Below are 72,089 nucleotides of genomic sequence, written 5' to 3' on the forward strand. Positions count from 1 at the left end.
TGGCACCCGTCCAATCCGCTTTCTCTTCTTTGTTCTGCCTCAGCCAACCAGCTCACACTCCTTTGCTTTCGGACCTTCTGCAAGACATTATATGGAAACACCCCACGCCACATTCCATGGGGCTCCGTGTGTAATCCGATCTTTACACACACACACACACACACACATACCATTTCCTGTGGAAATACACTCAATATCACCCCCCTAACTCTTGGCTAACCCAACTCACACACTGGTTATATTTTCAACATATTATGCACGGTAAGTAATCAATAATGAAATCATAAAGCATATTCAATTTAAAGACATGTTTAAACCACAATAAAAATCCTTCACACGCTTCTCTTCACTATGAATGAGGAGAAATGGAGTGCTCTGTGTTGTATGGTCTCTTTAGCGACGGAGGTCCGCCTTCCAATAAACCGTCAATCAATCGGTAATTTTTTCTTTACAAAGTGATGTCGTAATACAGCGTATCAGTCATTTTTGCGGATATGTAAACACAGATTGTTTTAATAACGGTGACGTGTGTACGTGAAACTTTTCAGAACAGCAAAATAAATCGTGTAAACGTAGCCTGAGACCAAGCAACACTTTATTTGGAGGGCGTACTTCCAAATATAGAACCTCTAGATAATTAAGTGCTTTTGTGTCCATACAATGAAAGTCCATGAGGGTTAATGTTGTTTGGTTCTTCAAAATATATTTTTGTGTCGAGCAGAAGAAAGTCATAATGGTTTAGAATGAAGGACCACAAACTGAACTTAAATAGACCTCAAAATCTTGAACAGCTAAAAGGGCTAAAGCCTCCTTCTCTACAGTGGAATACACTTGTTGGTGACAATTGAACTTCTTGGAAAAATAGCTGACCGGATGCTCGATTATGTTTGAATCCTCTTGTAAAAGGACAGCACCGGCACCATACGCACTAGCATCAACTGCCAGTAAGAACACTTTCTCAAAATCAGGTGCCACCAAAATGGGAGCATTCACCAACAAAGACTTAGCGTTATCAAAAGCACTCTGACATTGTTCAGTCCAATTAAAAGGTTTCTTTGGACTTCACAAATCAGTGATAGGGGCAACGACACTTGCAAAGTTTTTACAAAAACCTCTGTAGTACCCCACCATCCCAAGAAATCGTCGTAGCTCGCGACGTGTAGCTGGAGTAGGAAAACTACAGATAGTCTCAGCTTTCGCATTTATCGGTTTGACATATCCTTGACCAACCACCTTACCCAAATATGTCACTAGCATTAGCCCGCCGCCTGCGCTTCATAAGTACGTCAAAAGCCATTTTTTTGTTCCTCCTCGTACATGAAATTTGGTCTCGATAGTCAGTTGGTAGCCGTGTGTGTTTCATGGTAACATTTGAATGTGTGCATTTTGCGTTATTTTGAAGCGTGGGTGGACGACGGCCCGTTTGCCCAGCTAAAGTTAGCCCATACGTTTTTTTTTTTTAGTTAGCCCATAAGTTGGGCGTGCGCGCGCGCGCGTGTGTGTGTAAATTAGCCACGTGTGTGTGTATTGTTATAGCTCGCTGTGTTACGTTACCATACAACTGAAAATGGCAATGATTAAAAGGGGTGATGATTAAGTAGAATCAGATTTCCCCTGTGCATTATAAGACTTTCCATTCCCTAAAGTGAAAAAAGCAGTGAGGAAAACATTGCAGCCCAAAGAGTGGCCCATGCAGCCCAAAGCAGATTGCTTATTTGAATGTATCTGAAAAGTGAATGTGTTTCACTGTGCTGATCTGAATTTGAAGAGTTCAGATGCAAAAGCCTCTAAGTGCCATCTGAAATTTTTTGGCAAATTCAATCTCTTAAACATGTTGACTTGTAACATTTGTGGCTTTAACGCCCGGTCTTTGACTGATTACTTGAAAGACTGCCGAACACACAGAAATAATAATAATGTATTTTTTTATGTGGCCATAGGGATTGCAGAAGGAAGCTTAACACATACAGTAGCCTTGCTGTGCATATGTCACGAGCACATGTAGACAGTAGGAGCACACAAACATGAAACCGCAATGTGTCTGTACAGTTAAAGTGCTCGTTTAATTTTTGCAGCAGTGAGTATGCTGATCTTAAAAAGTTAAAGTGTCATTTGAGTGGTCACATAGATGAGGGTTTGACTGTCACATGTCCCTTTGATGGATGTTCTAAGACATTCAGTGTAAAGTCATCATTTTTAACGCATATTTCCAGATACCATAAAGGGTGGGATGTTACCAAGATAGCCCCAGTTCATATATGTGAACTAACAGAACGGTCTTTCCAAGGTGAAGGATCACATGTAGAACCTGTAGAACTTGAAGAACCTGAAAGTTTTAACATTGATGCAGAACAAAGTGATAATTTCTGCAGTGATCAAGTGAAAGACAACTTCACAGAGAGTCTTGCTCAGTTTTACTTGGGTTTACAGGCAAAATATTTGGTCCCAGCCTCCACAATAACAGATATAGCAAATGAAATGAGAACTATAAGTGATATTCAACAGGAATATACTGTGGATGCACTAGCCCGTGAACTGGGGCAGTATGGTGTTCCAAAGGAGACTGTAACATCTCTTGGGAATAGTGTATACCAGCAGAGCCCTATGCACAAGGCATTACATGAAAAGGGTCATTTAACTACGCAACACAAGAGGCTGAAATATTACAAGTCACACTATGACTATGTTGAACCTGTTGAAGTCTTCCTTGGACGCAATCGCAGTGGCCAGAAGAGGCACTATCATTACATCCCAATACTGGAAACCCTCAAAGTAATTTAGATCAGCACAGTCCTAGTTCAAATTCTGAAGATGATGTACGCTGTGATGTCACTGATAGGTGGGCCATCAAATCCAATGCCATGTTTTCCTCAGACCCAGACAGTTTAAAGGTAATGCTCTTTCAGGATGCTTTTGAGGTGGCTTATCCACTCGGATCTGCCAAGACAAAGCATAAAGTATTGGCTGTCTACTTCACACTTGGAAATTTTCATCCACACCAACGATCAACTGTTGATCAGATACAGTTGGCATTACTCTGTGTAGAGAAAGATTGCAAATACTTTGGAATGGATAAGATTTTCAATAAGCTAGTGTCAGACTTGTGTGAGCTGGAGGAAAGGGGCATATCTTTCAATGGAAAGATATATAAAGGCACTGTTGCGTGAATAATGGGAGATAATCTGGGCTCCCACATGATTGGTGGCTTTATAGAAAATTTCAGCACAGCTCAACATTTCTGCAGATACTGTTTGGCAACAAAAAGTGAATTTCAGTCGAACCCTCTCACAGTTTTCACTAATAGAAATCCAGCTGATCATAATGAGACTCTGCGGTTTCTGGAAAGTAACGATGAAGTACACACTCATCATGGTGTGAAATGTGACAGTGTTTTCAACAAACTGTCCAACTTTCATGTGTGTCAGCCAGGCTTACCAGCTTGTTTAGCTCATGATCTGTTTGAGGGGGTAGTAGATTATGATTTGGCATTGTTTTTGCAGTTCTTAATCAGAACACAAAAGTGGTTCAGTTATGAGGTTCTTAATGAAAGAATCAAATCATTTCCTGGTGAAAGCAGCGACAAGCTAAACACTATTCCCACTACAGGAGCAAGGCTTGGAGGGCATGCAGCCCAAAACAGGTGGCTTTTGAGATTCTTGCCTGTGTTGGTGCATGACGCAATTGAAGATGCTGATAATGAAGTATGGGGACTGGTACTACTTCTGAGGGAGCTTGTTGAATTTGTCTGTGCACCTCGGCTCTCAGAGTCGCAGATTGCTTTCATGAAGGGACTGATTGAACTGTATGTGGAATTGAGGCAAGAGTTATTTCCAAGAGTTCAACTTAGACCGAAACACCACTATCTTCTTCACTATGCACACCTGACTTTACAATTTGGCCCACTCATATATACTTGGACAATGCGCTTTGAATCAAAGCATTCTTATTTTAAAAGGTGTATTAGGGCAAGTAAGAACTTCATAAATGTAACCAAGTCTCTGGCTGAACGGCACCAGTTGCTTCAGGCTTATCAGTCTTGTGGTACCTTGTTTAGTCCCCAGGTTCATGTCTCAGACTCAACACGGTTCTATCCAGAGCTCTATGACCAGAACATAAAGACAGTGGTTGAAGAATTTGATTTGAACTCAAGTAACTCAGTTGTCACAGAGAGAGTGCAGGTTAAAGGCACTACATATGCAACTGGAATGCTGTTCTTACTGAGCCATGCCAAAGGCCAACTGCAGTTAGGACAAATAGCAAGCATTTTTGTAAAAAATGAAACTACTGTCCTACTTTTGCTTCGGGGGAAAACTGCCAGCTGGGTACCTGAGCTTGGACTCTATGACATTGATGAAAATGCTTCTGACCTGTTCAGTTGCCATGATTTGAACAAACTTGATGATTATCATCCACTTTATTCTTACCAGAGGGGTACTCGGTGGCTCATTCCTCTTAAACACACACCAACATGGAACTTGTGAAAAACTATGTCAAGAAAGCAATGCCATCGCTCAGTAGCGATCAGATGGATACACTAATGGCTAAACTGGAGGAATTAGGAGTTCTCTCTGCAGATGACCTGAGCCTTGCGGACCCGGAGGACATTAAAGACACTCTGCCATTCATTCAGTGCAAAAGATTCGTCAGAGCTGTCAAAGCATTGGAAGCAGGTGAGTTTTTGCCCCTCTGTTTTAATGCAAGTTTTCTGAGACTAAAAAGGTTTATTCAAAAAATGCAAATAAAAGGTTGCCATCAGCTGTACATGGCAATAACTACCCTATAATTGGTTTGTGTAATTAGGTCCATTTGTATTCCTGGTGGAGCCAAACTGGACATTGAGGACCAATTTATTAATTGATTCTAATAATCGTGATGTGTTTAATTTATGGAGATGTGTGTCATGTCATCCATAGATTCACAAGCTCCACTGCAGTTCACCAGGCCTGGCCCCTCATCAACACCTGAGCCACAGAGGTTACAGCTGCCCTCAACACCACCTGAGACAGCCAACTCCCCATCCCAAGACACATATTCTGTTCCATGGCATAAATTTCCCTCAAAAGTCATGGATGACTTGCGTGAAAAGAAGTACATAATGGGGAAAGACAGACGAGAGATGATTCGTCGCTGAAGATTACCTCCACAAACACCCAGGAAGACCTGGTAGACAAAAGCTGAGGGAACTCGCCAGTATGATTGTAGGACAATATCCTGCCTCCTTCAAGCTGACAGAGCCGTTTGGAAACAAACCTTTTGCAAAAGATGGTTCTGAAACTGTCTTTCGTCAGCTGGAACACAGAATTGAAAATATGAAGAGGCCACAAAGCTCACTGAGGAGGCGAGCAGGGGGTGAAAATTCAACAAAGAAAAGGCCCAGGAATTCAGATCTGTATGGATGTGTGGTGTGGGATCCAATCATTGAGGGGATTGTGTGTAGAGAAGACCTGCTGTCTAAACGAGATGACTTGAAACATGCCTTTCAAACCCGGGTTCTTCAGGTGGGTCTGCAATCATCCATTATTTTCTTGTGTTGTAAGGACACGTGAAATTGTAGGACACATTGTGAAATTGTAGATCGTCTGACATCACTATGCCCATAGTCTATTGAAATTGATACCCTGTTTTATTATTTTAATTGGTTAGTTTGACTTACTGTTCAACTGCCTCATATCTTTAGTAGTCATCTGTTCGAAAATTATTGACTGAAACATATCCCATTCAGCGTGAAATCCTCAACGATGCTGATACCCCTATTGGCGTTGTAAAGGACGAGTGGTCGTTCCTGTTTGAAGTTCCTCACCTGTTTGATCATGCATCTAAACTTCTTGGCTTCTCTGTACAAAACAAGCTGGCACAGGTGTGCTGTGCTGCTCCGTAAGGAGAGAATTTTGTCTTTATTAATCAATCAAAAAAAGATTTGCAACCAAAAAGAGAGTTGAGACCAAAAAAGATAAACTGGCAACCAATCAAATAGAATAAATTTGATAAACAATCAAATAGAATAGATTTGAGACCAAAAATCAGGAAGTGGCAACCAAAAAAAGCAGAACATTTGAGATCAAAACAGAACAGGTTGCAAATGAAAATTAAATAATTCGAATTTTGTTTTTTTCAAATTTCTCTCCACAGCTGCATTTTTTGGAGGCCAAACGAAAATGAGTGTTCGTCTTATGTACCTGTACAAAATTAACACCTTGAACCTTGAACAGGAACTTTCCAAAAAAGAAAAGGGGATCAATGACTTCATTGACTCGAAAGGGATGAAGACGGGCGAAGGTCCAATACAGCTCATCTGTGGCATTGCAAAATACTTCAAGGAAGACTCTTATAAACTCTTCGACAAAAAAGAGGTAGATGTTGTAAATTTTAAACTGTGTGCAATATAATTATTTGCATCCAGTGGTGAACCAAGTAACCAATCATAGTATGAAGTATAGATTCCCCTAATTGTGCTCCTGATATTCTCTATAAACTCTCTCTCTAAAAACTATTTACATTAATGTCTGTGCTTAATGGCTACCTCTGTCTGATGAAGACACTAGCAGATAGTCAATTTAACAGCAGGTTTGTGTGCACTGGAAACATTAATTAATTTGTCATGTCTGATACTCAAAACAGATCTCTGCAGATCCTGAATTCGAACTCCCAGTGACCCCATGCATCCTAGTAGTTAAATATTTTTTGTATCTCAGCGAGCTGTTTTATAAGCTGTTGTTTTGTCGTATTTATTAAAGAAATGTTTTGCTTGCCTTAAAATATAGGATTATTTGTTTTTGTACATGGTGCTCAGAATTGTTGTTTTTATATGTGTTTAAGGTGACCAGCAATTCAAGATTGCTCTTGATGGGTTACTTGTCAATGACCACATCACATCTCCCATTGTGGCCTTGAGCTACGTCTTCTCCATGTTTTATGTCTGCAACATCCAATACCCACCGGAGATGGCTTTTACTCTCGAATTCATGCAAAGGTAAGCACTCATTGTTTGGAAATACTTTGTAAATGTGACTTTGCCGTGCCTTTCTGCACCCGACCTGCTTTTTGTCAATCTACACCAAACCCCTTTGTCTGAGATGTACAAGCTCAAAATGTGTCGCCACATGCTGTGAGCTTTTAGATCAGCTGTTATTGGCTTATGATCCCCCTGAATATGGATTTGTTCGTAGATTTTGTAGCTCCCTGTTGAAGACTATTGTTGGAATAAATGTGTCATATTTTTTTAAATGGCAGGTATCATGCTTTTTGCTTTACATAGTGTCCCAAGTCAATCAAACAAAACAAACATAACATGATTCTAGTTGGGAAATGGAGCAAAAACATATTTTTCTTAGAATGGTTTCTTGACACAAAATTCGTTTGAGCTATCTCTTTAAAACCATTAGCACTTGAGACCAGGTTATGTCAGTGGTGGTCAAACCTTTTCATGTCAAAGACACACAAACTGAAATATATTTGGCTGCAGACTCCAACCTCAAAATATTAGATTAGATTCAACTTTATTGTCATTACACATATACAAGTACAGTGTAAGGAAATGTAGTTTAGGTCTAACCAGAAGTGCAGTTAGCAAGTGCAGGATATACAGTTAGAATAAATACAGAATACAATAGTGAGAATATAATACAGTGGGCATGGACTATAAAAATATTTTGCAGTAGGTGTGTTCTATGAAAATATGACAGTAGGTATATACTATGAACAATATATACAGATGACTATATACTATGAACATTAATGTACATGTGGATATGAACAGATAATAATTTAGACTAAAATAGTGCAAGTGACTTAGGTATGCATAAATTATTGACATTGGCTATTAAAGTTGCAGTGCAATAAGTGAGTTAATGCAGTTGTTGAAGTTGATGCAGTTATTAAAGTTACGGTGCAGTATATGAGTTAATACAGTTAATAGGTTGCAGTCCAGAAGTTTAGTTAATGCAGTTAATAAGGTTACAGAGCAGTAGATTAGTTAATGCAGTTACTGAAGTTACAGTGCAATTGATGAGTAGATGCAGTTAATAGAGTTACAGTGCAGTTGATTAGTTAATGCAGTTATTGAAGTTACAGTGCAGTAGATGACTAGATGCAGTTAATAGAATTACAGTGCAGTAGATAGGTTAATGCAGTTATGGAAGTGGTCCTTTAGTGCAAATGAGCATTCAGTTAAATATTCCTGGTGTGCAAGTGAGCAGTATAGAGTGCAAATGATGCTGTGTGTGTGTAAACAGTCCGGTAGAGCAGATACATGAAGCACTGGTGTGTACAGTTCAGTCATGCATGCAGCCCTGTAGTGCAATGTAAACAATGTTGTAGCAGCATTGGAGTTAATGGTATGAGAGGTACTGGAATCAGTGGGGGGCAGAGTTCAATAATGAAACAGCTCTGGGAAAAAAGCTGTTTCTTAGTCTGCTGGTTCTTGTCCGGAGGCACCGGAAGCGCCTACCAGAAGGCAGGAGAGCAAACAGTCTATGAGCGGGGTGAGAGGAGTCCTTGAGAATGCTGCGAGCTCGACGCAGACGGCGTTTCTTCTGGATGTCCTCAATGGCAGAAAGTGTAGTCCCTGTGATGCGCTGGGCTGTTTTCACCACCCGCTGCAGTGCCTTGTGCTCAGCAACAGAACAGTTCCCGTACCAGACTGTGACACAGTTGGTCAGGATGCTCTCTATCGTGCAGCGATAGAAGTTCACCAGGATAGTTGAAGACAGTTGGTTCTTCTTCAGTGTCCTCAGAAAGAAGAGACGCTGGTGAGCCTTCTTGACCAGGCATGAGGTGTTGGTGGTCCAGGACAGGTCCTCCGAAATGTGAGTCCCCAGGAACTTAAAACTGGAAACACGTTCAACAGCCATTCCATTAATGTGGATTGGGTCGTGTGTGTCTCCTTTCGCCTTCCTGAAGTCCACGATGATCTCCTTTGTCTTGGAGGTGTTAAGGAGCAGGTTGTTGTCTGAGCACCATATGGCCAGGTGCCGGACCTCCTCCCTGTATGCAGTCTCATCGTTGTTGCTGATGAGACCAATCACTGTTGTATCGTCTGCAAACTTGATGAAGGAGTTAGATCCGTTCACAGGCCTGCAGTCGAGTGTGAAAAGGGAGTAGAGAAAGGGGCTCAGTACGCAGCCCTGTGGTACACCAGTGTTGAGGGTGGTGGTTGTGGAGCAGATGGGGCCTAAACTAACAAGCTGAGGCCTGTTCGTCAGTAAATCCATAATCCAATTGCAGGTAGGGTTGTTGATGCCTAGGTTTCCAAGTTTGACGATTAGCTTGGAAGGGATGACGGTATTGAAAGCAGAGCTGAAGTCTACAAACAGCATACGTGCATAAGTGTCCTTATTGTTAATATCCTAGCTGTCATATTTTGTACTTTAACTCCCATATGGACCCCATTGAAAACAAGATGGTCTATCTCAAGGGGCTGTCCTTAATGAAGTAGAAATTGCAACGTTACAACTCAGTGTGGTCTTAACGAGGGTAACACGGCTCAGCTTTTATCAATGTCTGTGATTGCTGGCTGGTCTATTTATGAAGGCTAGTTAACAAATATCCTACAAACACAGAAAATGGAGAAAAAAAGGAATCGCAAGCCGAACTGGACTGAGGAGCAAAGTTTGTTGCTGGCCGAATTGGTGAACGAACATAAAGCTATGTTACGAGGAAAATTTGGCCCAACTGTCACTAGCCAAGGCAAGAGGCGCGCCTGGGACACAATATCCCAAACAATCAATGCCTCTTTTCCACTGGTGGTGCGGACAGGCGACGATTGTGAGAAAAGGTGGTATGTGATGTTAATTTACATGCCTAAGTACTGTGTTCATTGGCTGTTTCTTTCTAGGGGGTGGACCACCTGCAAAGCGGCTGTCCTAAGTGGCCGACACTGTCTTTTAAGTCCTGGGACACTCTGAGGTCAGTGTCACCAGGCTGCCAACAGGCATTGACACGTCAATGATGCAGGCCCTTGAAATGCAGCAAAGGTAGGACACAGGGTTATTCATATCAACAGTGTTTATTCATTGCAGAAGCCATTTCATGTGTTATCCATGCTCATTGTATTAAATTAATTTAATCAAAACAATAATTCAACTAGGCCTATGTATTTCTGTAGCATGGAGCCATCACAAGAACCGGGCCCATCAAGTTTGCCGATAAGATTGCCACCTGAACCATCTGCAGCTGCTACTCAGGATAGCCCGGCGGATCAAACACCATTCCCATCCGCAGCACCTGCTCCGTCAGCATCCCTGCAGGAGAGAAGATTGCAACTCACAATTGATGTGCAGCAGCTTAGGGGAACTCCTAAGCCACTAAAAGTCCTCTTCCCTGCTCTTAGCAGATCTCGCCTTAGGAGCCCTTTTAAGCGCTAGGAATCTTGAGGAATAGCTTTTATATTAACTGGGATTTTCGTGTCACTTTTAGGGGAAATTCTAAGAAAACGTCATGACTCTGAGAATTTTCTTAGAATTTGGCCGCTAGGAGCCACTTTTTGCACAAAAATTCTTTAGGGATACGGGCCCAGATCTTTGTAAGTCCCGTTGTTATTCTTATTGTGTACTGCTAGCTAGCTAGCTAGTATGCATAGAATACATGTCGGAATCTTCCCAAAATGCAATGCGCAATGGCGTCGTTTCCTTAACTCACGGAGCTGCAGCACAGATTTTTTTTGACCCCCTACCTTTTCTCATTTTTTGGTGGAAGTAGACTCACTGCTTAAATCATGTTTATATAGATAGATTCCTAAAATTATATGAACAATTATTTTGTAATGGTTGTGATACTCAGGATTAACCAGTTGTTAATATAAATTCCTCATGTAAAGGGAAATGGTATTTATTCTGTAATTACCCTGTATCCTTTGTCTTTTGTTACCCCTTTGATATTCTTCTGAGTGTTCTGTATATTTACATATGTTTCTTCAATAAAAAAAAATATATATATAAAAAGCACAGATTTATTTTTTTAATGCGTTTACTTTTTTGGTCATTTGGTAGTATATCACATAAATGTACAATTAAATATTCAAAAATAAAAAATATACTATTAGAAACTTCTGTCAGACGATCTTGCTCGCATGCCAAGCCCGCGAAGCTGGTGACTGACCATCGCGCGCACACAGCCCTGACTGACTTCTGTTGACACCACGTACTGCCGTTTTTCTGAGGTAAAAATATGTTTACTTATGCGTTTTATTTAAATTCATTCTAAAACATGAGCCCACTAAACAAATGACATATTATGTACAAAAGTAATAATAATAGTAGTAATATAACAATATAATAGCAATAATAGGCCTACTAATAATATAATATATTGCCTTCACAGAATAGTTGACGGACTGTCTTTTCCGGTAATGCATTAACTGCTCACACAAACTAGTGTTCCGTCGCTTTTTTGTGCTTATGGGCGTGTGACCGGCTCCTCTCTCTGATGCGGACAATAATAATAATAATACATTTTTAACTATTTTTCGATTAGTTTATTTTTTTAGAATTAACATTTTGAAAAACAATGTTTTCAAAGGTTTTTCAGGTTTTGTCAGGTTATCAGTTCTTAAGTCTCCATCAGCCCACCAGCAACCTTATGAATATCAAAATATATTTGTTATCAGTTATATTAATTCATTTAATTTTTGTCATTTTATTTATTTAGTTTCAGTATATGTATTCATATATTGTATTAGATTCATTGAAATATTTTTTAATTAAACTTTACACGTTGCCATTAATATTAAAGTTTGACATTTTAAACGTCAGATCAAGCGCAGGGTACTGTGTGCTGTGATGGCCTGTAGGCGACGCTATAACCGTTCTTGCGCCAAGCTCTTCTTTTGAATATTTTAATTACTTTTTTCTTATTTAGTCAACTGTTACTTCGGTATCATATGGGAAACATAATTGTATAACATTATAAAATAATACAATCCCTGGTGTTATGATCATACAGAAAAGTATACTATAATATTTTATCAGTGATACTGATGAACATTAAAACAATGTTCTGCGTGTTCAAAAATTGGAGAGAGGCCAGTTCAGAAAACGTTGAAATTTATTGATCAGAAGTCTCAAACAAACAGCTGTTTCGGTGGATTCTCAGACTCAAAACAGTCTTAACAAAGAATCGACCCCAAAAAACAGCTTTACAGCTATTTATGTATTTTTCGTCGGGTCTGTTCTCCATGGCGGGGTCCAATCAGATCGTCTTCCCTTTGTCTGCATTCCAGCCAATCAGCTCACTGCCTTGTTTTTCAAACCACCATCCATCTGTAACAAATTATATAGGAGGCCCCCCAATCCACCACATTCCATGGGGCTCCCCGTGTAATCTAATCTTTACACACACACATAGCAATTTCCTGTGGAAAAAGCCCCACAGTATCAGCCCTAAATTCTTGGTTACACACTGGTTATATTTTGTAAAGGCACGTTTAAACCACAATAAAAAACACAATAAAAATCCTTCAGTCCCCCTCTTGACCATTAAAAATGGTCACAAATCATCACAAACATCATTATCATCCTCATCTAGGAAGTGGTCGCCAGACAATAGAGGCATGGTATATTTGGGAGGGGTTAAGTCTGTCTTTTCTATTGACGCTAATATCAGCCGGTTACACAGTGATCTGATACAGGGAATACAACAGCATCCAAATGAGACCAAAATACCTACAAATACAGCTATTGATAACACAATCGACATTAATACTGATTTCCATTTGCCTAGTGCCTTGTCTAGCCAATCTCCAATAGGATTATTCACTCCTGAATGTTCCTTCATTTCGATAGACAAAGTTTTCAAACCTTCCAATGCCCTCGTCACTGATCCGTCTGGTGCTGTATTATTGGGAATGTAAGTACAGCAAAGATCACCAAACATAACACATACTCCTCCCTTTTCTGCCAACAACATGTCCAGAGCCATACGGTTCTGTATAGCCATAAGTGAAGTTGGTGCTAGCTGTTCCGCTAAACCATCTACTGCATCCCTTGTCATATTTGCTAACCTCATCACATTATAATGCACATAATTAATCAAAGTCAATGTTGCTGAATTCACGGTTTCCGTTCTGACTGCTCTGTCTCCTATCAGGGTTATTGGGGCTCCCAGTCTTACCAACGCACACACTCCCTTTGCCTTCTCAGGTATCCTAGTAAACAATCTTCGATCTCCACAATAATAATACAAACCTGCCCTAGCCCACGTACCTATTTTAGTCCCATTATCTACTATGATCTGATCACACCACTCCTTATTTATCTCCCCCAGGTTGCTGGTTGGTGATAGACGTTTAATATCAAAACAGGTATAATTTGCTTTCTTTGGTGTAAATGGACCTGCCCGTGAAAGGTTGGTTATTGGTGGGAATATTGCTGCCAATGTGGTACAATTTTTTGGACTGGCCATCCGTGTCAATGCCAGCATACACTCATAGCCCCACGTATCGTTTTGGTACAACGGGGCTGGTTCAATATATAAATGGGGTCTTGCATTAGCACATCCTACACAATCATCTAAGCTCTGTTCTCTGGCTGTGGTAATTATCCATTCCAGCCACAAATTATTTTCCCCATATCCTGTGGCTCTTTCTATACTATCTTCTGGTTTTAACATGGTGTAATCTATTTCTACTACCCCATTCTTTTGTCCTACCGACAATGGCTCAGCTACTGTCCCATTTCTTTCCTCCTCAGGTGAACTGTCCACAACAAATTTTATTACTGCTTTTTTATCTGTTCCTGGGCTGTGCACCCCCATTATAAGGAAAAACTCCCCTGTATAATTGGCTGATCCCGTTCTGGTGGATATTGAAAGGGTTAATGGATTTTGGCTTGCACTGTAATGTCTTTGCATTTTAAAATCAATCCAAAGACTGGGTTCTTTCGGGTCCAACCACCGGTATATGCTATTACCTTATTCCCACGATGGACACCATTCACCCCTATAGGTTTGCCTAGACTGGTACGCCTTACAAACACTGTCCATATTCCCGTCCGTACATACATATACCTCGTACCCCCTCCATGAGCTATTTTTTCCCCCACAATTTATGACAGCGCATAGGTCGAACGTAAATGATGTGGTCTTACCCCAAACATAGTTAATTACAAGTTGTTCACACGGTAACCTCGTATCGGCTATGGCTCTTTTGTAACTCGGTTTCGATATGTTGTTGTTGCTTTCCTGACCCTCAGTTATGCTAAAAATTATTCCTACTATAGCCCCTGAAATTATTAATAGGATCCCTGACAGCTTACAGTTTTCCCACAGCTTCATCTCGTTACCCTCTCTTGGACTTTAAATGGTTAAACACACTCTTGGAAAAATTTAAATGGTTAAACACACAGTATACTTAATGGGAATATGAAATTAAGAAAAATATATGGTTAAAATCCCACAAAATAGAAATGTAAGGAATAAATGGTTATACGTCAATGAATATGACAATATAAAATCACAATAGCAATATAAAAATATGAAAAATATGGAAAATACTGAATATGAAATATGAAAACTGTGAATATATAAAAATATGAAAAATAAAAATATGAAAATATGGAAAATGTGAATATTAAAATTGACGAATCACAATAACAACAATATATATTGATTATAAAGAATAAGAAAGAAAATTAAGATATAGAGATTACGATAAAAATTTATATGAAAATGTTGATAACCCTTGATTATAATGATGGTGGTTATCACTATCTGTACTCCTGTGAACACCTATCTCAATATACTCTTGACTTTTTGAAAATCTAAATTGTCCAAACCACAGCCTTTTTTGCACTAGATTGATGCCTGTGTCCCACTTTCTGCTCCACTTTCTGCTCCAGAGATACCCTCCCCCTCTTGGACCTGAGCCCCCAGGTCCACAGCAGTCGCTGACAGCGACCTGTTTGGTGGATCACAGTTAACACAAGAAGACAAGTGATACCAGGTGTCGCCCTTGCCAGATAGACGGACACAATGTGATGTCCTTGCCGTCACTTTCAGAGGCTCCGTCCAGCGTGGCTCATTCCACTTCCTTCGAAACTTCTTCAGGCGCACTCACTGTGAACCGGGCTCGACAGGTTCTCCAGCAATGTCAGAGGGAGTCTGCTGAGAGAAATGTTGAAGCAGTCATAGCAGTCAGTTTGTCAAAATATACACAATGTGAAAGTGGTACACAGGTGTCCGGATTCAGCGGCGTTGACGGTCCTGGAAAAGATCTACCTGTAAGCAATTCAAAAGGTGTAAAGCCAGTGATTCTGTTAACAGAGGAACGTATAGACAGTAGAGCCAACGGAAGAGCTGATAGCCATGATAATTTGGTCTGTGCACAGATTTTAGCCAATTTAAGTTTCAGTGTTAGGTTCATCCGTTCGACCTTACCTTGCGATTCAGGATGATAGACGGCTCCAAACGCATGCGTTAGGCCCAGCGATTTCTCTACGATTTTTAAATGGCTCATGGGCAATGCTGGTCTGCCATCTGGGGCCTGCCACAGACCATCTGGTGCACACAGGGCCCCATACTCTGTCCACGTTGACAGTTCTTCTGGTGTGCATTTGCCATGTTCGGCCACAAGTGTTTCTCTGCTGAAAGATGGTAACAGTTTCACATATGAACAGTCAGTCTGTACCATCATGGTCACCTGATAGCCTGCAGCTGTTTTGGCAGCCAAGTCAGCAGCCTCATTTCCCCGTGCTACAGCACTGTCTGTTTTACAGTGGCTAAAACAGCACCCATCCGTGAATAGTGTAATCACGTCCGAGGCTTCAGGGATAGGGGTTGCAGTTAAGTCCTGGCGAACACGAGATGCCAGGTCAGTGATTGGTGCACAGTCATGTGGTTCCCCTTTGGTGAACAAATCTGCCATGTTAATGCCATCGTGTTTGTATGTTATGTTTGGCGCCGTTAGACATTTGGACAGTTTTCTCTGCCTCAGCGGTGAAAATGTAAATGATTCAGAGTTGACAAACGACATGACAGAGTGCGTGGTCAGGACCGTTAACTGATGACCCATCACAATGTGTGATGTCTTTTCAATGATCTTTGCCAATCCTGCAGCGAACCTGGCACAAGCTGGCTGGCGTTGTTCAATGGCGTCCATTAGGACACTGACATACATGAGCACACGTCTAGCACTAGACTGCTTCTGGAAAAGTACTCCATGTGCGCTATTCCCTGTTTCAGAAACGTCTAGGAAAAATGCCTTGCTGTAATCAGGGCTATGCAGATATGCTGCATGTGACAGCTCCCCTTTCAATTTAATGAACGCGGTTTCTGCTTCAGGGGTCCATGTTAACTTCGCCTGCACATTTCTCATGCCTTGTTCCTTGACCATGTCTCGTAATGACTTTGTGACCGCTACATACATAGGGATATAACTTCTGCTGAAACCTGTCAATCCCAGAAAGGAAAGCATGTCCTTCACATTGTGTGGCTTTGGGTATGACAAAATGCCATCACGTTGGCGATCAGACAACATTGTGCCTTGGCCTGTGATTAAACGGCCCATGAAAGTAACAGATGGCCTGCTGACCTGCAGTTTTTCTTTACTAACCTTGAACCCAGACGCATGCAGCTGTCTCAGAATGGCGCCCGTTGCTTTTAAGCAATCTTCGTTGGTTACGGCTGCCAGCAAAAGATCATCAACATACATTATTAGAACGCAATCAACAAGTAACACACAATTTATCAGCTGATCTTTCAGGACCTGATTGAATATCCCTGGTGATAAAATAAAGCCCTGTGGAAGTCTGTTATAAGAATATTGACATTTTCGGTAAGTGAAAGTCAGGCATGATTTACAATCTGAGATTGGTATACAGAAAAAAGCGTTGGCCAAATCAATGCATGTGAACCATTGGTGAGCTGGGGTTAAATTTGAGATGGCAGTATATGGGTTTGGTACGGCCATTGTTGGTGTTGCCACCAGGCTGTTTACTCGACGCAGATCATGGACTAATCTATATTTGTTTGTGCCTGGTTTCTTGACAGGAAAGATCGGGGTGTTCCATGGCGATCGCCATGGAATAATGACACCTTTCTCCACTAAACCTTGAACAGTGGGTGCAATGCCTTCCTCTGCCTCCCTTTTGTTAGGATATTGTGGGACCCAAACTGGTTCTGTCGATTTTAACTGAAATGTGACTGGCTCAATGTTACAGAGGCCAACGTCCGTTGGACCTTGTGACCAGAGGTCGTCCGGCTCCGGGACCGTCTGTTAGTTCGCGACCATGGCTTCTTGTAATTTCGAGATGAGTTAATTGGCCCCTATCGGCCGTTTTTTGTGGTACCCAATATGAATCTGTCATACGCGAATGCAAAACCCCAACAATGCCAGAGGGCTCCCAATCGGTCACCAAGCGCAACCTCTTTGTCATAGCTCCTAACTCTCGAGCTTCATGGCCTGGATGCAGTGCCATAGAAATGTGAGGTTCAGCTGTGTCTGCCATTTCATACCATATCTGCTGTTCTGGTGTCAGTGTAACTGGAACTACTACACCCTCTTGTCCTACATATAGACCCTCCCCTGTGAGTGTCCACATTTGGCCCTCAATGTCATGGAACATTTCCTGGTATGTGATAGTGTCATTCCGATCATAAAATAGTGTACAATGCAGGGGGTCGATGGGAGGCAAATAGACAGCTAAGTCTTTGATCCAGGGCCACTGATTCTTATACAGTGCTCTGGCTCCTGATTGTGAATTATCTAGTTCCACCCAATATATGTCTGCCATCTCTTGCAAGGGTCCTCCCAGCAAAACCTGCTGGTGGCCCTCTCTACTGTGTGCCTGTGAACAGTCGACTTTAGTGCCGTCCGGGAACGTGACTGTGACACCCTCTGGTGAGCATAAAATATTTGCACCCAATTTAATCAACAAATCTCTGCCCAATAGGGGAACAGGTGCTTTTGTGGAGTATAGAAATGAGTGTGACAGGGACTGATTTGCCACTTTCGTGGTAAGAGGAACAGTAAGATGCCAGTGTTCTAACCCTCCAGAGAATCCCATAACTCCAACAGTCTTATCACTTAGATCTTTGTCAGTGATTGTGCCCCTCGTTACTGTGGAGTATGTTGCTCCGGTATCTACCAAAGCTGTTAGTGGCCTGTTGTTGACCACTAAAATCATGTAAGGCTCAGCCAAACCTCGCATGATTGTTCTCTGTTGGTTCTGTCAACAGTCCGCGCCTTCCCCCTGGCCCCAAGTCGGGTTCAAGGGCGCCTGAATCGAGTGGGGAGGTGGGTGTTGTTGCTCCGGGTATTTTGGAGTTTGTGGTCCTCTGCCACGACCACTGGACCCACCTCTATGAGGATCCCATCCCCCCGCAGGTGGTCTCATATACTGGCTGTTCCCTGCCATGGGACAGTCTCTCCACCAATGACCAGTCCCCCCACACTGATAACATACCCCCCTGTAGCGCACCTCTTCCCCATTCGGCTTTCCCCTAGCCCATCCGCTTTTGCCCCGTGGCCTATACCCTCCCCGCGGTTTCATTAATTGAAAATTAGGGACATGTCCTCCCTGAGCATAGCCAAAAGTTTCAGGTGTGACTATGGGAAAAGTTTGGGTCTTTACTCCGGGCTGCCCGTCAAAGCCGCTGCCCACAGGACGTTGTGACATTTGTTTTGGTTTTTTACTGTCTGACTTAGCCATTTCTAATTGTAGTTTTAACAATTGTTGCTTTGTCTTTTCTAATTCCTCCTGTTCTTTATCCTGTTTATCGACTGATCTATCAATATGGAACACCAGGTGTCTTTCCCACATTTCGTTGTTGGCTACTGGAGTGTCAGGATTACATTCCATTGCCTGCTTGACACCCTGTCATTACGGCAGTTCTGAATATATCACGCGTAATTGGATTATTTAGATTATTTTCTTCTACCATCTGCTCCCATTCAGCTGCGCATCTAAAATAGTAACTCGCTCCAGTCTCACCAGGCTTAATGCGGAACTTAATGTTTTGGTATACGGTTGGGGGTGTTGGAAATTTTTTCTCTGAGGGCCCTGGCGATCGCTGTACTGACAGTGGTATACCGTGCGTCATTGGGTTCGTCTTCAAAGTTTGCATCCTTCTCAAACTCTGCCATCTGAGAAACAGTAAACATTTGGCCAAAAAGGCATCTTATGTCTCCTAACGCCAAGGTGGTGCCGTGGCACAATGCCATCAACTTTGTAAGCCATCTGCCTCCACCAGATGTAATGGGGGGCAATTTTGCCAGCACAGCTGTCATGTCACTATGGCTCCAGGGCTGGTACTTTGGTACCCCTCGGTTGCCCTGTAACAGAGGCATGTTAGTTGCCCCTCCTGACATTAGTTGGGCATTTGGCACATTAACATTCCTTTCATCATACTCACTACCTGGGCGACACATACTGTCCCATTGTCTCTCTTGAGGGGGAGTGAATTGACAGGCTGGAGTGGATTGACAGGCTCTGGTACGACTCCTAGTACCCTGTGACACTGGGGTAGACATCATAGTTCCTTTAATAACTACGTCCCTACATACCTGCAGTGGCCCTCCATCCTCACTGTTATTACATGCTCCCTGTTCCTTCATGTCTCTGCCTTCCTCCTCATTGTGCACTACTTGTGCTCTTTGGTTTGTTATGCTATCCTTTCTTTGTAAGGTTTCCTGTCTATTTACCATTAGTTCTAATTGTGCTGTCAACACGTTTATTTGATCTGCTGTCAACACGTTTATTTGATCCTTTAAAACATCTAGATCTGGCATGTCTACCTCCACTATCGAATCTTTCACATTCACTTGCACTTGCTGTGAAGCTGGTACATAGGGTGGGGGCAACAGCTTATTCAAATCAGGATATAAGGGGGCGGTCTCAGTATGACACGAGATACTGGCCCCTGCACTTCCTGACTCTCTCACCATTTCTTTCTCTAACTCCTCCGACTGCACATGTCCTGTGCCCCCCCTAGGGGAACTCAAAGCAATTGCAGTCAAAGCAATGCGTGTCCACAGGCGTAATTCTTCTCTCAATCTCTCTTCCTCCTTTTAATGCTTATTTTTATCTAACCACTTCACATCTTTTCCTCCTTCTACATGTTTGTTTAAACTTGCATGCGCTTTTTCCTCCATTTCCCTGATTTTTGGAGTGATCTTAATCAACACTTTCTCAGATTCCTTCCATGCAAGGAATCTTGACTCCATTTGTTTCCCCAGATTTTCCTGTCCTTCTTACGATTTTTCGGCTCTGATTGGGCCATTAGCATATCAACAATTTTTTCCCAATGTATAATTACAGGGGAATTCTCATAAATCACACACTTTTTCTCAAATTCAGACATTTTACACTATAATATTACAGTATACAATACACACTTAATACACAATTTATCACCTTTTTCTATACTTTTAAAAGTAATATTCAGTACACAATATACTATTAATATACACAGTTTAATCGGCTTTTAGCGTACTATGGTGTCGGTCACCCACACGCTTTTAAAACGCATTTATCCCTGTTTATTCACTTTTATCTCGCAGCAAGGCTTTGATACTTGCCGTTATTTTAAAAGCGCCCTTTCTCATGCAGCAAGGCTTTGATACTTGCCGTTGTTTTAAAAGCGCCCTTTCTCATGCAGCAAGGCTTTGATACTTGCCGTTGTTTTAAAGGGATTTAACAACTTATTCACTTTTATCATACAGCAAAGGCTTTGATACTTGCCGTTGTTTTAAAAGCGCCCTTTCTCACGCAGCAAGGCTTTGATACTTGCCGTTGTTTTAAAGGGATTTAACAACTTATTCACTTTTATCATACAGCAAAGGCTTTGATACTTGCCGTTGTTTTAAAAGCGCCCTTTCTCACGCAGCAAGGCTTTGATACTTGCCGTTGTTTTAAAGGGATTTAACAACTTATTCACTTTTATCATACAGCAAAGGCTTTGATACTTGCCGTTGTTTTAAAAGCTCCCTTTCTCACGCAGCAAGGCTTTGATACTTGCCGTTGTTTTAAAGGGATTTAACAACTTATTCACTTTTATCATACAGCAAAGGCTTTGATACTTGCCGTTGTTTTAAAAGCGCCCTTTCTCACGCCGCAAGGCTTTGATACTTGCCGGTGTTTTAAAGAGATTTAACAACAATAGTTTTTGTAACTATCGTGACGCGGGTCTCTCAACCCGTCTTCCAATATATATAAAAAATATCCTTTTATTCTGATCAACAAATATCAATGATTTAAAAATTTTTAATCAATGGTACGGATATACTTCAAACTCAACACATAAATTTGGAATATCCAATCTGCAGAAGTTTGATTTAAACAGGTCTCTGCTCACCTTATTTTATTCTGTCGACAGCGTGTTGAAGTCAAAAGTTGTCTCGTCCCAATTTTCGGTCACTCTCCGAATTTTTCAATTCTCTTTAGATGCCTCTTTCTCCAATCGCATCCGGGGTCACCATCTGATGAACATTAAAACAATATTCTGCGCGTTCAAAAATTGGAGAGAGGCAAGTTCAGAAAACGTTGAAATTTATTGATCAGAAGTCTCAAACAAACAGCTGTTTCGGTGGATTCTCAGACTCAAAACCCTCTTACAAAGAAAATCGACCACCAGAAACAGCTTTACAGCTATTTATATGTATTTTTCGTCGGGTCTGTTCTCCATGGCGGGGTCCAATCAGATCGTCTTCCCTTTGTCTGCATTCCAGCCAATCAGCTCACTGCCTTGTTTTTCAAACCACCATCCATCTGTAACAAATTATATAGGAGGCCCCCCAATCCACCACATTCCATGGGGCTCCCCGTGTAATCTAATCTTTACACACACACATAGCAATTTCCTGTGGAAAAAGCCCCACAGTATCAGCCCTAAATTCTTGGTTACACACTGGTTATATTTTGTAAAGGCACGTTTAAACCACAATAAAAAACACAATAAAAATCCTTCAGTCTGCCTAATTTTAAAGTACATGAGCGATCAGGCTATTTTTAAACTGATGTCATGAGTTGAAAGGGAAAGCAAGTTGTTCATTAGATGATGATATTGTGGCTATGCAAGGTGTTTTAGCTAGTTTTTAGGTTATTTGATGTAATGCAATTCTGACAACTCTAGCTCTTTTTGTGCGTGTAGAAGTTCTGTTTGAATTATATCTAATGTAAAAAGTTTATTGAATCGGATTGCAATCCCTATCATGATTTCTACAACATATCCTTGAAGTCTTTGGTTGGTGCACTGGAGATCTCTCAATAAGCTTTCAGTTATACTCCCTAAGTCATGGTTCCCAGCTAGTTTCTGACTAGGCCATAAAGTTTCATGAGCCTGCACTCATCACAGCATATCATTATGGATTGCATTCTTAACTTCAACACCAACTAGCCAGCAGTGATGATTTGACTGGCTTAGAAAAGTTAATTCGCCATTCCGTCCAACTTGATGAGCTACAAATGTGCTCTATATAACACCATGATCTTCTCTTCGCTCTCTCAACGGAGGCAGTCGCATTTTTCTTGCTCCCGTTCTCCCCTTTTTTTCCTGCTGATCTTGTTTCTCGTCTCGTATCATCTATTGAGAGATTTTCTCTGCACTGCTCTACAACTGAAATTATGGATCTGATCAAATGGTCTCTCAACGCTATTGACACGATCTTCTCGACGAGAAGCTTGGGTTCGGGGGAACCTGCCTGCCCTGACGGAACGTTCGCAGCTGGCTACACGATGGACGCCTGGGAGAGATGGCGGATCGTGTGTCTGGCTCCTCTTTCCGTGGAGGACATTGAAGATGTCTACCTATTCGGAACCATGATAACAGGTATTATGCTGATTGGATTAGGCTGTGCCGTTTGTTATCGAGAAATTATGAAAACGCTAACAGCTCTCAAAAGTCTCACAAGGCTGCCCGTTATGATGGAAGTCGTGGGAAGAGCGGTCGGCTCTGGAAATGAGACTATTAACCGCAATATGGATTCTATCACGGAGAAGCTCACGACTTTGCAAAGAAAAACTGATATTCTTGGAGAACATTTTGGACAAAGAGAGTAGCCGTGGAAATGGAATGCGGTTGCTCGCCCTAAGACCAAACAATCAATCTTATCTCTTTCGACTCCCCCGTATCAGCCTTGGCCAAGGCTGCTGCTAGAATTCAACCCTGAGTGGAGCAGTACGGAGAGACGCTCTTGCGTACCTCCCCCATTCTACTGAAACACCTGCATAGACTATCACACAGACTCTTACACACACATACACAAACATAGGCGCAGCAAACCCACTCCCAGATCCAGTGCCTCCTCGCTTTGACCCGCCAGCCTGACAAGTGGGTCTGCATGCGGCGCCACCATGGCAGCAGAATCAGATGCTGCTTGTCGGAACTGGATTACCTATCCCTGTTGCAAGTCTTGTCTTTGGTGTATTGTGTACATGTTTTTCTCCCCACCTTCCCCATGTTATGCTTTATCTTCTTCTAAAAATACATTTCGTTGCACTGTACTTGTATGTGTGTAATGACAATAAATTGAATCAAATCAAATCCTCCCGCCTGCCAAAGTATGTGGCCTGCTCCCCCAACCAACTCAGAAGTGTAACAAGTGCATTGACACATTTTGGTTGGCAAACCTATATCAGAGTTTGATTTGCACTATATTTGCAATTAAAGTATTTCGTTTTATTTTATGGTATTTGTTTTTCAACCATAGCTAATAGTCAGTTGGCTTTTTTTTTTTACAGACACATGTAGCCTTGTTAAAATGGCCTCAGGTTACCTTAAAAATTGGAGGAAGGTCAATTCCATGGTAAAGAAAATAGCTGAGGATAACAGTGAAGAAGAGTTTATGGATGACCAGTACATGCCCTATTTAGATGATGGCGGCTTTGATGCAGGGGATGATAACATGGATCAGGAAAGATGATGTGTTAAAGATCCTGACACAGAAGATGAAGTATTGGAAGAGACACCTGGAATAGCTGATGCATGCCTAGATGAAAACAGGCTACACCTATGTGGTGACTTGGCAGATTGGGCAGTAACCCATAACCAGACACACAAATCCCTTAATGATTTGCTTAAAATGGACACAGTGAACTGCCTAAGGACGCACGGACACTTCTATGTACTCCAAAAGTAGTGGAATTTCAGGCAAAATGTAATGGCGAATACCTCTTATGGTTTGGAAACTGGTCTCCGGCGAACACTTCTGCAGCGCCCAGCTTCAACAGATCACATTGCAGTCACCATTAATGTTGATGGTGTGCCATTATACAGATCCAGTGCTGCTCAATTCTGGCAAAGGTTGAGGAATTTGAACCTTTTATTGTCTGTCTGTTTAGTGGGATGACTAAACCTGAACCAATGGAAGACTATGTCCAAGATCTGGTAGATGAAATTAAGAGGCTTAGGGAAAATGGCATCCAGCACAATGGAAATGTTATAAAGTTTCACATAAAAGCATTTATTTGTGATGCTCCAGCAAGAGCTTTCCTTAAAAACATAATTTACCACACTGGCTACCACAGCTGTGAGAGGTGTGAGGAAGAGGGTGAATGGTTGGGCAAAGTGGTATTTAACAGCAAGGATACATTCCCTAGCAGGACAGATGAAAAGTTCAGCCAAATGGCGTATAGAGCAAAACACCAGAATAGGGAGACACCATTGACCAGAGCAGGCATCCCATGTGTCAGCTCTTTTGTGCTTGATTATATGCACTTAGTTTGCCTTGGAGTAGTGAGACGAATTCTTTATTACCTATGCAGGGTCTCTGATCCTCGTAGACTCCCACCAAGACAGAGAGCTGAACTTTCGAGTAAACTCTTAAAATTGAGGGACTCAATGCCCAGTGAGATGGCAAGAAAGCCCAGATCCCTTCAGGAGTTGGAGAGATGGAAAGCCACCGAGTTCAGACAGTTTTTACTGTACACCGGACCAGTGGTACTCCATGGAATTGGGGACTCCGATTTGTACCACCACTCCCCTTGCCTGAATATGCAGCAGACCTACTTAATCACTTTGTCATTAATAGCTCTGAGGTCTATGGAAATGAATTCACAGTTTACAATGTGCATGCCATAAAGCACATCCATGAAGATGTTGCACATTTTGATTGTTCATTAAATGAAATATCTGCTTTTCCTTTTGAGAACCATCTTAAAACCATCAAGAAGCTTGTCAAGACCAGCCATAACCCTTTGGTACAAGTTGCAAAACGTGTGGCAGAGAAGGAGCATGCACAAAAGAACATTAAACTGAAGCAAACTAACCTGCAGCCAGTGTCATCAAAGCAGAGGGACAGCTGCTACTTGCTTCAAGATGGTAGCATTGCTTTTGTGACTGAAAAAAACCCAAATGGCAAATTGGTTTGCAGTGTCTTTCCAGTTAACCAGACCTCCAACCTCTTTGAGAAGCCTTGCCAATCTAAACTTCTGAACATTGCTTTTGTTGGCAGTACCCGCAGCAAGACTGCAACACAGCTATTCCAACCTCAGAACTTAAAAACAAAAGCTGTATGTCTGCCACATTGTGGAGGATATGCCATCTTCCCTTTGTTGCATGATATAAAGTGAATAAAAAGTTAGTTTGTTTGTTGTATTGTTTTTATGGGGGGATTATTTATTTATTTAGTTATTTATTTGGCAAGGTATTATTTATGTATTTATTTACGTTGCATTTATGTAGTTTCAGATATGGTTTTTGCAAGGGCTGTTTGGATTGAGAGTGACACAAATTTTGAAGGTGTCATCCCAAAAAACTGGATCCAAGAAGACAAAAAGATTGTAAGATGGCCAAAGACCCATGTGCAGTCAGCACATAAGAAAAAGTTAGACCCAATGGAGGACTGGCTCACTTTCAAGCTGGTGAAGATTAAATTGACATCAGGTATGATAACTCTCTTAATATTTGGGGATCCCAGAATTATTATTAAGTCGTGCTTCCTTTCAATTTGTAAGTTAGCCGATCCTTATCAATATGGATTCTTTTAAAAACAGTGTTTATTAAGTGCTTTACAGATTTTTTTTTAAATACAACAAAAATAATAAAATCAATAAAATATGCATGCGCTTATTCACAGTATGTCTTATTTAATGTGTCCTGTGAGTGTGTACAGTTTTGCTATGCCCTAAAATGTATACTTTTTTATAATTAAACCTGTACATACTTTTAATGTATAGTATTAGTAGGCCAATCGGGACGCAGCATCACACTTACCGGACTACTGACTGCACCTGCAGCTCATTCCCCCGGACTACTCTTACCATTGTTCTGTATTTTTTTGTCAGATCAAGTTGTTTCATGTTGTTATGCTAGCTCATGCCCAGTTGCCCTATCTCTAATACTCACGTGGGGATGTATTACCTGTGATACTTACCTGTGGGACTTGTTGGAGAAGTTACAGTTATTAAACCTGTTAAACATCCATCATCCTGCATGTTTGTCAATCCAATTACTTTATATTTCTATTAATCTTGATTATTTATTTTATAGAGAATGAGAAAGATTGTGAGCTTTATAACTACACATCATCAGCCCAAACTGACCATGAAAAGGTCACCAATGTGCCAGAAAAGGAAAGGAAGAGAGTTGGAAAAAAAAGGAAATATAATCATTATATTGAGCTTAAGTGCATTAATTATACTTAGAAATATTTTGTACATTATTTTACTTGCTTAATAATGTAACATTTACAGGGCCATGTACCTCAGAAGACGATGTCTTAAAAGTCAAGAAAAAGCAAAGTGAGGGAGAATACACTTCTTGCACTCATTAGATATAAGAGTTTTGTAAGGTTTTTTTGCAAAAATAACAGGTTTATCACGACACAGAGCAATGTATAAATGCCTTTTTCTGTTTTTAAATAGACAAGAATACAGGATTGCATGCATTTCCAAAGCCTCCCGAACTCCCAAATATCCAAACCCTCGCCACCACCGTTCAAACCACTTCTAAAGGTAATATAATATAATGTAATATAAAGGTTAAATTCAAACCAATAAATTTAAAATCTAGTCTCAATACAACCTTTCATTTAATGTTTTTTCTTCCAGAATTACCCATGGATCAAAATGGCCAGATGGCCTGGAGTAGAAGACTACAAGATTCGTCCTCAGAAGATTTAGAAAGTGTATTTAGTTAGGATATGTGTGTATCCTTACACTATTGCACAGTTCTATAAGAATAAGCTATTAAAGTTAATTAATCAACATAACGTAAGATGTATTGATGTTATTCTAAAGATCATTATGGTGTGAATTGGTTGTAGATGCTGAAGATCACAGCCCAATAAGGGAGCGCTCCAACGCTTCCAGTCAGCGATCGGGCCATGGAAGTGACAGAAGGCACTCCCCCTCTACTTCTAGACATGGTAAGATAATCAAATAAAATGTATAGATAAAATGTATGGCTTCCTGCCTGTTGTGTAAGTTTCCTTTTTATCCCAAAGGGAAAACAGAAAGACAACACTTTTAAAATACACTGCAGTGTCACAGAAACAGTCAAATATAGTGTGGTGCATACATAGGCACATGGTGCTGCATCATATATGGCAGACCGAAAGATATTTTATAAAATTAAAAAATGTTGGTATTACAGGACAGTCTAACCCAATAAGGGAGCGCTCCAACGCTTCCAGTCAGCAATCGGGCCATGGAAGTGACAGAAGGCACTCCACCTCTACTTCTAGCGATGGTAAGATAATCAACTTGTTAGATAAAATGTGTTGGATACCTGATTGTGGTGTGAATTACACCTCAGGTGTGCATTAACTTTCAGATAATTGAACAAACCAGAAACAATTCTGCTTAAAGAAATGTGTACAGGTTTGTAAAAACTTGAGGATGAGTAAATGGTGACATTTTTTGATTAACTTTTCCTTTTTTATAAGCAAATTCAACCTTTTTACAGCTTAAAAAATTAAGCATTGCTTGGTAATTAGTTGACTTAAATTGGTATTATCTAATTGTAGCCTATACTTATATTAAACAGCTGATAGTAAATATTGTCATACTTACAGTTGTAATTTTAATAACTTATTATACCTTTCTATCAAAGTTATCTGACTTTAAGATTAATTTGTAAATCAAATAAACTAAAAAAAGATGTCTGTATATAGTAGCCTTCATTTAAAGATGCAGCCTACATCTGTAAAGTTTTTAGTTCCTGTCTTGAAAATTTTGCAGTAGAAGATTGCAGTTATTTAAAATCTTTTTTTTTGGTATGAATTGACTTTTAAATGTTTTTTTTAGAAACACCAGGGGCTCCAACTGGCCACAGAATAAATGTATTTCCAATGCCCATGTGCAGTAAGTAGTTTGTCTTGTATATTTGTAGATAGTCTTAAAGCATTATTATTCCTGCATGCTGTATGTTGAGACAATTGACTAAGGGGCCTTATTTTAATGATCTAACGGTCTAAGACACAAGTGCGCTTGGGGTGTTTCCAAATCGACTTTTGCTATTTTAACAACAGGAAAACAGTCGGCAATAAAGTTTTCAAAACTCTTGGTGTTTTTTCAGCAAAATGTGCAACAAACCAATCAGAGTCTCATCTTTTATTCCCTTTAAGAGACAGTTGTGCTCACGCCATGGAATATTTTGCAAGAGCAAAGACTTAACGCTTCTCTAGTGAGAAAACGGCACTCATTATTAGTTGATAAAGATAAAAAATTAGGCTGTTTCCTGACAACGTTGTCTCTTAGCATGCTACGAAGACGTAGGCTACACCTTAACCCCAGGTAAACCTTTTCTATGTGTGATAACAGAACCTTAGGAGGTAAGTTTCTCACATGCCACTTAACCAGGTGCTTTCCATGGTGGTGGTGCTGAATAACGATCACTGGACACTGCGTTATATAAGGTAGCAGAAAGAAGGGCTACAGAAATGCTTTAAATTTAATTTATAAGGACTCATAGAATCTCAAAAGCCCTGATATAGTTATCAGCATTAGATGTTTTAAAGGGAGACAGACAAAGGATAATTAACAAGGGTCAGATGCGGGTACTAAAACACTCAGGGAAGGTTAACGAGACAAAAGGGCGGGAAACACTGACGAGACACGAGAAAGCACATGGCAAGTCAGAACAAATCAAAACAAAGCCACGTCTTTCTCACACAAAACCTAAGGCTATGCCATGACTCCGCTGCAAGACCAAGAATTAACATGACATGATAGCGGAATCATGACATAAGCCCCCCCTTAAATGAACACCTCCAGGTGTTCATCAAGGGGTAGACTGACAAGACAAGGCAGACTGCGACAATGACAAGACAAAACATAGTAAACAAGATTAGGGGCAGACAAGAATACATTACAAAAGGGTTGGGGTGACATAATAAAAATAACAAACAAGAGAGGGGGGAGGGGGAACAACAGAGTTAATGGGGGGATGTCCAATAGGGTAGGGATAGGGTGGGACAGTCTTAGTTCCCGGGGGCGCTCGCGAGCGTGGAGTCCCCAGGGACTTGATGGGAGAAGTCTTGGGGGGAACTAGTCTTGTTCCCAGCATAACTGCCGGACTGAGCACCGGCTGAATAATAAAAATATTATTCTTTATAAAAATATGCTCACACCGTCTTTTAATCTCTTGCAGTGAGAAGAATCCCCAGACCTTTCCAGACATCTGTAAAAGAACATACACAATAATCTTTATTTCCGGCTGATGAAATCGGTTGGTTGCTGTTTATAATTGAAAATTTCAGCTCACTTCACTGTAAAAGCTGTCTATCCCACTGTCTGTCATTCTCATTTCTGACAAAAAGAGATTTCAGTTAAACTGGTTTGTTTACAATTCTTATTTTTACTTTCATCTAAACATACGTTCATGTGTTTATATTGGTTTATTTTGTTGTCAGATGAGTGACAGCCGGACACAAAGGTATCATTATTGCACACGTGTACGCATTGCAGATGCACACGGGTGTAGTATGCCAACGTATATGATTTTGAACATGCAAAATGCTGCAATGCAACGACATGTGTGTTGTTGGCCTAAGCGGTAGGCGGCCTACAGGGTGCAAATTCCATGCCCCACGATTTCGTGACATGGATCTGTAATGTGAAATCTTATTTATTTTTTATTGTAAAAAATGGTTAGAATGTCACTAATGGAGCTCCAAAGCACATGCTGATACCCATGGGCTTTCCCCGCTCATTCCGCCAAGCCTGTTCCTTGGCTGTGGTTTCGCTAGAGGTAGGGAAAGTGGAAATCTTGTTCATCCGTTCATGCGTGTCACTAATTAGATGACGAGGAATTTGGCTACATTCTGGAAGGGCTAACCAAATCCTGCCCAACTTCGTCCCTAAACGAAGATGAGGCCAGTCCTCCTTTCTTGGCTGTGTGTTTTGTAGGAGGCCGTCTCCCATGCTACTTTATACTTGTGATATAGTATTTGTCGAGTAGCATACTTACATCATTGTCTAGATCATGCACATGAATGTAATTTGCGGCAAGGAGAGTGGGTCCCTCTTGGTTCATCATCAGCCACCCATTGACAGGCGCTTATTTTGTTGCAGAGCAGTTTTAATCACTACGAGATCCCCACCCTGTCCCAGTGCTTCCGTTCAGCCTTCCTCTCACCGCTACTGCTCCCATCTGTGAATGAAACGCAACAACAACAAAAGGTGCATCCCCGGGTATGCGTGACCAGCCCCGGGCTTTTCCCCCCACCTGTCGTCCGGAGGAGCATGCCCCGCAGAGGCTCCCCACACTCCGACAGATAGCCGGGCCTGAAAGGAGTTACCCTACATCAGGTTTCTGACTACCCTATGGAGACGCGTGGTCAGCCATTTCAGCCAGTTTGCACGTGGTGGGCGCTTGTGTCTACTCGTGGTTGTTCACCGGGCAACCGTGGGATAGAGGCCTGGGGGTGGTGGTTCCCCGCAGTCGCGCCTTTGCCTCGACTGGGTTCGACCCGTTCAGAGCTGGCCTCCCCTGTCTACTTCCCGGTTCCAGTCCGCGGGATTTGGTGAACGCTCTCAAAATGTCTAGCGAATATAGAAGAACTCGTCTACTCGCAGTCTAGCGAACGCGTGCGCCCTGGCACATCCCATTCCCGGAGCTGTCAAAACCACCTCGTTGGAACCCAAAAATTTGCACTGTGCTCACTCCCAACGTCCGAGCGATCAATTATTTATGGGGACTAAAGTATGGAACCTTTGCCTTGTCCGCGCTTCGGACTCATTGAGTTTGCATCAAACTCAAATCTCACCATGACATCAATGACTAAGGCTTCTGTCCCGCGGACGAGCACCAGGTCCAGCCGCTGTGGCTCCGCGGATTCAGTCACGAACGGCCATTACCGATAAATGATCCAGCCCAGGTCTTCAGCCTCAGTCTCTAGGAGACGACAGATCTTATTGTGCCTCTCAATACGTATATCCTTCATCCCACGACACTGCCCCAAGATGTGAGAGACAGATTCCAACCTGGATGCGTAGAGTCCGCAGGTGGCGGCAGATTTCGGTCTGCCCCAGCATCCTGACTCAGCGGTCAGGTAGACATTTGCTGTGAAGCATCGCTCTGTAATGCCCTTATGTCCTTTCAGCCAGTTGTTACTCATACGGCATCCTTTGAAGGTGGCAATCCCACGACCCTGGACAGGCAACTCCGCCCATCTCAGGAATTCCTCCGCCCTCCAGTCACACGGTATTGGGCAGACTGGCATCAACGAGAGGGTTGCGTTCAAATTCCACAGTCCTAACTGTGGAATGTCCTCCTCGACCCCCTGCTCTCAGCCATGGGTGTCTGAATTTATTTTTGCCCAGTCGCTGGTAGCCAACGCCTCCAGCGTTCTATGCGAGGAAACTGACAGCCATAACCAACGTCTCGCTTGTAGTGACGGGACTAGTCGGGTGAGATTGCAAATCCCCAGGCCGCCGTCCCGGTTCCATCTATAGTAGCCCATCGCAGGGCCACTGCGGCAGGTGCAGCCACTTCTTCAATTCAGCCTTCTTAGCGATCGCGTCAAGATGTTCGAGATCAGCATGGTCAGCAAGGTATTGGAGTAGGGATCACGTGCCGGTTCAACAACATCACTTTCTGGGAAGCCATACCCATCCCGGTGTCGCTCACCAGCATGAGGTCATCAGCAAACGCCAGACTCATCGCTGAATGACACGCAAGCCGATACTCTTTACCAATGAATTCAATGGTCACCACCTGCAACCACCTCTAAGCGGCTACAAACCAGAAAGAGTGGCCTAGTGGTTCGAGCATTGGGCTTGTGATCAGAAGGTTTCCGGTTCAAATCTCAGTGCCAGCAGGTCAATACTGAAGTTCCCTTGAGCAAGACACCTTACCCCTGATTGCTCTGCAGTAATCTGCCACTGTTAAAAACTACTTGTAAGTCACTTTGGTTAAAAGAGACTTTTCTTGGATTTTTTGCATTTAAGAAATAGCAACATGTGAATGTTTAAGTTTGCAGTGAACATGGCGGCCCCTGCGATTCAAAAAATGTATTGCGATTTAGTTCACAACAGATTTGAAGTGTCTCATATTATAATCAATACTAATAATTATAATTAAAAAAATTCTCACAGTGAATCGTTACAACCCCTTCATTCAGACATATACAATTTAATTGCATTAAATCAATAACTTTTGTACCAGCACTTAATGTAAAAGAAAATATGTCATCAAATCAACATTATGGCCTGCCATGTTTACTTACTATTATATCACTTTACAATCAATTTAGCTGAGAATATACTCTGTTTACAATATTAAGAGATCTCTTTCAGCATCAACACACAAGCACACTAACCAAAGAATCATGGATTCAAAAAGACAAACAAAAGCAATAACTGAACTACATAAATGGTGTCATAAAATGTCCTTTTTTAAATCAACTGTCGTTGCAGAAGTAATAATGATTCATATATATATGACATTACTAAATGCTTAGACACTATGTGGGATTTCAGTAATTGTTACATAAACAAAATATGTATATAAACGAAACAAAGAAAAGGTTAACCCATACCTCTTACCTAATAACCGCTTTCAGTGTCACATGTAACATAATTAAGATTTAAGGTTTATTGCTGATAATGCATACATTAATATATGTGAGAAGTTAACCCATTTAATACATTACATTGCCATATTACATTCAAAAGGCAATATAATACAAATGTATGAAAAAGAAACAAATAAAAAGAAAGAAAAATTTCAAAGGTAAACAACTAACTTCATCTTATGCATAATGCATTTAGTGTATCTAAATCAGTTTATGTAACTCACCAAATCTGCAAACTTTGCTTGTCTGCCTCTTCGTTCTTTTGTGTCATAAGCTTCAGCACGCCAACGTTCTCTTAATTTATATGGTAACTTAGACACCACTGTCCGTAAATTGGTTGGGTTATCCATCTCCTCTAAGAATTCGATGTCTTCCATAGTATTGCGACATCCAATCAAAAAATGCTAGTTCTTTCCTTCACGTGTCCACCTCGTGGCTTTTGCACTGCAGAGTAACTACTTAAACCATCTTCAGATCTTTCAAAATCCCCATATGGCTCTTACATTAGTGTATGCAAGATTAAAAAGATGCGTCTTTAGTCTAGATTTAAACTGACAGAGTGTGTCTGCCTCCCGGACAGTGCAGGGAAGACTGTTCCAAAGTTTAGGCGCAAGATTGGAAAAAAATTTGGACCAGTTGGAGTTTTTGTAATAGGTCTGCAGGGCAACCTTACAGTAATCTAGTCTTGATGTCATAAAGGCATGTATAAGCTTTTCTGCATCTGATGGTGACAGCATATGACGTAGTTTAGATATATTTTTAAGATGGAAAAACACAATCTTACAGGTGTTGGCGACCTGGTTCTCAAATGACAGAGTACTGTTGAATATAAAGCCAAGATTCTTAGCTGAAGATGAGTGTTTTATGGAACATCCATCAATAGTTAAGCAGTATTCTTGGTTGTTACGTCGGGCGGTTTTCGGTCCGATAAGTAACACTTGAGTAATAAAAAATTGCTACTCATCCACTTTTTTATATCGACTATGCATTCCACTATTCGATGGAATTGCTGTGTTTCATGAGGCTTCGAGGAAATATAAAGTTGCGTATCTTCAGCATAACAGTGAAAGCTTACTCCGTGTGGCTGTATTATATCTCCTAGAGGGAGCCCTGTGGTACACCGTACTGGACTTGCGATTTGCGTGACAAATCATTGTTTATTGCTACGTATTGAAAACGGTCGGATAAATATGAACTAAGCCATTTCAAAGCTATTTCCTTAATACCGACATCATTTTCAAGTCTATGTAGGAGCATGCTGTGGTCAATGGTGTCGAATGCAGCACTAAGATCTAGCAGCACCAATAAGGAGATACAACCTCAGTCGGACGCCATAAGCAGATCATTTGCAACTCTAATCAGAGCAGTCTCTGTACTGTGATGTGCTCTAAATCCAGACTGGAAATCTTCATTAATCTCATTCCTTTGGAGGAAGGAACATATTTGAATTGAGACTACTTTTTCCAGAACTTTAGATAAGAAAGGTAGATTCGAAATAGGTCTGTAGTTAACTAGTTCTCCAGGGTCCAGATGGGGTTTTTTGACAAGGGGCCTTATAACATCCACCTTATATGCTTTAGGCACATGTCCTAATGTCAGAGATGAGTTAATAATGCTAAGTAGAGGATCTATAATATCTGGGAGCATCTCTTTCAGTAGATTTGTAGGTATAGGGTCTAACATGCATGAAGTTGATTGAGATGATCTAATGATTTTAGAGAGTTCATCGTGATCTATAGTAGAAAATAATCGTAATTTCTCCTTAGAGGTGCTGTAGTTAGTCGTTTGTTCAGCGGGATTCACTTCTGGTTGCATAGTTATAATTTTTTCTCGAATATTCTCATAAAATCATCACTGCTATGCTGGTATACAGAAGTTGCTGACGATTTATTTTTGGTTAATTTAGCCACTGTATCAAATAAAAACCTAGGGTTAAGCTGGTTTTCTTCTATTAGTGATGAAAGGTAGGCAGATCTAGACGTTTTTAGGGCTTTCCTGTATTTTTTAATACAATCCTTCCAGGCAGTACGAAATACCTCTAATTTAGTTTTTTCTTAAAGTTGCGCTCCATTTTTCGTGCCGCTTTCTTTAGAGCCTGAGTGTGTTCATTTTTCCACGGTGTCGGTCTGTCATTTTTAATCTTCTTTAAGCGCAGAGGAGCAACTATGTCTAGCGTTTCCGAGAAGGTGGCATTAATATTTTCAATGGTAAAGTCAAGATCTTCAACGTTATTACTCATGCTAGAGATTTGAGACAATTCAGGCAAATTATCAAGAAACGCATCTTTTGTAGTCGAAGTTAATGTTCTACAATATTTGTAACTTGGAGTTTGATTTGCCACCATTGGGTAGTGAAGCAAGCATGATACCAGATAATGATCCGAAATGTCTTCGCTCTGCTGAAGGATTTTTACGTCGTCCACGTTTATACCGTAAGACAATATTAAATCTAAAGTATGATTACGAAGGTGAGTAGGTCCCGACACATGTTGACTAACGCCCATGGAGTTAAGAGTGTCTTTAAAAGCCATTCCTAAAGCATCTGTATCATTATCTACATGAATGTTAAAGTCACCAACAACAAGGACTCTGTCTGCAGACAGTACTAGTTCTGATAAGAACCCACCAAATTCTTTAATAAAATCTGTGTGGTGCCCTGGAGGCCTATATACAATAGCCAGAATAAATTTTAAAGATGTTTTGTCCTTAGTATTAGGTGTTGATGCATGAAGTACCATGACTTCAAAAGAATTGTATTTAGGATTAGACTTCTGAGAAATGCTAAAAGAGTTACGGTAAAGTGCAGCAACACCTCCCCCTCTGCCTTTTAGGCGAGGCTCGTGTTTATAATAATAATCTTGGGGGACAGACTCATTTAAAGTAATATAATCATCTTGCTTTAGCCATGTTTCTGTTAGACAGAGCATGTCTATTTTATGATCTGTTATCATATCGTTAACAAAAAGTGCTTTATTAGAGAGAGATCTAATATTTAGCAATCCGAGTCGTAACAGTTGATTATCTGTATTATGTTCATGTTTAGTTAGTTTAACGTTAATTAAATGACCTTTGAGAGGTTAACGCATTATTTTATGTTTGCTAGTCCGGGGGACAGACAGAGTCTCTATTTTATGATGTTTGGGAGAAAGTATTATCGCATGTTGTGTATTTAGTGTGTTCTGCAACGTGAGACGGCAAGCAGACCGTTGGTTAAGCCATTCTGTCTGCTCCCTGACCTGGGCCCCAGTGAGTCAAGTTTTAGCAATAAGACTATGTGCCATATTTCTAGACAGTAGTAAAGCACCAGCCCAGGAGGGGTGGAGACCATCACTTTTCAACAGGTCAGGTCTGCCCTCAAAACTCTTCCAGTTATTTATAAAAACTATATCATTCTGCAGGCACCACTCAGACAACCAGCCATTTAGATATGATAATCTGCTATGTATCTCATCACCACGATAAGCAGGGAGGGGGCCAGAGAATATTACAGTGTCTGACATCATTTTTTTACGCTGTAAAAATTCCCTATTTATTTTATACTGCTATGGGAATCTTATAGTGTCTTTTCGTTGTAAAATCATTCTACATATTTACTTTATACTGATAGTATAATTTGATAGGATATTATGCTGTAAATTAATCCTACATGTTTCACTTATGCTGTTAAAATGATCTATCATAGGTTGCACGTGCTAGGAGAAAAAGTCGGTTTAAGCACCAACAAAAAAATTTGCACCAATCATTCAACCAAACCAATACAATAACAATTAAATTAACAAAATAAAATATTAAATAATGACTTTCCACTGATAGCATTACATATACAAAATAAAAGTGAACAGTCCTGTTGTCGAGGCGGCATAACTTTTACCCCGCAAGTGTTTTCTTCACTTTTTGTAGAGGCTATTTGAATAGAAATGCAAAATGGATATGTCAGTCGACTTTCCGCACTGGATGTCAAACTCGCCGCCTCCCGAACCTTTAAAATAAAAACTTTATTAAGCACTAACAATATTAAAACATCAATTCACCTTCATACAAATACCAAAACATACTCACTGACTATGGGGTGCCGTTTGTAAAGCGGCTCCCTCTGAAAATAACAGCAACATTTTGTCACATTTAGCTTCAAACAATGTTTAAAAAACTGGTATGAATTTTTGAGGGTCACTTTTTAGCACATTTAGAACAATATTTGTCAACTTAGAGATATTTTAAATAGTTAAATCTAAACATTAAATGTTACACCTAAATGTTAAATCTAAATCTAAATGTTAAATTTAAATATAAATCTAAATATTAAATCTAAATGTTAAATCTAAATCTAAATCTAAATGTTAAATCTAAATATTAAATCTTAATCTAAATCTAAATGTTAAATCTAAATGTTAAATCTAAATCTAAATCTAAATGTTAAATCTAAATGTTAAATCTAAATCTAAATCTAAATGTTAAATCTAAATGTTAAATCTAAATCTAAATCTAAATGTTAAATCTAAATGTTAAATCTAAATCTAAATCTAAATGTTGAATCTAAATGTTTCGGGTGAAACTAAATATTTAGCTAATATGCAAATTCAAAATGCCGGTAACCGGAAATACCAAAATAAAAGCTCGAGGAGGTCAGTGTGTGTTTATAGTGTCAAATAATGAATAAAAAAAACATCTCATCCGGGGAAATGGACTCTTGGACATGGATTATCGTGATAATAACTACCTAAATAATAAACACGTTTGGAGAAACTGTATTTGAAGAGTACTTTGAGTTTTTAGTGTCACTTTTATGAAGGGGGCGAGACTTATGACCTGTAGCCACTATAGCCAGCCACGAGGGGCTCACTTTGACTGATCTGTCATGTTCGCTTGCATGAAGGCCAGCAAGAGCCTGTCCCCGCCCGCCCCTGACCAGGTACGGTAATGTTGGCCATGGTCGCGCTGCGAAAATGTCCAACGAATCGGCGTTAGCCGAGAACATCGGCAGAGCCGTCCTGGCGGCTATTCAAACTTTTTCAACAGCGACAGCAACCGCCTCAGGCCCACCACAGGCCAACTCGGTAAGTAGCTATGTTTTCCAAATCACGTAGCATTGGATTCTTGTCAAGGCTAACTTAACTAAACTAGCTAACGGTAGCCAGTAGAGATTTGCTACTAGCACCAATGCACTTTATGTGTAGCACATTTGTTTCTATAAACCGTAAAACTCACACCGGTTAAGTTACGCAGTGGGATGAACTCATGAGTAAATGTGAGTTCAAGATTATGTGAAGATGTTCTGACCAGCAAAGCATACATTATATAATTTAGCGTTACAGCTAATGGAGACTAATTGTCACCCCTCAGGCCCACAAATGACACGGAATTGTTGGTCAAATGGAAATCTGCCTCTGTCCTCAGTCAGACATCTCACCTTGGCTTACCTGCTGGCCTTTACTCACAAGATAAAACCGTTCTCTGTTTGGCTAGAGAGAGAGCAATGCTGATGGAGGACAGAGGCAGTCACAATGATAAAGACATTTAATTTAATGTGAATGAGTGTATACTGTAAAAAAGCATAAAATGTATCTCTTTGTTTCTGCATTTTCCTGCTTTTTTGTCCTTTGCCAATCTCAACACTGTTTTTTTGACTGCTGGGCATATAAACATTAAAAACACATGAACTATAATGTTGCTAATATTTTGCTAATGTCTCTTCAGGCTCCCACCACCTACAATAACCCACCGGGGCCAGCCACACCCACCACCTCCACTGGGACATCATACCGCTCGGTATACTTTCATACTCATGTAACCTAAGTGGCTGTTTGTTGGTTATTTAATTTGTGTGGTGTAATGTTTCGGCATTAGTTCCAATCATGGTGGCATATTTTACACAACAATAACATGTGACAAGATAACCATGTCTTTGGTATTTTGTTTATATTTCAAAACTCTTCAGGGCTCCAGCACCAGCACTACCATACCTTTACCAACAGACTTTGCTCCAGTGACCTGTCTGTCAGTAAGTACTCATTAATATTCATGTTCATATTTGTTTGATTTATTTCTCATTTATCTCTCAGTAACGTTAAATCTTTTGATTGTCCATTTTATTTAAATATTCCTTAAATAAATGTACAGTACAATCTATAATTCTCTTCAGTCAGAAAGATGAGTGGATGTGAATGCTCATCTGTTAAGTCTATAATTCTCTCTTGAATAACCCTTGTTTGTTATAGAAACATGCCAAATGTCATATTCTTTGCTGTGTTCTAGAATGACTACCAAGGAAGACATCAGATTTCCAAAGAGGAGCTTGAACATGTTCTTTCACTGAAAACCACCTTTACAGAAGCGGCATCTATTCTTTCAATCTCAAGGCCAACTTTCTACAAGTTACTGCAAGACTATAATATCCCAACGTCAAAATTTAAGAGCATCAGTGATCAACAGTTGGATCTTGAAGTGTCACAAATAAAAACTGAACACCCAAATGTTGGAGAAGTGATGCTTATGGGGCATCTCCGCTCCAAAAACATTGTGGTTCAAAGACAACGTGTAAGAGATTCACTGCGAAGGATGGACCCAATTGGTGTCCTAGCCAGGAGAAGAACAGCAATAGCTCGGCGAGTATACTCTGTCCCACATCCAAATTTCATATGGCATGTAGACGGAAACCATAAGTTGATTCGGTGGAAATTGGTTGTTCATGGAGCCATAGATGGCTACAGTAGGATGTTGATGTTTCTTCACTGCTCCAACAATAATCGTGCTGAAACTGTAAGAGACCTCTTTACTGCAGCTGTTGGACAGTTTGGCAGACCACTGCACATCAGGACTGATCACGGAGGAGAGAACGTTCAGATTTGGGAGGACATGCATGCAAGCAGGGGGGAAGGCTCTGTCTTAACAGGAAGTTCTGTACACAACCAGAGGATCGAGCGTTTTAACCGAGACTTGAACAAAAACTGCAGCCATATTTATGCACCCATTTTTTATGAACTGGAATCCCTGGGTATCCTAGACATAGACAATGCAACAGACCTATTTTGTCTCCATTATGTCTTTCTACCCAGAATCAACCGCACTTTGGAGGAATTCAAAGCTGGATTTAACAATCACTCTATGTCATCTGAAGGAAATAGAACACCAGTTCAGCTCTTTAGTCTGGACAATGATTTGCCTCATCTTCACAACCCAGAACTTTCAACAGCAGGGTTAGTTTTTTGTTCCTCACCAAACTCTCAAAGAGGATTTTCCCCATTGAATTACAGGGATTTGCAAGAACTGAATGATGCCATTAACCCTCTTCAAAATGACAACAACAATGGCAAAACATTGTTTCAGAGAACACAACAGTTTATTTTTGATAAACTTGTAAATGTGTGATCTTAGCATAACATGGACAACTAGGTAACATTAGCCTTATTGTACTTTCAAAAGTACACTGTGGAACAAATATTGATGTTTTGTTGTGCTTCTTGAACTGCAAGATTTAAAGCCTCTTGCCAGCATATACAGTCACGTGAAAAAATTAGGACACCCATCCTAAAGTTGACTAAAAAGAGGAATAAAAATCTTTTGCAATTTGATCTTAATGTCTTAATTTTAAAAAATGAGGAAAAATCCAACCTTTTGTGAATGAATAATGTATCGTAAATAAATAATAAGTATATTGTTTACATGCCCTTCACCATACCTAGAGATTGGCATTGGGGTACTTTCCATAAAATCATCTCTCAATGCAAATCAAACCAGCTATTAGGCTAACTGAAATAAAACCATGCCAATCTCTAGGTATGGTGAAGGGTATGTGATGATGTGGGGCTATTTTAATTCCAAAGGCCAAGGGAACTTTATCAGGATGCATAGTATCCTGGATCCATCAAATAAAAATCTGCCTGCCTCTGGGGATTTAACATAGGGGTGTACTGACTTATGCCCCTGTATTTTAAGGAAGAACATTTATTTACGATACATTATTCATTCACAAAGAAAATTGGTGTCCTTAAAGGTTGGAATTTTCCAATTTTTTTTTTTAATTTAGGCATTAAGATCAATTTCCAAAAGGTGATTTTTTTATTATTATTATTACTCTTTTTAGTCAACTTTAGCATGGGTGTCCTAATTTTTTCACATGACTGTAGAATGTGGAGCAAGATGGGAAAACACGAGCTGAAGTATTTATTTTTCAGCTTTCTTATGTACTGCAATTGAAACCACTGCTTTATAATATGGACAAACTATGTCCTCTATGAAATACACTTACACATATGGACACAATCAACCACTGGGTTGTAGTGTAAAGTTTTAGGGTTGTTACCATGAGGGGGGCAGAGGGTACACAGAACACCACAGCAGCCTGGTTTGACGAACATGGGGAGTCCTGCACTAAACAGTGGTGTATTACACTGCAGCGGTTCTTTTACAAAGTAACTGATTTCAGTAAATTAGTAGTAGATTTACAGTAAAAATCAAAACTAGGACAGTACACTTATGCTCCAGTTGTGCTTGCAAAAAACATGCCTTGTGCTTTTATGGTAGCTGTTAAATGTCTCGTTGTTTAAATGGTGCTGAATACAGATCCATTCATTAGTGCTACTAGGAAGCAGTAGTTAAATTCATCATCATCAGCCATTGTTGTTGTGTTCACAAAAAGGTGAAGCTCATTTGCACAAGTGTGCGCAATGGGAAGATGTTTTTTTTCATCATGAATAAATATTAATTTAGGAGTTGGATGAAAACCAATGGCTGGGACTTTGCTGCTCCCTGTAGCAAACGCCAGGATGTGACCAGGGCTCAAAGTCTCCAGGAATGCCTCCTCATCGTTGGTTAGAGTCCTGTCCCCATATGTGTCTCTCAGCTCTTTATCTAAAATGAAAGAGAAACCAGTGTTGACTTGGAGACTGGAAAATACTCAGGTTTAAGAAAGCCTGAATCAGTGAATAATTGAGTGACTAATGGATTACTGTATAGGTATTTTGGTGAAAAAGCAACATTTTATTCTGAAAAGCAATCAAATAACTGTATTCTTGTTTGTGGTACATAAACATTAGATAGGCATAGCTTCATGAGTTGTAAAGAATAAAATGAATCTGTAAATTCTCTGGATTGCCTTATTGTATAATATACTGAATTACAAATACATACTTACTTTCAACACACTGGAGAAACTCCCTAAATTTGACCACCATCAACTCCTCCTTAGCTCTTCTGTTGCTCCCCAGTACAGAGTAGCTTGGCTTGAGAATACCAGCTACAAAATCAGCTTCTTGACCTTTGTCCTCTCCTGGTATGTCAAGCAGCACACGCAAGCTGTGGTTCTCTCTCAGGAGTGCTAAAACCTGGAGGGAAATTCAACACCATAAATGAAAGGCCATAAAGATAACCAAAGATGATACAGAACTGTGAGGTAAATCTTACTCCATAGTGGGACAAGCCATCAATGAGTTGATCAAGACAGCTCTGCCGTTGCAGAACAGTATGGTATAGAACTGCATTTTTCACAAACACATCTCTGTTGGCCATGGTGACTGTGAGTGGAAGCCCCTCTACTTGATATCGCCATGAGTCACAGCAGCTGACTGCTTTGTCCAAATCATCCTGCAAGGTTGCATGTTGAACCTAAATATTACAGATCAAATGTTTTTTTCTTAAATTACTGCATTTAATCAACATTTACAGAAGTACTATGTAGACTGTGCATTTCACTTAATAGTTACTTACCTATGACAAGAAAAGTTGGAATTTTTTGTTATTTTTAATATTTAATTAATAATTAAATCTTTATTTTAATAATGCATTCCACCAAAATAAAAGTAACTGTACTGCTGTGGAATATTAAAAAAAAAGCAAAGGCTTACTACAATAGTCTTCAGATCAGAACATTGTGCATTACCTTATTGAGGTTCTCCCTTAAATCAGGGTCACCTATATCATCAGGTGTCACATGAGCTTGAAGGATGTCCCCAGACACAATGTAGTCCACTACACTCGGGGACAGGAATGCAGGTGGTTCACCCCCTTGCACTATTATTGTAGACATCATCCTGCCAATGGTTCGATACACTCCATTTTGCAAGTGGAGCATGTTCAGTCTTGGTGTGCATCCATTTGGTGTGCCTGAAAGTTTAAATAAATTAAACAGCACATTCTGTATTATTTACTCTGGCATTTACAAACCAATATTTTTTGCCAGGTAGCCACAAAATATATTATATATATATATATATATATACATATATATATTTATAAAAAACCTTCAAAAGCTCCACTGTCCTGGAAGATAGCCTTCACCAGTAAGCGGAAAAACTCTCGTCTGGGACCCCCAAGGTCAGCAGCATCTTCCACAGCATCATGTTCATCGCTTGCAAATGTGACATAGAGCTTGTCACAGCTTTCTGCAAAACTGGGTCTCTTAAACACACGTAAGGCTGTGGTCCAAACATTGGCTCGACTGATATAGATCTGTCTTGTTCCCAATGTCATAACTCTCTCACTGTGAGCTTGTAGAAGGCCTGCAATTTCTTCTTTGCTCAGCATTTCAGATGACCTATATTAAAAATGACAAAGATAAACAGACCTTTGGCTATCTGTGCATTTACTCCACTATCACCTTCAGTGCACGATGATATAACTGTTCGATGTTGTTTGCGATGTTTACACAGGTGTAAACAACATATTTACCGTGATAAAAAATTACTTGTAACTCTTACTTTAAAGTATTAACAGCAGGTCCATCACTCTCTTCTAGTAGACTACGCTGAATTGCCTCTTCAAGAGCCTCATCTTCTTCCAGATAAACAGGGCTGAGCAAACGGAGATAAACAGGGACAGCAGAAATCCGAGAGAGAGAAAAACTTATAACAGAGGTTCATAATGTAAACAGACCAACATCTACCCTGCTGTATTTCTATGAAGCCCAAACAATATCTTACACAAATTCTGCCACATTATAAGGAAACACTTGTCTCGGGTCCCCTGCCTGGCCCTGACTTTCACTCTCTTGAGTGCTGCTCTCTGTCTCCTGACATCTGGCCTCACTTTCCCTCTGTGATGAAGGCACTGTACTCCACACTGCATAAAGAAAAGGAGGTCAAAGGGAAATATTTTTGTAAAGATGTTAATCGCATTTTATCTAAGTGCAACTTAACCCTAATTCCATTTTTAAGTGTGATTCCTTTAAAAAAAATTAAACAATTAAAAGGCAGCCTTTAAGGATTTAGGGTGAAGCAAAACTGAATGAGATGAGCTAGGTTTGAGAACAAATGACTGAATTGTGCTACTAAGCTCAGTCTACACCTCTTATGACTTGTAGGTAGATGAATCAAGACATCCAATCCAAATACAGTTTACAGGTTGCTTACAGTGATCCATTTGAGGCTGACAAAAAAATAAATAATAAAAGAACTGGTGCTTAAATTCTGTCAGGTTGGCTTTTGTTAAGCTTTGGTCACACTACAGGACTTTCAAAGTCTTACGATCACTGTACTGTTCACACTACACGCCTGTCTTGTACTCAGGAGTGTTGTGGTTTGCACACTTCATGACTGGGGGGTGGGGGGGTAAATCATACATTACATTAGGTTAAAGTTTGTTGATTGCTCTCGGCAAGTGGAAAAATCAAATCAGGGCTACAATCCTAAAGTGTGAACTTAACTTTTGCAGTAAATAAAGCAGTAATTACTGAGTTGTCAAGGAAAAGGGTATACTTTATTAATCACACATACAATTTTGTACAGTGAAACTTGTCCTCTGCATTTAACCCATCCCAGGAGCAGGGGCAACCATAGCACAGTGCCCATGAACCAACTACAGATTCTGAGCCAGTGCCTTGGTCAAGGGCACTGACTGGATAATTAACCTAAATGTGCCCGTTTTTGATGGTGCAGGAAACCCACACAAACACGAGAGAACATGCAAACTCCACACAGAAAGGACCAGGGCTGGACCGGGGTTTGAACCAAGTTACCATACAGCCCATAGAAAACATAATATAAACAAGTGCTTTAACCTACTTCTTCTTTGACGCGATGGACTTTCTTGCAGTCTGTCATTTTCACTCCCTTGACTGTTGAGCTCACTTTCACTTGTGGAAGGTGACACTGTATGACCTAAATTACATGATGTTATGGACAAAAGAAGAGAAAATATATATCAGTAATTGGAAACAAAGTACTTAACATTTTTAATTTAAATACCCATATCTGAATTTTGGGATGAGCAGAATTAATAATAAATAAATAAAATGTATAAATAAATGATAAACCCATTGCTGTAAGAAAATAACTGTTGACTGTGCCTACAACCTGTTGCGAAACATTTCAAATTCTCAGACCCACCTCTCCTTCTCCAGCCCACAGGACTTTCAAAGTCACTATCGGAGGGTTCCTCAGGTTCCTCCTGGAGAAAAAAGTATGTTATGTGTGATATATAATACATCAAGCCAGTGGCAATGCTAGTTAACCTAAAAAAAGGATATGCTATTTATGTAAAGAAGCAGAATAAGCAACATACATATTTTTACTTCTAAAACATTGAATGTTGCCCATAACTGAAACTCTGTACTGTCATATAAACTGTTTACCTGTACAGGTTTGCGTATTAATGCCATTATATAGAGACAAGTGGCTGAACTAATCGAGTCAACTTCCTTTCCACCCCACAGAAAACTGCTCGAGACGTTTGGTTTCATTAGTCTTTTGCATCCCTTGACTGTACTCAAATACTCGAATGGGAATGACTGGCCCATAGACAATGCAAACGTTCTTCTGAAAATGGCAGTAACTTCTTCTTTAAGTTGTGCTTCAGACCAGTCAGATGTAAAGGAGATCTTCCCAATAAGGCCATTTCGTGCCAAATTTGCTCTCGAGTCTCCCCTTGGAATTTGGAATGTTGATGCTGAAGAAAAAAGCAAGCACACAACATCTCTTGTATAGTGTTTGCAGGCTTTGTTTTTTCTGACAAAACGTGAGTGTGTAGCAGGCCTTTGAAGAACTGATGGAAATGGAACCTGAAATCAATGGAAACACAGACACCTGTGCATTACAAGAGAGCAATACGTTTTAATTAATTGTGAATGCAAACTGTAGATGCAAACCAACTAACTGGTAGTATCATCAACCCATCATGGGGTCTCTATACGACTGATCGATTACTAGGTGGTTCCTTAACCTTTTTTTTGTCAATAAGCAATTTATTAAATCAAAATGCTGGTGTTGTGTAAAATATGCCACCATGATTGGAACTAATGCCGAAACATTACACCACACAAATTAAATAACCAACAAACAGCCACTTAGGTTACATGAGTATGAAAGTATACCGAGCGGTATGATGTCCCAGTGGAGGTGGTGGGTGTGGCTGGCCCCGGTGGGTTATTGTAGGTGGTGGGAGCCTGAAGAGACATTAGCAAAATATTAGCAACATTATAGTTCATGTGTTTTTAATGTTTATATGCCCAGCAGTCAAAAAAACAGTGTTGAGATTGGCAAAGGACAAAAAAGCAGGAAAATGCAGAAACAAAGAGATACATTTTATGCTTTTTTACAGTATACACTCATTCACATTAAATTAAATGTCTTTATCATTGTGACTGCCTCTGTCCTCCATCAGCATTGCTCTCTCTCTAGCCAAACAGAGAACGGTTTTATCTTGTGAGTAAAGGCCAGCAGGTAAGCCAAGGTGAGATGTCTGACTGAGGACAGAGGCAGATTTCCATTTGACCAACAATTCCGTGTCATTTGTGGGCCTGAGGGGTGACAATTAGTCTCCATTAGCTGTAACGCTAAATTATATAATGTATGCTTTGCTGGTCAGAACATCTTCACATAATCTTGAACTCACATTTACTCATGAGTTCATCCCACTGCGTAACTTAACCGGTGTGAGTTTTACGGTTTATAGAAACAAATGTGCTACACATAAAGTGCATTGGTGCTAGTAGCAAATCTCTACTGGCTACCGTTAGCTAGTTTAGTTAAGTTAGCCTTGACAAGAATCCAATGCTACGTGATTTGGAAAACATAGCTACTTACCGAGTTGGCCTGTGGTGGGCCTGAGGCGGTTGCTGTCGCTGTTGAAAAAGTTTGAATAGCCGCCAGGACGGCTCTGCCGATGTTCTCGGCTAACGCCGATTCGTTGGACATTTTCGCAGCGCGACCATGGCCAACATTACCGTACCTGGTCAGGGGCGGGCGGGGACAGGCTCTTGCTGGCCTTCATGCAAGCGAACATGACAGATCAGTCAAAGTGAGCCCCTCGTGGCTGGCTATAGTGGCTACAGGTCATAAGTCTCGCCCCCTTCATAAAAGTGACACTAAAAACTCAAAGTACTCTTCAAATACAGTTTCTCCAAACGTGTTTATTATTTAGGTAGTTATTATCACGATAATCCATGTCCAAGAGTCCATTTCCCCGGATGAGATGTTTTTTTTATTCATTATTTGACACTATAAACACACACTGACCTCCTCGAGCTTTTATTTTGGTATTTCCGGTTACCGGCATTTTGAATTTGCATATTAGCTAAATATTTAGTTTCACCCGAAACATTTAGATTCAACATTTAGATTTAGATTTAGATTTAACATTTAGATTTAACATTTAGATTTAGATTTAGATTTAACATTTAGATTTAACATTTAGATTTAGATTTAGATTTAACATTTAGATTTAACATTTAGATTTAGATTTAGATTTAACATTTAGATTTAACATTTAGATTTAGATTAAGATTTAATATTTAGATTTAACATTTAGATTTAGATTTAACATTTAGATTTAATATTTAGATTTATATTTAAATTTAACATTTAGATTTAGATTTAACATTTAGGTGTAACATTTAATGTTTAGATTTAACTATTTAAAATATCTCTAAGTTGACAAATATTGTTCTAAATGTGCTAAAAAGTGACCCTCAAAAATTCATACCAGTTTTTTAAACATTGTTTGAAGCTAAATGTGACAAAATGTTGCTGTTATTTTCAGAGGGAGCCGCTTTACAAACGGCACCCCATAACTGACAACTCTTTTGATCCTCTGAAGTTTTATTGGACTTTTGTGCCTGCAAAAAACTTGTGCGTTTTTCGGCTGAAAAAACAACGACATGTCTTTAGTCCTTCGCAGTAGCGCATTAAAATCTTTTCCGCCATTACGAATTCCAACTTTCACTGGGTTTACGTTGTGGAAAAAAATACAAATATGATCTGTAGCCTCAGTCTAAGCTCTCTTTGGTGAGGATGCCATGATACTCATAAATTACCCTGTTTTCCTAACAAAGATTTATCAACCAATGTCAATCAACTGCACGCGGTTCTAACCACTTCACTTGAGGCATGTGACAAATAACAATGAAATCCGGTTCGTTAAGTAACCGTTCTTTTTGTTATGAAATGCTTCGAGACACGAAGGTGAAATCCAATTGCAGCTTTATTGTGGGAAATACAAAGGCTTAATCCAAAGAACAGGCAAGGGTCTGGAGGATTTTTATTGTGATTTTTATTGTGGTTTAAACGTGCTTTTACATTTAATATGCTTTATGATTTCATTATTGATCATTAACTGTGCATAGTATGTTAAAAATATAACAAGTGTGTGAGTTAACCAAAGGACTTATTTGGAGTGAACTTTCTGTACCAAAATAATATGTGTGTGTGTGTAAAGATCAGATTACGCAGAGCTCGTCGGAATTTGGTGAGGTATGGGGTCTCCACATATAGTCAGGAAAAACAGTGTGAGGTGGTTGGCTGAGGTAGAACAAAGGAGAGAAAGCGGATTGGACGTGTTCCCAGGATTCCACGTCCGAGAAAGGACATCAGCTTCTCGGACTAAGAAAAGATATCATAAATATTATAAATACCATGTAAAAGTGTTCTTCGGTGTGGGTCCTTTGTCAGACGTCACTTCTTTGTGTGAGACGTGTGCGTCTGAGGCAGCCCACCCAGCAGCTGTTGTATTTTTGAATCTTCTGATCAATAAACTTCAAGATTTTACTTTGACTGGCCTCTCTCCAATTCTGAACACGCAGAACATTGATGAATTGTTCGACAAGTGCAATGTAAAAGATGTTATAGCAGCATTAAAATTTAAGGTATGAGGGTTCTTACGCAGGAGAGTAAACAGTCTATAAGCGGGGTGAGAGGAGTCCTTGAGAATGATGCGAGCTCGACGCAGACAGCGTTTCTTCTGGATGTCCTCAATGGCAGAAAGCGTAGTCCCTGTGATGCGCTGGGCTGTTTTCAACACCCGCTGCAGTGCTTTGCGCTCAGCAACAGAACAGATCCCGTACCAGACTGTGACACAGTTGGTCGGGATGCTCTCTATTGTGCAGCGATAGAAGTTTACCAGGATAGTTGAAGACAGTTGGTTCTTCTTCAGTGTCCACAGAAAGAAGAGATCCTGGTGAGACTTCTTGACCAGGCATGAGGTGTTGGTGGTCCAGGACAGGTCCTCCGAAATAGGAGTCCCCAGGAACTTAAAACTGGAAAAACGTTCAACAGCCATCCCATTAAAAACGCTGGGTAAAGAGAGCCGGTGAGGTGTTAGCTTTAGCCTAGCTCTTAGCCCTCTGCACTTCCCCACCTTTGTTTACGATCTCGACGCCGCCGGTGAGCACTTCCGCCTGTCACGAAATGGCTTGGACAGAACCCAGATGCAGGCAGACGAGGAGTTAGATAAAACAAATTTTATTTAAATGTGAACAAAACTAGAAAAACAAACACTTCCCTCTCTGGGGACAAAACGTGGTCTACAGGAAAAACTATATAAATCCACAAACTTAGAAACAGGTAATCCAAAACACGAAGTCCACAGAACAGCAAGACATCCAGTGATCACAAACAGAAGACAATGCACCGACACTGAACAGAGGGAAACTAAGACTATATAAAGGGAGACACTAACGAGGAGTGATTACATGGGGAGAGTGGTGACAGCTGATGGGAATAAAACCCTAATTAAAGTGAAACACCAAACAGACGATGGGAATGAAACCCTTAGGAAATTACCAGAGATAGGAGGGTGGGGCTGAGAGACATAACAGGAAGACACGTGGCATCACGTAACAACATAAAGCCACATGTCTCCACACATAACACAACAAAAACCCGAAAGACGTAGCAATGTCATGACTCTGCCCAGGGAGCTTGAAAGCTCGAGACAGGAAGGACAGAGTCCTAACATTACCCCCGCCCCCAGAAACGCCCCATGGCGTCTCAAGGGAGAAACCTCAGCGGGCCAAAACACAAAAGCACAAAGACAAACACCACAAGCACAACACAGAACAAACTAAAGGGAACATAAGGGAGGCTATGAAGGGGTTCGGGTGGGTCAACAAAAACAACAAACATGGGAGGGGGGGTGGGGGAATGGGAGACCAAACCTTGGGGACACCAGAAAAGGGTGGGACAGGTTGAGGAGACTTGAAACAACCGGACGAGACCGGCGGGGATTTGAAACAACCGGACGAGACCGGCGGGGATTTGAAACAACCGGACGAGACCGGCGGGGGCTTGAAACAACCGGACGAGACCGGCGGGGGCTTGAAACAACCGGACGAGACCGGCGGGGGCTTGAAACAACCGGACGAGACCGGCGGGGGCTTGAAACAACCGGACGAGACCGGCGGGGGCTTGAAACAACCGGACGAGACCGGCGGGGGCTTGAAACAACCGGACGAGACCGGCGGGGACTTGAAAAGGCTAGGGAGAGGTGTGTGTCCAAGGGGGAAAAAAGTTTGAGGTGATGCCGGCCGGGGAACTGGCTGAGGCACCGGCTGGAAGTCCGGCTGAGGCACCGGCTGAAAGTCCGCCTGCGGAAGGGCAGGCCTGGACGCCTGCGGATGGGCAGGTCTGGACGCCTGCTGATGGGCAGGTCTGGACGCCTGCTGATGGGCAGGCCTGGACGCCTGCTGATGGGCAGGCCTGGACGCCTGCTGATGGGCAGGCCTGGACGCCTGCTGATGGGCAGGTCCTGAAGCCTGCGGAAGGGCAGGTCCTGATGCCTGCGGAAAGGCAGGTCCTGAAGCCTGCGGAAAGGCAGGTCCTGAAGCCTGCGGAAAGGCAGGTCCTGAAGCCTGCGGAAAGGCAGGTCCTGAAGCCTGCGGAAAGGCAGGTCCTGAAGCCTGCGGAAAGGCAGGTCCTGACGCCTGCGGAAAGGCAGGTCCTGACGCCTGCTGAGATGCAGGTCCTGACGCCTGCTGAGATGCAGGTCCTGACGCCTGCTGAGATGCAGGTCCTGACGCCTGCTGAGATGCAGGTCCTGACGCCTGCTGAGATGCAGGTCCTGACGCCTGCTGAGATGCAGGTCCTGACGCCTGCTGAGATGCAGGTCCTGACGCCTGCTGAGATGCAGGTCCTGACGCCTGCTGAGATGCAGGTCCTGACGCCTGCTGAGATGCAGGTCCTGACGCCTGCTGAGATGCAGGTCCTGACGCCTGCTGAGATGCAGGTCCTGACGCCTGCGGAGAGGCAGGTCCTGACGCCTGCGGAGAGGCAGGTCCTGACGCCTGCGGAGAGGCAGGTCCTGACGCCTGCGGAGAGGCAGGTCTGGACGCCTGCTGGATCGCTGGCTGTGAACCCGGCTGGAGAACCGGCAGGAGCGCCGGCTGGGCTGGGTTATGTGCCCCCCTCCGTTGCCTCTTCCTCTTCTGCCGAGCCAATCTCCTGGTAGTCGGCTGGAGGAAGGAGGTGAAGGACGGGGCTGGCTCCGCGTTGGAGGCCTCCGAAGAGGACCCCCAGGACTCTCTCCTTCCACGCTTGCCCCGAAGACTGGTGGTTGGTGGAGAGGTTGCAGGGTCCGAGACTGATGGTGCGGTGGTGGTCACGACCCCAAGCTCCAGGGTGTGATCCTCAGGGATCGAACCCAATGGGGTCGTAGAGCTGAGGCGTGTAGAAACCCTGGGCAGATCCCGATCACTAATCCGCTGAACAAGATCAGTGAAGCCCAGGTGTCTCTGTAACTTCATCTCCTCCTGGGAGAGCGGTTCTGCAAGGCAGCCGTTGAAGATTACCTTCAACTCCTCCTCCGTGAAGCAGCCTCGCTTTGCCGTAGCCAAGAACTTGTCAGCGAAGTCCCATATGTACATGTCTCTCTGGCGGAGGCCAAAGAGAAGGTACGCCTCACTAGCACGGGCAGTCGTGTCCGTACTGCCTGCTGGGTTCAATGTGGGTCGGTGCATTCTGTCACGAAATGGCTTGGACAGAACCCAGATGCAGGCAGACGAGGAGTTAGATAAAACAAATTTTATTTAAATGTGAACAAAACTAGAAAAACAAACACTTCCCTCTCTGGGGACAAAACGTGGTCTACAGGAAAAACTATATAAATCCACAAACTTAGAAACAGGTAATCCAAAACACGAAGTCCACAGAACAGCAAGACATCCAGTGATCACAAACAGAAGACAATGCACCGACACTGAACAGAGGGAAACTAAGACTATATAAAGGGAGACACTAACGAGGAGTGATTACATGGGGAGAGTGGTGACAGCTGATGGGAATAAAACCCTAATTAAAGTGAAACACCAAACAGACGATGGGAATGAAACCCTTAGGAAATTACCAGAGATAGGAGGGTGGGGCTGAGAGACATAACAGGAAGACACGTGGCATCACGTAACAACATAAAGCCACATGTCTCCACACATAACACAACAAAAACCCGAAAGACGTAGCAATGTCATGACTCTGCCCAGGGAGCTTGAAAGCTCGAGACAGGAAGGACAGAGTCCTAACACCGCCCGGCCGTGTGGGGTGCGTAGCATCCGATGTTCTGGCGATCTCAGGGACGAGTTGAATGTTGCTGATAAAACTTCCGGAAATGCATTAACCGATATCCAAAAGCTTCTGCAGGGTTTACGATGTAAATGCACAACTGTTCTGAACGAACAGACCCGAGATGAGCAAGAAATACACTATATAAATGCTAAATCTGGATTAACGCTGAGCCTCGCGATGTTCACGCACCACCATCTTGGTCGCGCCACATCCCTGACTTTAGTGATACCCACCTCACACCATTTCTTAAAAAACCCAGATTTGCCCTGATTTAAAATGTGGTTGTTTAAAAACAAGGTTGGTTTAGAATACATTCCCTTCTTTTTGGGTTAAACTGTATATAACCTATAATTTTACCTCATGCTGCCATAAATTCCTTATAAAACTCGGGTAAAATCCCTGTCATCCATTTTTTAGTCTTCATCCATAAAACGTGATCCCCTAGATTAGAATTACCACACTTGTTTAAAAAGTACCCCCTGGTTTTTTTTCCATGTAGCTTTATTTTCTTCATCTAGGTATTTTTTCACAATTTTCACTCTTAAACTATATTTCCTTTGCTGCACATCCATCAGCCCTAGTCTTCCCTTTTCGATCTCTCCTATTAAGGTGTTGTGCACAATTCTTGGGGGCTTTCCCTCCCATAAAAAGTTTGATAAACATTTCTTTAACTTCTTTTCAGCCCACAATGGCATTGCAGATGTGTACAAAACATACCATAATTTAGAAACCAACAAAACATTTGTAACTAAAACCTTCCCCTTCAAAGTTAATGTTCTCATTTTCCAGAATGTAAGTAGTCTCTCTATTGCTCCTAAAGTTTCTTCCCACATAGTTCCATCTGCCATTTTCTCGTCATTACCCATTAAAACCCCTAAAATCTTTATTTATTTTCTTTCCTTAAAAGTGAAGTGTTCCGTTAAGACCATCTTGTTCCCATATCTCAAATAAAAAGTTTTTTCCTCATTCATTTTTTCTCCTTTTTTTAACTAGTTCCATAGCTTTTCCCACACTTCTAACATCTTATCTTTTAATATTAGCGTTGTATCGTCCGCTAGTGAAAGATTTTTTCCTCTATCCCTCTTATTGTCTCCTCTCACTTTATGGCTAGTCCCAGGGTTTCCGCTACTAGGGAATATAAAAGTGCCTTTTGATACTGATGAACATTCGAGCAATGTTCTGCGCGTTCAAAAATTCGAGAAAGGCCAGTTCAGAAAACGTTGAAATTTATTGATCAGAAGTCTCAAACAAACAGCTGTTTCGGTGGATTCTCAGACTCAAAACCGTCTCACAAAGAATCGACCCCCCGAAACAGCTTTACAGCTATTTATATGTATTTTTCGTCGGGTCTGTTTTCCATGGTGGGGTCCAATCAGATCGTCTCCCCTTTGTCTGCCCTCCAGCCAATCAGCTCACTGCCTTGTTTTTCAAACCACCATCCATCTGTAACAAATTTAAATAAATTCAACTCACACACTTGGTTATATTTTTAACATATTATGCACAGTTGGTTAACAATAATAAAATCCTAAAGCATATTAAATGTAAAGGCACGTTTAATACCACAATAAGATCCTTCAGTGTACACATTTCTTCCCCAAAAAGAAGATGTGGTTCTTGTTCCCCCACACACATAAGCAGAACATGCACCCCCCCCACCTACTGACCACATTCAGATCTCTGGCAACATCTAGCAACTGAAGAACTCTCAGCTTCAAGCTTTTGTTCACAATTATGTCATGTAGGAAAATACATCTGATTTAAACAACATCAATCATCCATTTTTATATCGATCCATATATTGATCTTAATTCCCACAATACTGGAACATTTCAAGGATGAAGAACATTTAAACAATGTTCTGCGCGTTCAAAAATTGGAGCGAGGCCAGTTCAGAAAACGTTGAAATTTATTGATCAGAAGTAGTCTCAAACAAACAGCTGTTTCGGTGGATCCTCAGACTCAGAACAGTCTTAACAAAGGATCGACCCCCGAAAAACACATTCAGAAGCTTATATATTTCTCGTCGAATCTCTTCTCCATGGCGGGGTCCAATCCGATCGTCTCCCCTTTGTCCTGTCTCAGCCAACCAGCTCACTGCCTTGTTTTTCAAACCCGACATCTGTAACAAATTATAGAGGCCCAACACGCTCTGTGCGTAACCTGATCTCAACACACACACATAGTAACATCCTATGGAAAAACCCCACAATATCAGCGATTATGGCTTGGTTACACACAACTCACACACTGGTTATATTTTCAACATATTATGCATAGTTAGTAATCAATAATGAAATCCTATTAAATGTAAAGGCACGTTTAAACCACAATAAGATCCTTGAGTGTATACATTGCTTCCCCAAAAATAAGATGTGGTTATTGTTACACATTCACACAAGCAGATCCTGCAACCCCCCTCTCACTGACCACATTCCGATCTCTGGCAACATCTAGCATCTATAGAACTCTCTGCTTCAAGCAGGAAAATACATCCGATTTAAACAACATCAATCATCCATTTTTATATCGATCCATATACGGATCTAAATTCCCACAATTCCCTCTCTTGACCATTAAAAAATGGTCATAAAACATTACAATCGTCATTCTCATCCTCATCTAGGAAATGATCGCCAGACAATAGAGGCATGGTATATTTCGGAGGGGTTAAATCTGTCTTTTCTATTGCCGATAATATCACTCTGTTACATAGTGATCTGATACAGGGAATACAACAGCATCCGCATGAGACCAAAATACCTGCAAATACAGCTATTGATAACACAATCGACATTAAAACTGATTTCCATTTGCCTAGTGCCTTGTCTAGCCAATCTCCAATAGGATTATTCACTCCTGAATGTTCCTTCATTTCGATAGACAAAGTTCTCAAACCTTCCAATGCCCTAGTGGCTGATCCGTCTGGTGCTGTATTATTAGGAATGTAAGTACAGCAAAGATCACCAAACATTACACATACTCCTCCCTTTTCTGCCAACAACATGTCCAGAGCCATACGGTTCTGTATAGCCATAAGTGAAGTTGGTGCTAGCTGTTCTGCTAAACCATCTACTGCATCCCTTGTCATATTTGCTAACCTCATCACATTATAATGTACATAATTAATCCTATCTACATTCTTGTTTGGGGTGACTGGAAAAATAGCAGCTATTATTGGTATATTCTCAAAACCTGCTGCCACTTGGTTCGCTAGTTTATATTCATCCGGTACACCTCGTGGAATCCCTATCGCGTCAATGTACGTCGGACTATTTAATGATAAATCTACACTTGATCCTATTGCTCTCTTTGTAATGATGTGTCTCCTACGTCTTCTAGTCAATGTTGCTGAATTCACGGTTTCCGTTCTGACTGCTCTGTCACCTATCAGGGTTATTGGGGCTCCCAGTCTTACCAAAGCACACACTCCCTTTGCCTGCTCAGGTATCCTAGTAAACAATCTTCGATCTCCACAATAATAATACAAACCTGCTCTAGCCCACGTACCTATCTCAGTCCCATTATCCACTATGATCTGATCACACCACTCCTTATTTATCTCCCCCAGGTTGCTGGTTGGTGATAGACGTTTAATATCAAAACAGGTATAATTTGCTTTCTTCGGTGTAAATGGACCTGCCCGTGAAAGGTTGGTTATTGGTGGGAATATTGCTGCCAATGTGGTACAATTTTTTGGACTGGCCATCCGTGTCAATGCCAGCATACACTCATAACCCCACGTATCGTTTTGGTACAACGGGGCTGGTTCAATATATAAATGAGGTCTTGCATTAGCACATCCAACACAATCGTCTAAGCTCTGTTCTCTGGCTGTGGTAATTATCCATTCCAGCCACAAATTATTTTCCCCATATCCTGTGGCTCTTTCTATCATATCTTCTGGTTTTAACATGGTGTAATCTATTTCTACCACTCCATTCTTTTGTCCTACCGATAATGGCTCAGCTACTGTCCCATTTCTTTCCTCCTCAGGTGAACTGTCCACAACAAATTTTATTACTGCTTTTTTATCTGTTCCTGGGCTGTGCACCCCCATTATAAGGAAAAACTCCCCTGTATAATTGGCTGATCCCGTTCTAGTGGATATTGAAAGGGTGAGTGGATTTTGACTTGCACTATAATCTCTTTGCATTTTAAAGTCAAATTTTTCCGAGGTACGGGTCCAAAGGCTAGGTTCTTTCGGAGTCCAAGCACCGGTGTATGCTATCACGTTGTTCCATGACGGACACCATTCACCCCTATGGGTTCGCCTAGACTGGTATGCCTTACAAACACTGTCCGTATTCCAGTCCATACATACATATACCTCGTACCCCCTCCATGAGCTATTTTTTCCCCCACAATTTATGACAGCGCATAAGTCGAAAGTAAATGAGGTGGTCTTACCCCAAACATAGTTAATTACGAGTTGTTCACATGGTAACCTCGTATCGGCTATGGCTCTTTTGTAACTTGGTTTCGATATGTTGTTGTTGCTTTCCTGACCCTCAGTTATGCTAAAAATTATTCCTACTATAACCCCTGAAATTATTAATAGGATCCCTGACAGCTTACAGTTTTCCCACAGCTTCATCTCGTTACCCTCTCTTGGACTTTAAAGGAACAATAAACACACTCTTGGAAATTTAAATGGTTAAACACACAGTACACTTAATGGGAATATGAAATTCAGAAAAAATATATGGTTAAAATCCCACAAAATAGAAATGTAAGGAATAAATGGTTATACGTTAATGAATATGACAATATAAAATCACAATAGCAATATAAAAATATAGAAAATATGGGAAATACTGAATATGAAATATGAAAACTGTGAATATAAAATATGAAAAATAGCAAATATGGAAAATGTGAATATTAAAATTGAAGGACCACAATAACAACAATATATATTGATTATAAAGAATTAGAAAGAAAATTAATATATAAAGATTATGATAAAGATAAATACGAAAATGTTGATAACCCTTGATTATAATGAGTATATAGTCTACACACCAGTTTCTTATTTGTTTTAAGCTCTGGGTGTGATCATCATAAATTGGATAGTCCGTGCACCTTGCTTTTGTGACTAAATGGAAGATAGTTCTACTGTCTTCCTCATGAGTCACTGCACAATCACCTGTTCTTTTATTTTGTCGTCTCACGTTCTCCACTCCGTACCTGTTTTTAAATGTCACTGCTTGAAAAAATGTCACCTTTTTTGCACTGGATTTTATATTTTTAATGCCCCTGTTGTTGATGCTTGTATGTCACTTTCTGCTCCACTTTCTGCTCCAGAGATACCCTCCCCCTCTTGGACCTGAGCCCTCAGGTCCACAGCAGTCTCTGACAGCGACCTGTTTGGTGGATCACAGTTAACACAAGAAGACAAGTGATACCAGGTGTCGCCCTTGCCAGATAGACGGACACAATGTGATGTCCTGGCCGTCACTTTCAGAGGCTCCGTCCAGCGTGGCTCATTCCACTTCCTTCGAAACTTCTTCAGGCGAACCCACTGCGAACCGGGCTCGACAGGTTCTCCAGCAATGTCAGAGGGAGTCTGCTGAGAGAAATGTTGAATCATAGCAGTCAGTTTGTCAAAGTATACACAATGTGAAAGTGGTACACAGGTGTCCGGCTTCAGCGGCGTCGACGGTCCTGGAAAAGATCTACCTGTAAGCAATTCAAAAGGTGTAAAGCCAGTGATTCTGTTAACAGAGGAACGTACAGACATTAGAGCCAACGGAAGAGCTGATAGCCATGATAATTTGGTCTGTGCACAGATTTTAGCCAATTTAAGTTTCAGTGTTAGGTTCATCCGTTCGACCTTACCTTGCGATTCGGGATGATAGACGGCCCCAAACACATGCGTTAGACCCAGCGATTTCTCTACGATTTTTAAATGCTCATTTTTGAAGTGTGAGCCGTTATCTGACCGGATATGCCGGGGGAAACCGTAATGAGGAATGTACAAATTAATGAGACACTTAATGACTGCAGTGCTGTCTTCTTTCCCACAAGGAAAAGCCTCAGGCCAACCTGTGAATTGGTCAACTATCACCAACAAATACCGTTTCCCTTGCACCCTCTCTACCATGTCTGTAAAGTCAATCACGATTTCCTCTCCTGGGCCTCGTAATGGCAAAAATGTGCCCTTTAACTGTTTTAAAGTTGGTTTGATGTTATGTTTTTGACAAATGTCGCATGAAAGTACAAAGTTAGACACCATAGCCATCAAAAAAGGATGCCACCAATATTGCAATGTTTTCATCATCTGTTTTGAACTCACGTGTGACATAGTGTGTGCTTGGGTCATGATAGAGCGTGACAGGCTCATGGGCAACGCTGGTCTGCCATCTGGGGCCTGCCACAGACCATCTGGTGCACACAGGGCCCCATACTCTGTCCACGTTGACAGTTCCTCTGGTGTGCATTTGCCATGTTCGGCCACAAGTGTTTCTCTGCTGAAAGATGGTAACAGTTTCACATATGAACAGTCAGTCTGTACCATCATGGTCACCTGATAGCCTGCAGCTGTTTTGGCAGCCAAGTCAGCAGCCTCATTTCCCCGTGCTACAGCACTGTCTGTTTTACAGTGGCCCTGACATTTTATGACAGCAACAGCTGCTGGAATTTTCAATGCGTCCAACAGTGCACGTACTTCTGCATCATGTGCTATAGGCTTACCAGACGTAGTGACGAACCCACTCCTTTGCCAAACTGCGAGTTCGATATGGACAGCACCCACAACATAAGCTGAGTCACTATAAATGTTGACTTTGCCAGACCCTGCAAGTTTAAGTGCTTGTGTGACCGCAATTAGTTCTGCTCTCTGTGCCGACTGTTTGCCTTCTATTTTCTCTGCTTCCCTAGTAGTGTAACCTAAGTCTGTTTGCTGCACAACAGAGTAAGCTGAGACCAAAGAGCCATCATGAGCTCTAAAACAGCACCCGTCCGTGAAAAATGTAATCACGTCCGAGGCTTCAGGGATAGGGGTTGCAGTTAAGTCCTGGCGAACACGAGATGCCAGGTCAGTGATTGGTGCACAGTCATGTGGTTCCCCTTTGGTGAACAAATCTGCCATGTTAATGCCGTCGTGTTTATATGTTATGTTTGGCGCCGTTAGACATTTGGACAGTTTTCTCTGCCTCAGCGGTGAAAACGTAAATGATGCAGAATTGACAAACGACATGACAGAGTGCGTGGTCAGGACCGTTAACTGATGACCCATCACAATGTGTGATGTCTTTTCAATGATCTTTGCTAATCCTGCAGTAAACCTGGCACAAACCGGCTGGCGTTGTTCAATGGTGTCCATTAGGACACTGACATACATGAGCACACGTCTAGCACTAGACTGTTTCTGGAAAAGTACTCCATGTGCGCTATTCCCTCTTTCAGAAACGTCTAGGAAAAATGCCTTGCTGTAATCAGGGCTATGCAGATATGCTGCATGTGACAGCTCCCCTTTCAATTTAATGAACGCAGTTTCTGCTTCAGGGGTCCATGTTAACTTCGCCTGCACATTTCTCATGCCTTGTTCCTTGACCATGTCTCGTAATGGCTTGGTGACCGCTACATACATAGGGATATAATTTCTGCTGAAACCTGTCAATCCCAGAAAGGAAAGCATGTCCTTCACATTGTGTGGCTTCGGGTGTGACAAAATGTCATCACGTTGGCGATCAGACAATGTTGTGCCTTGGCCTGTGATTAAACGGCCCATGAAAGTAACAGATGGCCTGCTGACCTGCAGTTTTTCTTTACTAACCTTGAACCCAGACGCATACAGCTGTCTCAGAATGACGCCCGTCGCTTTTAAGCAATCTTCGTTGGTTGTGGCTGCTAGCAAAAGATCATCAACATACATTATTAGAACGCAATCTACAGGCAACACACAATTTATCAGCTGATTTTTTAGGACCTGATTGAATATCCCTGGCGATAAAATAAAGCCCTGTGGAAGTCTGTTATAAGAATATTGACATTTTCGGTAAGTGAAAGTCAGGCACGATTTACATTCTTCCGAGATTGGTATACAGAAAAAAGCGTTGGCCAAATCAATGCATGTGAACCATTGGTGAGCTGGGGTCAAATTTGAGATGGCAGTATATGGGTTTGGTACGGCCATTGTTGGTGTTGTCACCAGGCTGTTTACTCGACGCAGGTCATGGACTAATCTATATTTGTTTGTGCCTGGTTTTTTGACAGGAAAAATCGGGGTGTTCCATGGCGATCGCCATGGAATAATGACACCGTTCTCCACTAAACCTTGAACAGTGGGCGCAATGCCTTCCTCTGCCTCCCTTTTGTTAGGATATTGTGGGACCCAAACTGGTTCTGTCGATTTTAACTGAAATTTGACTGGCTCAATGTTACAGAGGCCAACGTCCGTTGGACCTTGTGACCAGAGGTCTTCCGGCTGGCTGTTAATTAACTGCTCAGCTCCGGGACCGTCTGTCAGTTCGCGACCATGGCTTCTTGTAATTTCGAGGTGAGTCAATTGGCCCCTATCGGCCGTTTTTTGTGGTACCCAATATGAATCTGTCATACGCGAATGCAAAACCCCAACAATGCCAGAGGGCTCCCAATCGGTCACCAAGCGCAACCTTTTTGTCATAGCTCCTAACTCTCGAGCTTCATGGCCTGGATGCAGTGCCATAGAAATGTGAGGTTCAGCTGTGTCTGCCATTTCATACCATATCTGTTGTTCTGGTGTCAGTGTAACTGGAACTACTACACCCTCTTGTCCTACATATAGACCCTCCCCTGTGAGTGTCCACATTTGGCCCTCAATGTCATGGAACATTTCCTGGTATGTGACAGTGTCATTCCGGTCATAAAATAGTGTACAATGCAGGGGGTCGATGGGAGGTAAATAGACAGCTAAGTCTTTGATCCAGGGCCACTGACTCTTATACAGTGCTCTGGCTCCCGATTGTGAATTATCTAGTTCCACCCAATATATGTCTGCCATCTCTTGCAAGGGTCCTCCCAGCAAAACCTGCTGGTGGCCCTCTCTACTGTGTGCCTGTGAACAGTCGACTTTAGTGCCGTCCGGGAACGTGACTGTGACACCTTCTGGTGAGCATAAAATATTTGCACCCAATTTAATCAACAGATCTCTGCCCAATAGGGGAACAGGTGCTTTTGTGGAATATAGAAATGAGTGTGACAGGGACTGATTTGCCACTTTCGTGGTAAGAGGAACAGTAAGATGCCAGTGTTCGAACCTTCCAGAGAATCCCATAACTCCAACAGTCTTATCACTTAGATCTTTGTCAGTGATTGTGCCCCTCGTTACTGTGGAGTATGTTGCTCCGGTATCTACCAAAGCTGTTAGTGGTCTGTTGTTAACCACTAAAATCATGTAAGGCTCAGCCAGACCTCGCATGATTGTTCTCTGTTGGCCTCGTCAACAATCCGCGCCTTCCCCCTGGCCCCAAGATGGGTTCAAGGGCGCCTGAATCGAGTGGGGAGGTGGGCCTTGTTGCTCCGGGTATTTTGGAGTTTGTGGTCCTCTGCCACGACCACTGGGCCCACCTCTATGAGGATCCCATCCCCCCGCAGGTGGTCCCATATACTGGCTGTCCCCTGTCATGGGACAATGTCTCCTCCAATGATCAGTCCCCCCACACTGATGACATGCATCCCTGTAGCGCACCCCTCCCCCACTCGGCTTCCCCCTAGCCCATCCGCTATTGCCCCGTGGCCTATACCCTCCCCATGGTTTTATTAATTGGAAATTAGGGACATGTCCTCCCTGAGCATAGCCAAAAGTTTCAGGTGTGACTATGGGAAAAGGTGGGGTCTTCCCCCCGGGCTGCCCGTCAAAGCCGCTGCTCACAGGACGTTGTGACATTTGTTTGGATTTTTTGGTATCTGACTTAGCCATTTCTAATTGTAGTTTTAACAATTGTTGCTTTGTCTTTTCTAATTCCTCCTGTTCTTTATCCTGCTTATCGACTGATCTGTCAATATGGAACACTAGATGTCTTTCCCACATTTCGTTGCTGGCAACTGGAGTGTCAGGATTACATTCCATTGCCTGCTTGACACCATTGGGGGCCCCTGTCATTACGGCAGTTCTAAATATATTACGCGTAATTGGATTATTTAGACTATTTTCTTCTACCATCTGCTCCCATTCAGCTGCACATCTAAAATAGTAACTCGCTCCAGTCTCACCAGGCTTAATGCGGAACTTAATGTTTTGGTATACGGTTGGGGGTGTTGGAAATTTTGCTCTGAGGGCCCTGGCGATCGCTGTACTGACAGTGGTATACTGTGCGTCATTGGGTTCGTCTTCAATGTTTGCATCCTTCTCAAACTCTGCCATCTGCGAAACAGTAAAAACTTGGCCTAAAAGGCATCTTATGTCTCCTACCGCCAAGGTGGTGCCGTGGCACAATGCCATCAACTTTATAAGCCATCTGCCTCCACCAGATGTAATGGGGGGCAATTTTGCCAGCACAGCTGTCATGTCACTATGGCTCCAGGGCTGGTACTTTGGTACCCCTCGGTTGCCCTGTAACAGAGGCATGTTAGTTGCCCCTCCTGACATCAGCTGGGCGTTTGGCACATTAACATTCCTTTCATCATACTCACTACCTGGGCGACACATACTGTCCCATTGTCTCTCTTGAGGGGGAGTGAATTGACAGGCTGGAGTGGATTGACAGGCTCTGGTACGACTCCTAGTACCCTGTGACACTGGGGTAGACATCATAGTTCCTTTAATAACTACGTCCCTACATACCTGCAGTGGCCCTCCATCCTCACTGTTATTACATGCTTCCTGTCCCTTCATGTCTCTGCCTTCCTCCTCATTGTGCACTACTTGTGCTCTTTGGTTTGTTATGCTATCCTTTCTTTGTAAGGTTTCCTGTCTATTTACCATTAGTTCTAATTGTGCTGTCAACACGTTTATTTGATCCTTTAAAACATCTAGATCTGGCATGTCTACCTCCACCATCGAGTCTTTCACATTCACTTGCACTTGCTGTGAAGCTGGTATGTAGGGCGGGGGCAACAGCTTATTCAAATCAGGATATAAGGGGTGGTCTCAGTATGACGCGAGATACTGGCTCCTGCACTTCCTGACTCTCTCACCATTTCTTTCTCTGACTCCTCTGATTGCACATGTCCTGTGCCCCCCCCTAGGGGAACTCAAAGCAATTGCAGTCAGAGCAATCCGTGTCCAAAGGCGTAATTCTTCTCTCAATCTGTCTTCCTCCTTTTTATGCTTATTTTTATCTAACCACTTCACATCTTTTCCTCCTTCTACATGTTTGTTTAAACTTGCATGTGCTTTTTCCTCCATTTCCCTGATTTTTGGAGTGATCTTAATCAACACTTTCTCAGAGTCCTTCCACACATTTTCCATGCAAATTTGACTCCATTTGCCTTGCCAAATCTTTCTATCCTTTTTATAATGTTTCGGTTCTGATTGAGCCATTAACATATCAACAATTTTTTCCCACTGCATAGCTACAGGGGAACAGCCATACTCCGCACATTTTCTCTCAAAATCAGACATTTTACACAACAATGGTACAGTATACAATACACAATATGCACAATTTAATCGGCTTTTAGTGTACCTTTATAAATATGGCTCGTGACGCGGCCTTTCACCGGTCTTGTTAACGTAAATAAAACTTGTGACGGGCCTTTCACCGCGTCTTGTTAACGTAAATAAAACTCGTGACGGGCCTTTCACCGCGTCTTGTTAACGTAAATAAAACTCGTGACGGGCCTTTCACCGCGTCTTGTTAACGTAAATAAAACTCGTGACGGGCCTTTCACCGCGTCTTGTTAATGTAAATAAAACTCGTGACGGGCCTTTCACCGCGTCTTGTTAACGTAAATAAAACTCGTGACGGGCCTTTCACCGCGTCTTGTTAATGTAAATAAAACTTGTGACGGGCCTTTCACCGCGTCTTGTTAATGTAAATAAAACTCGTGACGGGCCTTTCACCGCGTCTTGTTAATGTAAATAAAACTCGTGACGGGCCTTTCACCGCGTCTTGTTAACGTAAATAAAATCGTGACACGGCCTTTTATTCTGATCAACAAATATCAATGATCTTTAATTTCTACTCAAATGGTACAGATATACTTCAAACTCAACACATAAATTTGGAATATCCAATCTGCAGAAGTTCGTTTAAACAGGCCTCTGCTCACCTTATTTAATCCTGTCGACAGCGTGTTGAAGTAAAAAGTTGTCTCGTCCCAATTTTCGGTCACTCTCCGAGTTTTACAATTCTCTTTTGGTGGCTCTTTCTCCAACCGCGTTCGGGGTCACCATCTGAAGAACATTTAAACAATGTTCTGCGCGTTCAAAAATTGGAGCGAGGCCAGTTCAGAAAACGTTGAAATTTATTGATCAGAAGTAGTCTCAAACAAACAGCTGTTTCGGTGGATCCTCAGACTCAGAACAGTCTTAACAAAGGATCGACCCCCGAAAAACACATTCAGAAGCTTATATATTTCTCGTCGAATCTCTTCTCCAGCCTGGGTCCAATCAGATCATCTCCCCTTTGTCCTGTCTCAGCCAACCAGCTCACTGCCTTGTTTTTCAAACCCGACATCTGTAACAAATTATAGAGGCCCAACACGCTCTGTGCGTAACCTGATCTCAACACACACACATAGTAACATCCTATGGAAAAAACCCACAATATCAGCGATTATGGCTTGGTTACACACAACTCACACACTGGTTATATTTTCAACATATTATGCATAGTTAGTAATCAATAATGAAATCCTATTAAATGTAAAGGCACGTTTAAACCACAATAAGATCCTTGAGTGTATACATTGCTTCCCCAAAAATAAGATGTGGTTATTGTTACACATTCACACAAGCAGATCCTGCAACCCCCCTCTCACTGACCACATTCCGATCTCTGGCAACATCTAGCATCTATAGAACTCTCTGCTTCAAGCAGGAAAATACATCCGATTTAAACAACATCAATCATCCATTTTTATATCGATCCATATACGGATCTAAATTCCCACAAGGACAAGACACTTTTCATTTGGATATTGATCTTTGCCCCACAAAAGACGCTGATATCGTGTTGATTCATGTTCTTACATATCTCGTGTGGACGTTTAAAGTGTTAAACTATATTTGAAATGTTGATATTTTGGGAATATTGATCCTTTATTGAATTCGTACATGTGAATTGTGGAAGTGATCTAAATCACACAACTGAGATTTGACTTATTGTCAAAAGTTTTGTTATAAGTATATCAGAATTCCAGTAAGGTCTGATTTATTTAATTTGAAGGAAATCACAGATATCCAAGGACCACATTTGATTTATTTTGGTTATTTCATTGCTCTTAAACTAATTTGTATTTTGTTTTGTATTCTTTGCATTTTGTTTCTTTCTGTTTATAATCTTTTATATGCTGTCGTTTATATAATAATTGTGCCTTATTGAAATCCCAAAGAAATTCTACTCTTCATAAATAAAACAGTTAAAATCACATATGTGTGTGTGTGTGTGTGTGTGTGTGTGTGTGTGTTCTCTGCCAAGAATTCTGGTGTCTTCTGATCTGTAGAAGAATCTGGTCCTGGTCTATTGTAGATGACATTTACATTGTTTACTCCCCTTAGCACGAGCGGTGGTTACACCTGTCTTATCGATCTGGTTACTTTAAAACCTTCTGTTAAAAAAACAAAAAATTTAACCCTTGTCACTGCGCCCTTATATAAGATCCTAATCCATTTCCTAACATCTTCCCCAAACTCTTTTAAAACATCAAATAAAAACCTGTGTTCAACTCTGTCAAAAGCTTTTTCAAAGTCCAAACTGATTAAAACCCCATCTTTCTTTGCTCAGTATCTTATTGTGTCTTTTATACTCAAGTGTCGTATCTGCTATGTCCCTTCCTTTGACTCCGTAAACCTGGTTAGTTTTTATTTATGGTTGGCATTACTTCCTTCAAACTGTTGGATCCTAAATCTGTGTTTAGCATTGTGATTGGTCGAAAAGTATTTAACTCCACCTTTTCCCCTCTACCCTTGTAAATTAACTTTATTAAGCCCATTCCCATACTTGGATTTAGTCCTTCTTTCCTGAAAATCTCTTCATACATTTCCTTCAAAATCACAGTTAAAGAATCTTTAAAAGTAATATAAAATTCACCTCCAAGCCCATCTATCCCCGGGCTTTTCTTTTTATTTAATTCACCGATTGCTCTTTTTATTTCATCTGTGTCCATTGAGTGTCCTGTTCCATCATTTGTTCTTTATCTTCTTCTTTTTCCCCTTCCTCTGTGTATATTTCAGCTCCTCCTGATGTTGTTGTTTTTCCTGTTGTTGCTCCCCAGTGCTGCCTCCATTCAGCACTCAAATTTATTTCAGGTTTCCTGACACTCCGGGCATCCTACCGTATTGCAGTCTCTGGCAAAGTGCCCTTTTTCTTCGCACTTATAGCACTTGGTTCTAGGGCAATCTTTTAGCAGGTGTTCCGGGCTCATGCACAGCCTACAGGTTTTCACCTGATGGCCGTGCAGAACCCTGAAATACTGTAACCCTTCAGCTGTTTCCAGCTTTGTGATGTAAGCCAGTGATGTCACCTCACTGGTAAACCTCACTCTCAGAAACCTGGTTCCATCCTCAATATTGGTACTGGGATAGTGCCTTCTGTAGGATCTTTGATCCTAAAGATCTTTGCTAGTCCTGCGTATTCAAAATTTGGAAGGATGAGGGGAACAAATAGAGTTTATTCATCAGATTTAAAAGGTCTTCACATCAATGGTTTTTATTGCCGTCTCCATACGAGTCCAGTCAATACGGAAGAGGATTAGGGCCACTGGTGAAAAAAATATTTGAGTTCTGACTTTATTCTCAGAATTCTGACTTTATTCTCAGAATTCTGACTTTATTCTCAGAATTCTGACTTTAATCTCAGAATTCTGACTTTAATCTCAGAATTCTGACTTTAATCTCAGAATTCTGACTTCATTCTCAGAATTCTGACTTTAATCTCAGAATTCTGACTTTAATCTCAGAATTCTGACTTTATTCTCAGAATTCTGACTTTAATCTCAGAATTCTGACTTTAATCTCAGAATTCTGACTTTATTCTCAGAATTCTGACTTTAATCTCAGAATTCTGACTTTATTCTCAGAATTCTGACTTTAAAGTCAGAAGTATGGGTACCTGTAAGGGACCAATGAGAGGGAGTAACTTTGCATGATGGAGAACCACACACTGAACATGTCGAACTTGGATATAAGTGAGTTTTTGCGTAGTCGAGGGGTCCCAGATGAAGCAATTACATTACTTGAAGAACAAAAGGTGAGTAAAAGAGAATTATACGTTGGTTTGGTGCCTGGTGTTTGTAAAGACTACAGAAATGCTCCGGATATGAAATGCACACACGAGTTAGCTAGCAACGTTAGCATGTGTTTAAGCTTATTGCATGTTTCTGACGTGCAGTGTCCGCTGATGAAACTTTCCGCTGTTCTTTAGTGTTTTTAATGTTTTAACGACTGAGTTTTGTAAAGTAGACGGCCTCGGTGGATTCTCACTGAAGGCATCAAAACTACGAATGAACACACATGGAATTATGTACTTAACAAAAAAGTGTGAAATAACTGAAAACATGTCTTATATTTTAGATTCTTCAAAGTAGCCACCTTTTGCTTATTTTTATTAATAAGGGATAAAATTCCACTAATTAACCCTGGCAAAGCACACCTGTGAAGTGAAAACCATTTCAGGTGACTACCTCATGAAGCTCATTGAGAGAACACCAAGGGTTTGCAGTTATCAAAAAAAGCAAAGGGTGGCTACTTTGAGGAATCTAAAATATAAGACATGTTTTCAGTTATTTCACACTTTTTTGTTAAGTACATAATTCCATATGTGTACATTCATAGTTTTGATGCCTTCAGTGAGAATATACAATGTAAATAGTCATGAAAATAAAGGAAATGCATTGAATGAGAAGGTGTGTCCAAACTTTTGGCCTGTACTGTATATCACATGTTTGTAGTCTGTATTTACTGTGTTTGTTTCTCTGCAGGATGAACTGGATGAAGTTGTCAACACATGGAATTCACACAAAATCAGAGCACGATCAAGTGATGATGCGGCGTCGGGTCGGCCATTTGTGATGTACTCATTTCCAGAGTTGCACAGTGCTGAGGATAGACTGAAACCAATTGTCATGGAGGAAGTCACTTTGTGTATGGAAGAGTGTACTCCTAAAGGCCAGTTTCCGTGTAACGAAACTGTTTTTGAACTGTGTTGTCTCCTAATGGAGGAGAAAGGATGGAATGCTCCAGCAGATCCACTTGATGCAGCTGATCTGTACATCTTGTTAAGAGAGGAAATACAGAAAATTATTTGATGTGTTTAAGATGAATGGATGTTGGATGTAAACAAAATTCCAACTCTTAAGAGATGAAATTAGAAAACTACAATTCAAGACCCTTAATAAAAATAGCAATTGTAGGTACATTTTTATTTAAAAAAGTAATTAGTCAATTTGTTTTTTCTGCAAAAAATGGGGACAAATAAAAGTGTTAGGTACTATACTATATGCAGTGAGGACATATGAGGAATAAACTGGGTTCTAGAGCTTGTAAGCAGTGAAAGAACTTAAGATGGTTTAAAACAACCCACCATAGTGTTATATGTATATTAAGTTGTTTTAATTTGCCAAATATGTATCAAAAATATAGGCCTTGCTATTCCGTGTGTTCCTAAGAAATGTTTGACCCCCAGCAACACCATTTTCATGTATTTCTCTGATCATCGTGTCTCTACTATTAAAACTTTCAGCATAACTGTTTTAGTTTTTGTGTAAGATCAGCTCTTTCTAGGTAATTTGCTAGCTCTGTTTAATTGTGACTAGTTGACACCTTGCACTGGATGACTTGTTTTTAATCCCAGTGGAATGATTTTTTCATCCTTGTGTCAAATATGAATGACTAATAAACACTTTAACACTAATATTCTTGAACTGTATTTTAAACCTCATGTACCACATCACTTTTACCCATATGGAAAGAGAGCTTCATCAACATTCAATTGAATACCTGAATACAAATGTGAAAAAGTAACATTTTATTAACATTAAAACTTCATATTAAACATTTTATTGGTAATACAATAATAAGATGGTTAAATCTCATAACCACATAGCTTGGTCTGTAAAGTGCATATAACCAGAATGACTTGACTTTTTAAACTAACATTTGACTATTAAAAGTAACATTTAACATGTTTACAGTAAAGAGGCTTTAAAAGAAATCTCAACTAATGAGATGGTCACAAGCTAAACGTGCATGAACACCACATGACCAATTCTACATAATACATGCAGTATATGAAGCATGCAATTTTATATTGATGCTTTAAAAAATAAAATATATATCCTTAACATTGTCTCGTATAGCCTCTATCGATGCATCTTCTACAACAGTAACCTAATGTAAAAGATCATTAACACCCCAGGTCAACATTGGCTATTCAACCAGGGTCTGTTACCGCAAAAGTTATATCATAAAATCAAAATCATACATGTAGTGTAGAATTAAGGCAAGTGTTAATACTTATGACAACCTGCAAAGCTATATGGCAGAATTGCTTTTAGTAACAAAGAAATACCTAAATAAATAATAGAAATAATAATTAAAATGAGAACCTGAGGATTTGGAACATGGATTCCTAAACAACTACAGCCATTTGGCATTGCTAGTATCAAATGTGTTGATCCACGAGGTAATGTAAGAACGCACAATTATCAGACTGCATTGTATAGTGCATGTGCAATATCAAACAGTAAATGTATTCAAATTAAAAGCCATCAGTTTTGCTGCTCACAATTCTTGCATTGCCGGATTTGGATGACCTAATCAAACTTTGTTTCAGTAACAAAGTCATATTTGCAATTTTAGCACATAATAATCAGATAGTAATAAGTAAACTTTAAAGACAATTTGTATCAGACATTGTCTGTTCAGAAGGAATAAAAATTCCAACATGACATCACAAGATACCATTAAATAGGTTTTAGGTATTTAGGTAATAGGTATTTTAACAATAATCAGCATTATTTAAACTTTAAAGACCTGAAAGACATATAATGCAACATTTTGCAAACATGGCTAATGCAAAATAGTATAGACTGGGAAAATAACAATAGTGTTGAAAAACTGCCAGCCTTACTTTTAGATTATGTATGGTTGTAATTAGTTCAGACTTAAAAAAATTGGTCTAGATTAACTAGTCTGACTAGAACAATACGCTTGCTGGTCCAACATGACATTCCACCAGCCAATAGTCAGTTGTGGCTTGGGAACACTTGGCTGAAATGAAATGGTTGTTTACACACAACTTTCACATGGGTCATTATTTTGCAACTTACAAAAAAAATCCTATAGCTGATATAGCTGACTGCATAAAGCAGTGATGAAGCACGCCACAGTTGTTGCTGCTGTTGGAATGGAATTCTTAACCTTAATTAAACAAACAAAACATGTTTCTGTACAGCAAGAAGGTTTGTGTTGTACAGCTGGATAACTTGATCTGGTGGAGATGAATATAGCTTTGGTAATGATCAGTATGACAGTTTGTTGTGGTATGTGAATGCACGACCAAAACACATGAAACGATAATATAGTTTTTGTAGCAAAAGCTGGGCTTCCTTCTGCACAGCTGGAGCAACTTGTCTCTGACTATTAAGGGTCATGCTGAAGTGCTTATTATACAGTATGTCCTAAGTATCTATTCCTCACACTTCCTTGCATTTCTATCCTTGAAATCCTGCATTAGTTCAAATGTGAAAAGTCTTAACAATGGCTTGTTGTTGGACAGGTTTTGTCAATCTAAACAATGTCCATTACCCAGACATTGCTTTCAAGAACTGCATTAAATTCTGAGCGAAAGTCTGGGAAGTTCTCATAGCTGTCAGCTATATGCAGAATCTTCCCACATGTGTGCCCAACTGGTCTTCTTGTGAACTCTGTCATTTCTTCAAATTCCACATAGATGCTGTCTGTAACTATGAGATCAGATCCAGTGCAGAAGCGCAGGAATTTCTGAAGTTTACTTTCATCTAGCTCCCTGATGAATCTTTTCAGATGATTTATGACTTCCTTCTGTTTTGTAGTCAAATCAACGTCAAATTTCAGCAGCTTGCAGACCTTTTTTGTGGTTGGTTGCAGGTCAGAGAACAACTTGGTCAGTGCTTCTGGACTGAGAGAGAGAGGATGATGATGGGTAATCTCCCTCCAGCAGTCAATGACAAACATGGGTTTTTGGACAAGTTCTTTGTGCGATATTTCATCAACTATTGTAGGAAGAGTCTCCGCTGTGATTCTCCTTCTACAGTCATAGC

At 41.0% G+C, this 72,089-nt stretch overlaps 2 protein-coding genes across 2 annotated transcripts; one reads left to right on the forward strand and one right to left on the reverse strand.

The window, feature by feature from the left end:
• Positions 1-37,494: 37,494 nt before the first annotated feature.
• Positions 37,495-40,034, forward strand: LOC306902452 (uncharacterized protein; the record flags this gene model as incomplete). The annotated part of the gene is made up of 5 exons (XM_079471015.1): positions 37,495-37,997; positions 38,638-38,709; positions 38,879-38,941; positions 39,196-39,477; positions 39,996-40,034. Exons 1-5 carry the CDS (start codon positions 37,887-37,889, stop codon positions 40,032-40,034), a joined length of 567 nt encoding a protein of 188 aa, XP_079327141.1. The 5' UTR covers positions 37,495-37,886.
• Positions 40,035-40,037: 3 nt separating this feature from the next.
• On the reverse strand, positions 40,038-47,125 carry LOC306902453 (uncharacterized protein; the record flags this gene model as incomplete). The annotated part of the gene is made up of 12 exons (XM_079471016.1): positions 46,956-47,125; positions 46,244-46,315; positions 45,506-45,931; positions 45,261-45,321; positions 44,937-45,032; positions 43,857-43,995; positions 43,635-43,727; positions 43,179-43,471; positions 42,818-43,041; positions 42,074-42,263; positions 41,665-41,790; positions 40,038-40,051 (listed from the first exon to the last, which is right to left on the reverse strand). Exons 1-12 carry the CDS (start codon positions 47,064-47,066, stop codon positions 40,038-40,040), a joined length of 1,845 nt encoding a protein of 614 aa, XP_079327142.1. The 5' UTR covers positions 47,067-47,125.
• Between the last annotated feature and the right edge of the window lie 24,964 nt (positions 47,126-72,089).

This window comes from Barbatula barbatula, assembly GCF_947034865.1.
Source record: "Barbatula barbatula genome assembly, chromosome: 13".
NCBI classification, from domain to species: domain Eukaryota; kingdom Metazoa; phylum Chordata; class Actinopteri; order Cypriniformes; family Nemacheilidae; genus Barbatula; species Barbatula barbatula.